At 39.7% G+C, this 72,089-nt stretch overlaps 2 protein-coding genes and 2 long non-coding RNA genes across 5 annotated transcripts; 2 read left to right on the top strand and 2 right to left on the bottom strand.

Annotated features, from left to right (window-relative positions):
- Positions 1-17,463: 17,463 nt before the first annotated feature.
- Positions 17,464-18,209, bottom strand: LOC108170864 (uncharacterized). Its single transcript, XR_001787334.3, has 3 exons — positions 18,033-18,209; positions 17,833-17,909; positions 17,464-17,625 (listed from the first exon to the last, which is right to left on the bottom strand). It is a non-coding gene; the product is annotated as an uncharacterized lncRNA (long non-coding RNA).
- Positions 18,210-21,388: 3,179 nt separating this feature from the next.
- Positions 21,389-22,447, top strand: LOC139189799 (uncharacterized). Its single transcript, XM_070809028.1, has 2 exons — positions 21,389-21,518; positions 21,912-22,447. The coding sequence occupies exons 1-2, from the start codon at positions 21,389-21,391 to the stop codon at positions 22,445-22,447; spliced, it is 666 nt and encodes a 221-aa protein (XP_070665129.1).
- A 36,749-nt stretch (positions 22,448-59,196) lies between these two features.
- Positions 59,197-60,197, top strand: LOC139190068 (uncharacterized). 2 transcript variants are annotated; one of them, XR_011574057.1, is made up of 3 exons: positions 59,203-59,358; positions 59,451-59,497; positions 59,592-60,197. It is a non-coding gene; the product is annotated as an uncharacterized lncRNA (long non-coding RNA). The 2 variants fall into 2 exon arrangements; XR_011574056.1 differs by having other exon boundaries at positions 59,197-59,497.
- Positions 60,198-62,866: 2,669 nt separating this feature from the next.
- On the bottom strand, positions 62,867-64,597 carry LOC103449734 (uncharacterized). Its single transcript, XM_029089795.1, has one exon. It carries the CDS (start codon positions 64,595-64,597, stop codon positions 62,867-62,869), a length of 1,731 nt encoding a protein of 576 aa, XP_028945628.1.
- Between the last annotated feature and the right edge of the window lie 7,492 nt (positions 64,598-72,089).

Here is a 72,089-nt window from a genome sequence, read left to right as displayed (position 1 = left end):
CTTTGGATGTCTTTTGAAGTTACTGGTTCCTTCATGTCGATGATTGCTTTGATCTTCTCGAGATTAGCCTCAGTGCCTCGTTGGCTTATCATGAAGCCTAAGAATTTTCCAGAGCCTACGCCGAAGGCACATTTGTTGAGGTTCAACCTCATTCGATACCTCTTTAGAATGGCGAAAGTTTCAGATAGGTTGGTGATGTGTTGGTCAACATATTTGCTCTTGACTAGCATATCATCAACGTAAACTTCCATGCTCTTCCCAATCTGTTCGGCGAACATTGAATTGACCAGTCTCTGATAAGTCGCTCATGCATTCTTTAGGCCGAAGGGCATGACTTTATAGCAATATAGTCCCCTGTCAGTAGTGAAGGCTGTGTGTTCTTGGTCCGAAGGGTTCATAATGATTTAGTTGTATCCTGAGTAAGCATCCATGAAGCTCAAGAGTTCACACCCTGCTGTAGAGTCTATAAGTGTGTCAATGAGAGGAAGAGGAAAGCTATCTTTTGGGCATCATTTGTTTAGGTTGGTGTAGTCGACACACATTCTCTACAAGACCTTTTGGAGCAGGAGATTTTCTTTGGTTGGATTTTTCTTAACAAGGACCACATTTGCTACCTATGTTGGGTAATTGACTTCGCGGACGAAGCCTATGCCTTTGAGTTTTTCAACTTCTACCTTTATTGCTTCGTATCATTCAACGTCATAAGATCTTCGCTTCTATCTCACCGGCTTGGTCTTGGGGTCAATACTCAAGTGATGACATATGATATCGGGAGAGATGCCTGGCATGTCCTCGTATGACCAGCCGAAGACCTTAGTGTTCTCTTGCAAAAAAGAGATCAATGCCAACCGAATGAGTGGTGACAAGGTGGTGCCAATCTTCACCATGCAATCTGGATAATCTTTTGAGATAGAAACCTTCTCCAACTCTTCAGCGGGTTGTGCTTGCTGGGTGAAAGAGTCGTCTCGAGGATCGTCGGGTTGACTGTTACCACCATGAAAATCCAAGTTGGCTTCGTCTGGGCTGGTTTTTATGACTTAGTCGTGTATAGAAAGGGTTTCCTTGGGCACATGCAGGTGCTGTTGCTTGACCGAAGTGTTGTAACATGATCGTGCACTAAGTCAATCTCCTCTGAAGTAACCATTGCCATAGAGGGTTGGAAATTTCATCAACAACATATGTGTAGATACCATGGCCTTGAGATCATTGATGCATGTGCGTCTGAAGATGACATTATATGTCGTTGGGCAATCAACCACCAGGAAGTTAGTGGTAATGGTAGTTGTGTAAGGACCTGTACCAATGGTGAAAGGTAAGTGTATGCTCCCTAAAGGTTACACGATATCACTGGAGAAGTTTATCAGAGGAGAAATCGAGCGATCGAGCAAGTGTTCAGCTACATTAAGTACCCTGAAAGCTTCACCAAACAAGATATTGACTGAAGCCCCCGTGTCAACCAGGATTTGTCATACTTCAAAGTTAGCTATGTGAGCTTCCACGATCAGTGGGTCATTGTGAGGGTAGATGATACCTCTTTCTTCCTCAGGGTAGAAACATATTGGATCCCAGTTAGGGTTTTGATACTTGCCTCCCCTGATGTCTTCCACGTGAAACACTTGGTGGCCAGGCCTTAAAGCTCGTTCGCTGTTTTTCATAGCCCTGTTGGAAGATTTAGATATGGGTGTGCCGCCACTTATGGAATATATCATATTCACCTGGCGTTGGTTATAGTTACCCCTTGGAGGGTGAAGAAGGAATTGATCAATTTTTCCTTCACGTGCCAAAGCTTCAATATGATCATGAAGGGTGATACACTTCTCGCCGTCATGGTCGTTATGCTCGTGGTAGCAGCAAAACGTGCCCGTGTTCTTCGTGGGCTTGTAATCCGGGTGCCTCGGCTTTGGCTTCGGTATCAGGTGTGCTATGTTGGGGTAAATGGCCACGCATGTGGCATTGAAATGTGTGTATGCCTCATACCTGGGGGTAGGGCTTGTCCTGACACGTGTTTGACCCACTGTGTTAACTACCTGGGGTCGGGGATTATCATGGCGATACCCTTGGTTATCGCGGTAGTGTCCTTTACTCATTTTACTAAAATGAGACTGGTGAGGATGGAAATCTTTCATTTTGCCCTGAGATTGATATGTCTGTTGACTTGGCAAAGTATTAAGTAAGGTAGGGGGAGGCACCGCTGCCGTTTGGAAGGTTGAGGTCTTCTCATTTGGGTGGGTCTGGCTTGCACTTCTCACTTGCTGATAGGGGATGGTTGTTGGGGGTTTCTCTTGGTATGTCATTGCCTTGGCAGAGGCATGGTTATAAGCCTGCGTCATTACCTCAGAGTAAGTCTTCCAAGTGTTGGCATTGATCGTGTACTTAAAGAAACAGGCACGTAGGCTTGCCGTGAAGGCTTTGAGGGCAGTCTTGTCGTCTGCCTCAGCACAACGGGCATACTCATGGTTGAAGTGGCCAACATACATACGTACTGACTTGTCTGCCTTCTGGCGAATAGTGTACAAGTCATCTGCAGAGTGCAAATGATCGGTTTAGAAAATGTGTTGAGAAACAAACAGTTTCCTCAATTCCTCAAATGAGTCTATTGTCTCAGGTGGAAGATGGCAATACCAGTTTAGAGCTCCTCCAGAGAGGGTGGAGGGGAAGAGAAGACATCGCTCTTCGTCAGTGTGCATCCGGTATGCCATGGTGGACTTAAAGAGGTTAAGGTGTTCAATCGGGTCCTCCTTTCAGTATAGAGTTGCACGCCAAGCTTCTGCTTTGTCTTTACTTGAAGGGGGTGTCGAGGATCCTCCTTGTAAGAGGGCCAGGCCTAGGTTGGTTCCAATCAGGTATCTCAACTTGTCGTTCGGCCTTCAACTTGTTTACTTCCTTAAGGAGCTTTAGGACAAGAGGGTCCTGAGTGGAGTCATGTACCACTGGAGCTTTCTTTCGTAAATTTCCATCTCCTCTTGGAAATAGGAAGGTTTGATCAAGAGCATGTGATTTTTCCCTGGATTGGCCGTACTAACTTCCAAGGTATGTCTGTCGGAACATCTTTGAGTCCCCTATACCTTTATGTTTCTTTAGGACTTGTTGCCCCCTCCCCAAATTGGTAGCCGACCTGGGACATGGGAGGGGACCGAGTCTTTCAGAGACCTTGGGTCATTGATCTTCGAGTTTACATGGATGGGATTATCTCGACGTTACTTTAGGAAGTCTCGACAGTCGCGAAAGTTTTGATCTTTCCACTCATTCTGTAAGGAGGTGTCTTCCTCCACTCATCCTGCTTCGGGTCGAAGAAGCTGGGTTGAGAGAAGTCTCATGTTGGTTGCCATTTCGATGAGTAGCTCGCTCCTCAACAGGAATACCCATGTTGAGGGCAAATGACCCTCCGTGTTGGGGGACACTCTCTTGTGTTTTAGTATATCTAGCCTCGTGGAGCATTTCGAAAACCTTCTCATACTGCTATTGAAGGATCTCATTCTTCATCGCTATCTTGTTGTTCTGAGCCTCCAGCTCATCGACTTTAGCCTGAAGAGCAAACTTCTTTTGTTCATTCTTTCGTTGCTTCGCACCAGGTGCAAGAGGGGTGTCATTCTGTGTGTTGTGGCTTCTTTCGCTCCCCATGTTGGAAAGGGATACCTGGTCAAAAGAGAGTGTACGAATGGTGGAAACCAGCTTAACAAAGCTGAAGAAAGTGGGAATAAGTGTCTTTCCCACAGACGGCGCCAAATGTTGATGCACAAAATCAGTGAGGACTTTGGTACAACAGAAAGTGTTAAGTTTGTGACCTTCGCTAGATTGCTCCGGTCACTAGTGTGGATAAGTATGTAAATGGATAGGGACAGGGAAGCAAACACAAGATGTACGTGGTTCACCCAGATTGGCTACGTTTACGGAGTAGAGGAGTTCTCATTAATTGTGAAGGGTTTACACAAGTACGTAGGTTCAAGCTCTCCTTTAGTGAGTACTAGTGAATGATTTAGTACAAATGACATTCGGAAATATTGTGGGAGAATGATCTCCTTTTATAGAAAAGAGTTTCTAGCTTTGTTCTGACATTGACACGTGTCGTGTTGTGATTGACTTCCGATGTTGACACGTGTCGTGCTATAATTGGCTTCTGATGTCGACACGTGTCGCGCTGTGATTGGCCTCCTGGTTGGAGGGAAACTCTTCTGGGTCCTTGACGATATAACGTTGACCGGTGCTCGGTAGTTTCGGGATTGGTCAAGTATGGTACAAACACAGTCATTTAAAATCACTTTTTAAATGAAAATCACATTTCTTTTATCTTTTCACAAAGTAAGAATGATATGAAAGAGACTTTTCCTTGTGGCTTTTTAGTCTGGGACAAACAGTCCTATAGGGTAAAATGCATTCCTTCCATAAGGGTTTTTCGATTCCCATCCATGAACTACTTGGCACCAAAAAACTAGCTTTACAACAAGTTCACTCAATTCCTTTCCCTCATAGAATCCATAGGGTAAAAGGTTTTCCAGTAAAAAATTCATCTGATTCCTTGCCTTTCCTCTCATTAAGGGACATTTCCACCCAGTAGAAATAGGCTCGAAAAACCGAAGATCGAAGTGAGGAGAGCGTAAGAAAACATGGGTTTCCGGTTATTGTTGCTCTGCGTTACCAGCGAAGGCGTGGTGAGAGAGTGTCTGAGCGCAGTGGTGCTATCGGAAACGGCCCAAATGGACAAACCCAGACCCCCAGCCACAATCCCTACCCCTCTCCTTCAAAAAATCCCTACGACCCTTATGCTTTTCTCTGACTATCCCCCATCTCCCACTCATGAAATCGAGGATGTGCAGCAATGGCGATGGGATCCCCACTCATCCCTCTCCCTCTCTCTATCACTCTGTCTCTGTCTCCCTCTCTCCCTCTCCCGCTCCCCCTCCTTCTATCTCTATCTCTACGTCTATCAACATGACCTCCCATCCCTGAAACCCTCACCGAGCGATCCCTACTCCTCCATCTCCTTTTCCCTCTCTCTATAACTATCTCAGAGGTGGCATGGCATAATGGTAAAGAATTTGCACAAAAAGACGCACTACAAAGGCGGTCCGAACAAAGTCACCACCTAAAATACACCAATGCAGATAGCACACATTTCACCAGAGTAAATCTAACAAAATCACAAATCAATATAGGCATCTCTAAAGAATTTAAATAACCAAGAGATGGGTGAACCAAGCAAAGCAGTTTGATTTTCACTTACATTCAATTTAGCTCACATCAAGAGGCACTGTACAATCATATGGATGAACTTAACAGTTCCTATTCACAAAAGTTGTAATCCAAAAAAATATTATCTGTTTGCATAAGAAACATAAGCGGCATGCAGTTCACTCATGGTCTATGAAAGCACCAAAAAATTACATAAGAAAAGACTAAGAGAATCCACAGTAAGCAAAAAAGAAAAGAAATCCAACAAATCTAACATTGTTTCATAAATATAATACTTACTCAGTATCACAATTGCGACATATTTTATGACACTATGACACATACTATATGACTAACTTCATTTCTCAGTCATTTTAGACTAAAGTGATAATTTTAAAATGAAGGCTTACAATTTATTGCACTAACAAATCTAAAGCCACATACATATATGCAGTTGAAACTCATATGGAACGTACCCAAGAGAGTATCTGAGTTTCATGGTAGAAGCCGCTGAACATAGTTGGACACAAAGGCCTATCAATCAATCTACAAATGAGAACCTGCATAGAACCAGACAGATCAATTCCATCAACTATAGTACACAACAATGATCTCTCAAATAAAGCTAAAGCAAATATTTAAAAAAAAAAATTAAAAAAAGGGAGAATGTTGAGTTATGTACACAACAACCCATACCTATACCTCCCTTACCCGTTCGCTTTAACCCTTGCATAAAATCCTCCTATCTCTCTCACCCTTGTCGCATCTCTCTGTCTCTGCAAATTGCAGAAAACAAACCCTAAACCAAATCCTTAAAATTCCACCTAAATCCTCCCACACTTCTCTCGGACACTCCCTATCTCTCTCTGCAATTCCTAAAACAAATCTCCTAAATCCTATCGCGGACACCCCCATCTCTCTACGAATCGCATAAACAAAACCCCAAACCTAATCCTTGAAATCCCACCCAAACCTAATCCTTGAAACCTTTTCTCTCGGACACCCCATACGACAGAAAATGCATCTGAACTCTAGTTTATAAAATCGCAGGCCGCCTTTTTGTCGTCCTACCTTTTAACAATTCACCAGTAAGATTATCTCACTAAAAACTTATATTATGTGAAACTGAAGCTGTAATGAAAGCTTATATTAAGAAAGAATGAAAAGGCTACAACTTGAAGATAATGATTTCAAAACTAAAAAGCACACCCGGCAACAAAAAATGCATAGCCATCCAAATGGTAAATTCTGAACAGTGGTGTCATTGTTCTGAAAGATGACTTCCATGAAACCCTTGAAAGTACCATTAATCAGGGATGTGTCTACTTTGGCAGGTCTGTTCATCAGTTTATTCGGGACATCACGCCTGTAAACCCCCGAAATGTTGAACTGTTGGAGAAGCTTAAGGGGCGTTGAAGGTGGTATATATGAAATACCATTGAGGGTAGTGCGCCAGTTCCCATTTATAAGTTATGCAGGTCTATCGAGGATAACATAGACATTTGTGACAGTGATTTCACCATATTTAAAAGATCCTTGTGGGTTTGGACGAGCAGCACCAGCAGAAACATTCCACCTGCAATTGTACGACCGTCACGGAGAAGATGTAACAATAGTCAGCAAGCATTTAAAAACTATATCCCATCAAAGAAAAGACCAAAAAAAGGGTTATTAATGTATGGACTTCAAGAGAAAGAAACAAAATATCAGGCAGATGAAACTTTCCCTAGATATTAAACATCATTCAACCTCCTTGTATGTAATACAAAACAAACGCTTACGAAAAAAGAATACGGAGGTTAATGACTGACAACATTGATAATAGGGTAAGCAATTTCTGTACATATGAAGGTTATCACCATTGCCCTTAGAATTTAGGGAGTAACTGAATGAGTGTGTTTGGGATAAAATCTGAACTTTGGGCCAGAGAGAAAGTCGGCCCAAACCCAAGGCCCAGAGGAAAACTTAGGAGGCAGGAAAGAGGCTTTCGGCTGGGCACAAGTTACAAAGGCCACCTGCTTACCTGCTCAAAGACCACAGAGGGTAGGCTATTCAGTCACTACACAGCCCAATAAAGTACTTTATTGGTGGCATTCATGTAAAAAAGCTAGTGAGTCATCACCAAACCGCATTCGGGCACCGCTATTGCTACAGGAACCCAAGCTGAAGTCGTCTATAAAAGGAGGAAGAGAAGACAGAATTAGGGACACTCAAACAAACAAACAAAAGCCAAAACTCTGCTCAAGCCAGATTTGCCTTCAACGAAGCTGTAGTCAGCACAAGCCTTCATCCCATTCGGGATAAACCTTCCCAAACCCCTGTAATAGCTCTGCTACCTTGTTCATGGTGGTATCGATTCATTTTGTATCCTCTTCTCCCCCGTCAACCCCTCTAAAAGCTTTCAGACCTCTGACAGAGCCACAAAGATAGATTTTGTAAGAAGTTCAGCCTTGGCCGATAAGGTTCAAACTTACCCGACTATCTTTGCTCTGTCTTTGTCTTTTCTTTCTTTTAAAAGCACAATAACATGTTATATATTCCCAGTTATATACAAGTTATTTCTAGCAAAGTCATAATGAAAATGAGTCTTCAGCACTTGAATCCGATCTGAATCGCGTCAGAGTTCAAATCAGATCTAAGTCTTAAGCCCGGCGGGCATGTAATTTAAAGATCAGTTTAAAAGTCCTTGGCCTCAAGGCATAAAAAAGAACTCTATGTGAACTCAACCCATCCACGACAATCCTTGATAAGCGAGAAGTCCGAAGTTACTTGGGGCGCAAGTAATCAATCTATTTCTCCGTTTTGTTGCTATTATATCTTGATTCGTAGAAAAGGCTTAAGCATGGAGTGAATTCTGATAGAAAGCCTCAAGGCCTACACCTAAGGCCCCACGAAGGCATCTATTTAGCTTCATTTCATGTTGCGGTCTAGTTGGTCCGAGTATAAGGATTAACTCTGATGGGAAGCCTCAAGGCCTATACCTAAGGCCCTACAAAGGCACTCATTTGGGTTCGTCCTACCTCTTGGATTCAGATAATCAAAGGTATAATAGTGATAAAACTCTGGCAACCATAAAAGACCAAATATGATACACCCAAGCGCTGGTTTAGTTTGACAGGAAGCCTCAAGGCCTATACCTAAGGCCCCACAAAGGCACCTGTTATATCTAACTTGGTTTCTCGGGCGTATACATATTCAATCAAAGCTTAACACCCATTCAACATCTGCCATACTGAAGATGGCAGTGGCACGCCTGAGCACGACAAAGTTAATCTTGATTGTGAGCCTTAAGGCCTACACCTAAGGCCCCACAAAGGCACCCTTTCAAATTAACTCTGTCCTTCTCTTTCAGAACTGCCCGACGAGCCTTGCCCGAAGTGTGTCTTGCCCGACCAAGATCTGCCCGACAAAGGCTTGCCCGAACGAGCCCGAGAAGAAAGCAGAAGTACGACAGATACCCTCAACCGACGCCATTCTCCCAGGGGAGCTGTGTGCTCGTCCGCCAGGAGATTCCTGCGACGAACATAGTTTTGGCACGCTCGGTGGGACAAGAAACAGCTACACTTCTAAGATCTTACATGTCCAAAAAGAGAAGCTATAAACTTGCCAAAAAAGAAGCCAAGAAGGATTTTTTCCAGATGACAGAACAATCAGAAAATCCTTTATCCCCATCCGGATAGGTGGTCTCAGGTAGTTCGACTGCATCTGAAAAATCACAGGGGAAAGGGATTAATGAAGAACTGCAAGCTACAATGATCCAAGTGTTGAAAAGCATGGAAAGAATTTCCTTGGAGACTAAGGGAGAAGTAAGCAGACTCTGCATGCTTACAGGAAATCTACAAAGGAGGCTGGACTTGGAGTTCTCTACTCCAAAGGGTGCTCAAGGAAGTGGAATGAGTCCAGTTGTTATAAGAAGTGAGCCAATCATTCCTTTGTTTCCACTACTAGAAGAAGAAAATGATAGGGGAAAGAAGAAGGTGATACCTGAGGGGAGTCAAGCAGTGATGGAGTCAGCTTCAGAAAAGGAGTTTCCCAGCTTCCCATTATTATCATTAAATAATAGGAGGCAGAGCGAACAAGAAAGAATGAAGTTTGGACTGCCAGCCACGGCTGGAGAAACTAGCGGGAAAGAAACAACCACTACTACGTCAGATAAACCTCTACCTTATAGGCCACCCCCGATGGTCAACAAAGGTGGAGGATCTAATTGGAGAAAATCTGAAACCAGGAGGGAAGCAAACGCGGGCAATGACCGGAGTCCGAAGATTGAGTCAGCTATCCATGGCCAGAATGATAATTTAGCTACTCAGCAACTAAGAGAAGAATTGGCTGAGTTAAGAAGAACGGTGATTCAAAACGCCCAGCCTCGAGTTCGTCCAGTATTCAGGGTTACCTACCAGAAGCCATATCCTGAATATATCGATGAGTTAAATCCATTCCCTCTTAATTTCAAGATGCCCGCATTCCCGACTTTCACAGGGGAAGATAGCAGTGTGTCCTCCAGAGATCATATTTTCAAATTTTCTAATCACTGTGTGGCGTATGAGGACAATCCAAACTACAAATTGAGGTTGTTTGGAAATTCACTAGCAGGATTGGCATCTCAATGGTATTCTCTATTACCCCCCAATTCCATTGCTAACTGGGGGCAAATGGAGATGGCTTTCCATGAACAGTTCTACAGGATAGAGCCAGAGCTCACCATTAATGATCTGGTAGAAGTGAAACAATATGATCATGAGTCCACCGAAGATTTTATGATGAGGTTCAGGAGGACAAGGATGAGATGTCAGTTCCCTGTCAACCAGGCACAGCTCATATCCATTGCTCAAAGGGCTTTAAAATTACCTTTGAGAAAAAGGTTCTATGAGGCACAGTTTAATGAGCTACAAGAGTTGGTGATTGCTGCTACTAAGTATGAGAGGCTGTTACAGGAGGAACAGCAGGTAAAACATACTTCCAAAACTCCTCCATTCTACAAAAATAAAGCTACTATTCACCATGTAGAGGTAGGGGAAGCCGGACCCGAATGCAAAGATGATCATGAGGAGAAGAGTATAGATGTGTGTGCTGCTGAGATGACCACACCCTTCAAGCCATTGACGATCAAAGGGTTAGTCCAACCAGTCAAGGACCAGAAGATCGTGATGAATGATGGTGGGTTCGTACCCATGAAACCCCCAAAGTATCAAAGTTATTCTTTCGATCTAACCAAGGCGCCAGAAATCTATGAAGAACTTGTGCGGGCAAGAGTCATTTTGCCCGACAGCACCAAAAAGATGCCCAAGCCCGAGGAACTCAAGGGGAAGAAGTATTGTAAGTTGCATTATACCTTCAACCACTCTATAGTCAATTGTGTCCAGTTTAGGGACTGGGTACAGGATCTTATAGTGAAGGGGAAGTTACTACTCGATTCACCTCAGGCTAGTATGATGGTGGATACTAACCCTTTCCCCGAAGCTCCTATTAGCATGATCGACCTCGTTTTCAAGGAGTCGGGGTTATCAACAGAGTAAAATGCCATTGAAAGGACCCGGGGGCAGGGGCTAAGATTGCCAACAATAAAGATGGAGGAGAAAAGCAGGTAGGCAAGGGGGCATAGAGTTGCCTGAGGCCTATCCAAATGGAGCAGAACAGGAGGAATGTTACATATCCATTCTAAAACAAAAAGAGATTACAAAGTAATTCTATTCCAAAAACTTTACATCTTCACATAAGGTGATTATTCTAGAATGGTATGTTCGCATGATGGTAAAAATCCTATTTGGTTCAGCCAAGACAGTATGGCTGTTTACAAGTTCATACTTGGTTTGCTCTAACTCTGAAGTCGCTTTTTCCACCCCTTCGATCTGTTGCTCAAGGTTATCCAGAAGAGTTGTTTGCTCCGCCTTAAGGATCATCAGTTGTCTCTCCAACTTCTGAATTTCAGAAGAAACAACTTCAATCCGTTCTTTGGTCTGCATACTCTCTTCCATCAACCGACTAACTTGGGTAGAGGAGCTCGATTCTCTCTCTATGAAGCATTTTGCCCGGTTAGCCAGCCGGTCTGCTCTCTGATGTTGCTCCCTGAGGGCCCTCAAGTTTTCAAAGAAAGAAAGGAAAGAATCATACTGAGGCTTGGATAAGCGATCGTTTTTAAAGAACTCAGTAATGACTCTCTCGAGGTCACAGAGAGCCTTGAGGCTAAATGATGCAGTGAATTCTTTCTTTGCCCATGTTTGAAAGATTTGTTGCTGCTCCGAAGACATAGATTTTGTTGAAGCCTGCTTTGAAGACTTCAACCGCGTCTCAAGTCACCCGAGTGCTTCGAAGAGTTTGGGCAACTTGGCAGGATCAGAGGAGGAAGGAGAAGGGTCCGGCATAACAGTTTCTTCTGGTGAGATAATGCCTATGGAAGGGGCAATTTATGTTTGTTCAATCGGTTCATCTCTAGACAGGGAGGTGTCAACATCTCCAGAGGAAGAAGGAGGTTGAAAGCACCTTGGGTTACGGGCCATTGGAGGAGGGGAAGTTTCTTTTGGGGAAGCTCGCTACAAAACTTCAGGATCAGGACAAGATGAACTATACACAAGTCAAAACAAAAGAGGCTTTGGAGAGAAGAAAGTTACCTGACTTAACCCCAGGGTTTCACCAGAGAATGCACTAACTCCTTGTCGAGGTGAAGATTTTTCACCACCAGCGACAGATGGGAAAGTTGTGCCTGAACCTGTGCCTACATCCTGGTTGTATCCGAAGAAAGTAGTGATGATCAGCAAAAGGTCACCAGAGGAAGAAACAAGAAGAAAATATTCCAGCACCTGAGGTTGATCTTGAGGAGAAGAAGGAGGTTCATCGACCGTCTGGCGAGTAAGCGCTTGCGAAATAGTTGTGTCTAAAGCTACAGGGATCTCAGGAACTATGGGTTCTTTATCCAAGGCCACTGACGGGGAAAGGGGTTCATATCCCGAAGATGGCTGCAAAGAACATGGATAGGAGTTACTTGGGTAGCAATGTCCAAAGTTGAAATGAAAAGAAAGAGTAACACACCAAAGTATCATCCTCATCCACAAAATGCAACATGATTCCTGTGGAAGGATCAAATTGAGAAGAAGGGGTTGCATCTAGGGCAGGTTGCGGAGAAAGACTTTATTTCCTTGTAGCCTAAGCCAAATTATTCAAAATTCAGAAAGGTTTGAAAATAAGAAAGTATAAAGATAGAAGTCATACCTCTTTAAGCGTAGCAGCCCTTCGTGATTCCTTCTTAGAAGCAAGGGTTGACCTTTTAGAAGCTTGAGGTCCTGTTGAGTGATAAAGGGATAATCAGATAAGGGAGAAAGGTAGCCATTTGATCCAGAAGAGGAGAGACTCACTGGAAGATTGTTCTGTCTCTTTACCCGCTTCAGAAACAGGAGCAGATGGGGCTGCTGGTTTAGGAGGCACGGTGACTCTTGCCCGCTTACTCTTTCGGGTAAGAATTGGTCGTGTGGTTGCTGAAGGAAGTGCCGGATCAGAGATTGTGGTTTTAGTTATGGCCACCCTCTTTCTTTTAGATGCTTTGGTCGTATCTTTGGCTATTTCTTTAATTGTTTCTTCGGCTCCTGAATCCCCAAGAGATTCTGAGACGTCTGTCCCTTCCCCGGCTTCCCGCCTTTCAGCTTCTGCTGCAGCACCATGAAGAACTGCGGCATCAGCAGAATCATTCTCTGATTCGATGGCTTCGGATTCAGTATCAACTGAAGCTGCAGAAACAGGTAAGAGTGAGGAAAGTAAACAACAAGGAAAGCAAAATCGGATGGGAAGAAAGTCACCTATTAGGAGTAATCGGTTTTTCTCTTGGATCATATCTTTCCAATTTGCAAGCTCGCTCGAGCTAGGATATGATTTAAGAGAAAGCTGGCTGAAAATACGATCGTGGTTCACTTTCAAATCTCCTCTGTATTTTCTAGTCCACCTTTCCTTCCACCAAGAGGAAAACAGCGAGGTACATTCGAAATTAAGAACAACGGAATGTCGGGCTGTTTGGCTCATCACGTCCAAACTACGGCGGGCAGCTCGAAATATTGCTTCAGAAGGAGTCTGTAACCGAAATGAAGTGCCACAATGGATGGAGTCGAAGAATGGGACAGGTATGGATTGCCTAAATCCTAACTGCCTGCTGCAGAAGTTAGGATGATACACCTCCAAGCCTCGATCATACCGATTTCCCCGGACCCCCCAGGCCAAGTCCCTTGGCTGAATACAGCTGATAAACTTTTCCCTGCAGAAGGGAGCAGCATCCTCACCAGGGGCATCTTGGAAGGCTTGGTCAGAAAACCAAGGATATCTCCTCAAGACCGATGCACCCCATTCCAAGTCTGACCGAGTCCTGCAGACTCGGAAAAAGTAGAAGCATGCAAAGGTGGAATGATCTACAGGAGGAGCTTCAGCCAAGATTCGGGCAGGAGCCACACCCTCTGGAAACTGTAGATTGATAGCCCGAAATTCTGGAAAATACCATTGTAGCCAAATCTGTATCATCCAGATGGGGCCGTTCAAATTGGTCTCAAAGGGCTCATCCCGGGTCATGTCAAAAAGAAGGTGATAGAGATGGGAGAGAAGGAATGGACCTGTGGCAACGTCATCAAAATTGTGAAGAACCTCTACCAAGGGGATCCATTCTACCCGTACCCCCTTGGATTTGTTGGGGAAGACGTGCTTGTTAAGCCAGTAAAGAAGAAAGTACATATGCTCTTGATCTTTGTCGGCTTGAGGAGAGCCTGCCCCGAAGTTCTTCTTGACAAAATGGATGAATCCTTTAAAGGAGGTCCCATAACTTTTGAAAGTAACTGAGTTTTAGCTGAGAGGAAGGAAGTAGGTGGAAGAACTTGAGCCCCCGGTGGTAGAGGATGGAATCCAATCTTGAGTAACATCTATCACCCTGCCCGATGGCCTCAACCCGAAGACTTGGGCCATATCAAGAATGGTGGGAGACATGGGACCCATACGGAAATCGAAGGTGTTTGTGCCCGTATTCCAAAAGAGGAGGGCAAAAGCAAGCAATTCGGGCTTAGGGGTAATTGAAATCTTCGAAAGCATAATCAGTTCGTAGATGCCGTTACTCATCCATTTTTGCTTGAAGGAAGGTTCCAATTCGTCAATCCACTGGGCCCAGGCAAGATCATTCACCAAGGGAAAGCCTCGACGATGAAAAGACCACTTAGAAGAAGAAATGCCCGAGTCGGCCAAATAAGGATTTGGGGTAAACCAGTTTCCCCTAGGCATATTACTTTCTACTACTGAGGGAACCCGAGAAATCCAGGCAGGACCCAAAGATTGAACCCCATGTATCTCAAAGAAGAGTTCAGAATGCAGACCTGCCCGCGGACGATGCAGCCCGTTGAGCAGACGGCGTAGAGTGGCAATTCCTTCACCAGACTCGTAGGATGGTAGGGTTTGGCCGGATCCTGAGGCCATTTAATGAAGGCCGTGGGGAAGAAAAACAAGGAGAACGGTAAAGATGCAACCTCGTCGGACAACGAGAAAGAAATGATGAAAGAATTGGGGAAGTTTTGTTGTATCAGAGAAGGTTTTCTTTTTACGAAACACAGAGAACGGAGAAGTTCACTCACAAGGGTTCTAAGAGTTCTAAGGGTTTAAAACAGGGGTCTCTTTCAATTAATATTGGCGCTTGGGATCCCAACCTTAACATCAATTGAAGGGGGCACTGTTTGGGATAAAATCTGAACTTTGGGCCAAAGAGAAAGTCGGCCCAAACCCAAGGCCCAGAGGAAAACTTAGGAGGCAGGAAAGAGGTTTTCGGCTGGGCACAAGTTAAAAAAGGCCACCTGCTTACCTGCTCAAAGACCACAGAGGGTAGGCTATTCAGTCACTACACAGCCCAATAAAGTACTTTATTGGTGGCATTCATGTAAAAAAGCTAGTGAGTCATCACCAAACCGCATTCGGGCACCGCTATTGCTACAGGAACCCAAGCTGAAGTCGTCTATAAAAGGAGGAAGAGAAGACAGAATTAGGGACACTCAAACAAACAAACAAAAGCCAAAACTCTGCTCAAGCCAGATTTGCCTTCAACGAAGCTGTAGTCAGCACAAGCCTTCATCCCATTCGGGATAAACCTTCCCAAACCCCTGTAATAGCTCTGCTACCTTGTTCATGGTGGTATCGATTCATTTTGTATCCTCTTCTCCCCCGTCAACCCCTCTAAAAGCTTTCAGACCTCTGACAGAGCCACAAAGATAGATTTTGTAAGAAGTTCAGCCTTGGCCGATAAGGTTCAAACTTACCCAACTATCTTTGCTCTGTCTTTGTCTTTTCTTTCTTTTAAAAGCACAATAACATGTTATATATTCCCAGTTATATACAAGTTATTTCTAGCAAAGTCATAATGAAAATGAGTCTTCAGCACTTGAATCCGATCTGAATCGCGTCAGAGTTCAAATCAGATCTAAGTCTTAAGCCCGGCGGGCATGTAATTTAAAGATCAGTTTAAAAGTCCTTGGCCTCAAGGCATAAAAAAGAACTCTATGTGGACTCAACCCATCCACGACAATCCTTGATAAGCGAGAAGTCCGAAGTTACTTGGGGCGCAAGTAATCAATCTATTTCTCCGTTTTGTTGCTATTATATCTTGATTCGTAGAAAAGGCTTAAGCATGGAGTGAATTCTGATAGAAAGCCTCAAGGCCTACATCTAAGGCCCCACGAAGGCATCTATTTAGCTTCATTTCATGTTGCGGTCTAGTTGGTCCGAGTATAAGGATTAACTCTGATGGGAAGCCTCAAGGTCTATACCTAAGGCCCTACAAAGGCACTCATTTGGGTTCGTCCTACCTCTTGGATTCAGATAATCAAAGGTATAATAGTGATAAAACTCTGGCAACCATAAAAGACCAAATATGATACACCCAAGCGCTGGTTTAGTTTGACAGGAAGCCTCAAGGCCTATACCTAAGGCCCCACAAAGGCACCTGTTATATCTAACTTGGTTTCTCGGGCGTATACATATTCAATCAAAGCTTAACACCCATTCAACATCTGCCATACTGAAGATGGCAGTGGCACGCCTGAGCACGACAAAGTTAATCTTGATTGTGAGCCTTAAGGCCTACACCTAAGGCCCCACAAAGGCACCCTTTCAAATTAACTCTGTCCTTCTCTTTCAGAACTGCCCGACGAGCCTTGCCCGAAGTGTGTCTTGCCCGACCAAGATCTGCCCGACAAAGGCTTGCCCGAGCGAGCCCGAGAAGAAAGCAGAAGTACGACAGATACCCTCAACCGACGCCATTCTCCCAGGGGAGCTGTGTGCTCGTCCGCCAGGAGATTCCTGCGACGAACAGAGTGTTTGTTAGTAAACCGAAAAGAAACATAATCAACTACAACCTTATGGATCTTGCTTGATTCATTTGAGTAATATGTGTCGTAATCATTAGGAGGATCAAGGAGAGGACCTGATGCAGGTCCTTGAGAATTGGGGTAGTGCAATGAATAATTTCCATAGAAAGTAACTAAAAAGAACCAATGAAGGGGAACTTTGCTTGCTATATATGGATATGCATGCTATAAGAAACCATTCATATTCAGTTCCAGCGACAGTATCTCTTTTCTTGAGTCCCTTTTGAATGGTATTTCTTGTGGCTTTGGATCGACAATAGTACTCACATACAAAAGATTACAAAACATTGTTTTATTTACCTGAAGAAAAACGACAAAGTATTGTTTTACTTGGTCACCTTTCAGAAAATTAGAATGACACTGAAAATGCTTTTGCTAATCAAATATCATATGCCATATTGAAATCGAAAAACTAAACTTTGAATTCAACTATTCACATGTGGAATAAATTGAAATGCCTCAAAATATTATCATGATCCAATTGTATATGGAAAATGCCTAAAAGTAATCCATGCCTTTCTCAAAAATAGGTCATTCAGCGTAGAGCACCAAGTAATAGCCTCTAATATCAGAGACAATACCTGCCAAGAAAGGAAATTAAAATATTAGGCATATGAGTGCAAGCTTACGGAAACTTTGTTTTTTGTACACTTTCTTCTCCCTTCAATGACAGTTTGTTTCTTATCCAAAAAAATAAAATGAGCATGTCAATGATACTCACATGTGCAAAATGCTAATCCTATTGTCTAAAGCTAACTGAGTTTTTAAGTGTAAATAGATATCAGGCAAAATGAAAAAGAAGTTAAAGACCTCCAACAATGGAGAGCATACCACCATCATATGTGATCAAGGGGAACACTATAAAAGCAGGCTGGAATTAGAGAGATAAGACTGGTGGTTAGTGGCATATTTTGATTAGCATTACCTCCAAGATAAGTCGACCTCTCTGATCATATGGGAATCTGCAACGCATGGATTTCCCGTAGATATCTTTTGCATCATAATAGTCATTATCAAAATGGTAAACATGATCACATGTTTCAGGATAGCATAAAGAACACGCGTATACACACCCCAATTGCAAACTCTGCAATGAAAATGACCAAAATAAAATAAAACTTTAGTTAAACTAAAACAATTGCAAAATCCAAAATTCAATTCTTTCTTTTTTGCAAACCCTGCAATGAAAATGACCAAAATAAAATAAAAACTTTAGTTAAACTAAAACAATTACAAAATGCAAAATTCAATTCTTTCTTTTTTCTTGTGTCAAAATTAATTTATAATTACAAACCTTCATAAACGCATCAATTTTTGGATCCGGCCTTATGTTCCTTTCCCTCTCTAACAGTACCAAATCATTCATGTATGCTACAGCATAAAACAATTGGCAAAAACAAGGGAAGGATATCAACAGTGCTCAATTGAGTACATGAAATCAATTGCTGGAATTAAGAATCCAATGTAACGAAATTGCAATTAATAGGAACATACCTGCATAGGCTTAGCTTGCATCTTGACATCTAGTTGTAAAATCCAATGTTTCTCTTACGGTCAGCTCTGGAAAATGATTATCTCTTTTGGTGGATTTATGGCCCAAAATTCGAACACCAGAGTTTCCTGAAAGCAAAATAGACTGAAATCAGACAGTCACACGCAGCATCCGAGCACACATACAAAACCCCCAAAAATTATAAAATAAAAGCAATTGTAGGCTGACTGGAAAAGTATTATCTTTTTTTTTCTTTTTTTTTTCTTTTTTCTTTTTTGTGTGTGTGGAAATGCTAATATATTCATTTTCCAACCCTCAAATCTATTTCCCCACAAAACCAAAAACAAAAGGTTAGTTTGCTCTCCTCGGAAGCAAAGGGAATGAAAGAAAGGAAGAGCAAAATAAAAGAAAAGGGGGAGTCTAAACCTGGACACCAAGCATAATAAATGCAACTACTGCTAAAACATTTGTCAGATGATGTGAAATATGAATCATGAACATATACACAATAAAGTTTCCCTTATGGAATCCTCTAATAATCTGGTACATATTGGATCACCTAGAGATGAAGAAACAATAGTATAGAAGCATGGAAAAGAAGCTCTAAGAATTAGAAAAACATCATTCGAATGATGAAAACGCAACCTCTACCATATGGAACACATTACAAAGTTCAATCAAATAATTTACCGGTACTGATTCTTGAAAGACTGGAACCGATTATCGATACCACCAATCCAAATGTTTGAATAAACATCTGTTTTCCCTCAAGAGTGAACTGCATTGTAACAGAATCACTTCGACTTAAAAGGATGTTTCCCTTGCAACAAATGCATATTCCCAAGTCAGCAATTCCAGTGTTACTATGATAGAGCATAGACACAAAAATAACCATACCAGTGAAGATCACGGTGCTCAAACTCATATGCAGCTTCAGCCACAGCAAGGGAAGCTGTAACCTGGAACGGTGATGCAATCATTTAATAACAAATCAAAGCTTCAGGAATCACCTCTGGAATCCTGTTTAAACATATAATTTACCTGGACCAATCAACTCCGTGCTTCATCAATGTTCAGAAGTACAAAGCTTTCAAGATGTTCGCCACCATTTTCTAAAACAAACACGACATAGCACTGTATGCAAAATTGTGAGTTGCAATATAAACCTACGTAAGTAACATTAACCTCATAATATAAAATTTATTTTTACTCTAGAAGATCAACAAATCTTATGAAAAATAACTCCGACGATGGCTCAAAATGCGAATTGTAAACCCAAAATTTGAAATTTAATTGCTTTATCTCCTTACCCGATAAAGCCAGACGATTACTGATCACTAAGCATGCAATTCTTGAAAACAACCGAAATCAAAACAACAACTTCCACTCAATTTCTCAGCAACAAAAAGATCAAGCAAAATCAAAACCAACAACTTTCAACCAAATTGCACAAAAGAGTCAAAATTTAATTGCAATACATAACTATCGGTTCAATCGAAAACATTACATCTAACTGAAGAAACTAAAACAAAAGTATAGCGAATTATATACCTAAAAATGTCAAGCAACCAAGGCCATAATTAAAATGTTTTGCTTTAAGCAGATAATAGTGAAAGGGTGAGGATGAACCTGCTTCTATGAATTGCAGATTCGAGTGGATAAAGCTTTGTGTTTCAAAAAAACGTTCATATAGTTCACTTGCAAGGATCATCACACAACCAAAAATTAGATAGATTTGTACCAAGGAATACATAAGGAACCAAGAAATGGGAAAAGAAATCTACCAACAGAGGGATGAGAAGCAAACACCAAGAAATTATGAAGAAGCACATAAATGAGCATAGTGAAACCAAAAAATTCGAATTATGGTTTTAACAAATCAAACTGAAAACAAAACAATAAACAATGATTTTCAAACAGTGCATAACCTGTTGAATCAAAGGAAAAAACTGAAAACCCATACCGTCCCATACATCCCTTTGTCACTCTCCTCACTGACCTATGGACTAACCCATTAATTAACCCCAAAAAAATGCACACAACCATGCTTTATCCTCTCTATCTATCTCTATCTTCATGTCCATCTCTCTCTAAAATGATAAATCCCCCAAAATTGGACCTAACATATTAAACAATTCGAAAATCTAAGCTACCATTAAAGAATCCAATTTAAAAAACGAACTGGTCTTTGGATTTGAGGAATGTAGCGCAAGATCCGGCACACACACTATCAGTAGGGTTTGTTGATGACCCTACCCCGTCTCCCTGAAATGTCAACAATCCATATGGTATTCTCTTACCATACCGACTCTCTCACTTGTGAAATCCAACTGCAGCAACAGTGCCGAGACCCCTACCCCTCCCCTTCGCTCTCCTTCCATCACCATCTCTCTCTCTCTCTCTCTGGCCCTCCATCCCCAAAACCCAAATTGAACGACAACAAATGATAGCTACCCAGTGACCCCTTATATCGGCCAAAACGAAAAGGACAAAATTGCCCTTCGTAATAGACCATCCCACCATCGGATTGTAATCTTAGATGGGAAAAAATGTAATTAAATAATTTGGGCATCACTGAGGGCCAGGCTTCCTAGCCAAAACCAACACATTTGGGCCTGGTTGAGGGTCGGGCTGCTGACCCAAACCAACAGAAAGATGAATGGCATGGTTGTAATTAATCTGAAATTTGGATTGAAACACTGTTCATTTCTACAGTGCCAATTCCAAACCCTTCTTTAGACTAAAGTAATAATAATATGCTCCATGCCTGCTCTTAGTTCTCAACCTAACGGTTACATATATCTTTGATTTCTTGTTTGGTGTAGATATTGATTACTAACCCAATATTTATTTATGTTAATTTTACTGCAATCCAAGATGGTGCGGTATAATCGCCCATCTTGAACTGCAAATTTAATCTTACTGCGATCCAAGATGGTGCGGTATCATTGCCTATCTTGGACTGCAGATCTAATTTTACTGTAAATTTTAGGTGGAGCGGTATAATCGCCCATCCTACCCTGCATATTTAAATTTGCCTGTTGTTTAATTTCATTGCAATTTTAGGTGGTGCGGTATAATCGCCCACCCTGCTCTACGTATTTAAATTTTCCTGCTACTTGAGTGGTGCGGAATAATCGCCCATTCTATGTTACATTATTTCAATGAGAATGGTGTGGTACAATCGCCCTCCTCATTCACCTTGAAAATCTCGAGTTAGAAGTTTCGAGTGCTTATCATTTTGGCCTGAAGATCAAAATGAAAAATTTGTAAGAACCAGAAATTCTAACACTATATTCATCCAGGAATACATATTATTGCAAGTTCTTACACATCTCAATTTCTTTCAGAAAAGAAAATGGCGAACTTGGCAAAACTTGATTTTGCTGCCCTGGATATTACCGAGAAGAATTACCTTACCTGGGTACTGGATACCAAGATCTATCTGGAAGCAGGGAATCTTGGAGATATCATCAGCGAAGAAAACAGTTCATCCTCTTAAGATCAAGAGAAGGCCATGATCTTTATTCGTCGCCATCTTGATAAGGGACTAAAGAGCGAGTACTTAACGGTTGAAGATCCATTAGCTCTCTAGCAGGCCTTGAGAAGCAGATACAATCAATAGACAATGGTGATTCTTCCAAGAGCTCGCTATGAGTGGACTCACCTAAGGATCCAAGATTTCAAGTCAGTGGCAGAGTACAATTCTGTGTTGTTCAAAATTACCTCTCAGATGAAGCTCTATGGGGATACCATTACGGAGGAAAATTTGCTGGAAAAGACTTTCAGCACATTTCATGCCTCTAACGTGCTCCTGCAGTAGCAGTATAGAGCGCGAGGCTTCACTGAATACAACCAGCTAATATCTGTGCTCCTGGTAGCTGAACAGAACAATGAGCTCCTGATGAAAAACCATCATTCCCGACCTACTGGATTTGCACCATTCCCAAAAGTGAATGCTGCTTCCCTCGAAGTGAACGCCATATCCTCTGGTGGCGATAATCATAAACGAGGACGTGGCCACAAGCGAGGTCGGTGGAACAGGAAAGGCAAAAACCATGGTGATCAGTTTCACAACCAGGTTCCGAGGCATAATTCAGGCCCGAGCTTCAAAAATGTGAATCGCCACAAAGGCAAAGCTCATATGAACAATGCTCACAGGAACTCTGAAGGAGCCTGCCATAGGTGTGGTGGTAATGGGCATTGGGTGCGTACTTGTTGTACCTCGAAACATCTGGTGGATCTGTATCAAGCCTCCCTCAAAGAGAAGGGTGTCGAGACTAATTTTCTCGACCAGGCTAAACCAATGGATATACCTGATCCAGTGTGTGGCTTATCAGGGCAGTTGGACATAACCCACCTAGATGTTTCAAACTTTATTGTGGAAAGGGGAAATGAAGTATACCGGTCCGATTGAATCGTTTATGTTTGATGTACTTTTATTATGCTGAAATTGTAGTTTAAAACTAGCATTTCAATTCAATAAAAGTGGCATTTCCTGTTATAAATTGTTTGTTAACTGTGATTCCATTTACTCAGAAAGCATGGATAAAAACTGTGGTTATTCTCAGAACATGATAAATGGCGGAGATATTTGTCTTGCAGACAATGCAACCACACATACAATACTTCGTGATCAAAAGTATTTCTCAAGCTTAATGCTTACAAGAGTAGGGGTAACAACAATATCAGGATCTTCAGATGTAATTGAAGGCTCAGGGAAAGCCCAGATTATGTTACCAAATGGAACAATATTGTCTATACAGAATGCGTTGTACGCTACTCAAAATTTGTTGAGTTTCAAAGACATACGTTTAAATGGATACCACATTGAAACGAAAAGTGCAGAAAATGTGGAGTATATATGCATTACCTCCAATGATACCCAAAAGCGTATATTGGAGAAGTTGCGTGGTTTGTCTAGTGGATTGTTTTATACATACATAAGGACAATTGAATCACATACTGTCATGAACCAGAAGTTCATTGATTCAAAGGTTTACATGTTTTGGCATGACCATTTAGGTCATCTAGGATCCACCATGATGCGTAAGATCATTACGAACTCTAATGGACATCCATTATTGAGCAGAGACATTGCTATCTCAAATGATAACCCTTGCAAGGCTTGTTCTCAAGGGAAGTTGGTAATTAAACCATCACAACTAAAGGTTGATGCTGAATCCCCATCATTTTTACAAAGAATTCAAGGGGATATTTGTCGACCTATTCAACCATCTTATGGACCATTCCAATATTTTATGGTTTTGGTTGATGCATCTACTAGATGGTCACATGTTTGTCTCTTGTCTACTCGGAATGTAGCTTTTGTGAGACTTCTTGCTCAGATAATTAAATTACGAGCACAGTTCCTAGATTACCCCATTAAGTCAATTCGACTTGATAACGCTGGTGAATTTACGTCCCAAACCTTTGATAATTACTGCATGACATTGGGCATTGATGTTGAACACCATGTTCCTCATGTCCATACTCAAAATGGTTTAGCAGAAGCATTAATCAAATGGCTTCAGTTAATAGCTCGCACTCTGCTTATGAAAACAAAATTACCAGTTTCTGCATGGGGACATGCCATCTTACATGTTGCATCACTAGTTCGATTGAGGCCTATAGCCAACCACCAATATTCCTCAGTACAACTCGTGTTTGGTCATCAGCCAAGCATTTCACATTTACGAGTTTTTGGTTGTGCTGTTTATGTGCCTATTGAACCACCGCAACGCACTAAAATGGGACCTCAGCATAGACTAGGAATTTATGTGGGTTTTGATTCACCATTTATCATTAGATATTTGGAACCCTTGATATGTGATATGTTTACAGCTCGTTTTGCTGATTGCCACTTTGATGAGACAATTTTCCCGTCGTTAAAGGAGAAAAGATTGTTTCAAAAGAACGGAAAGAGCTGACATGGGTTGTTCCCACCTTGTCTCATTTTGATCATCGAAGCATTCAATGTGAAAATGAATTGAAAAGGATCGTTCATCTTCAAAGTATTTCCAATCAAATGCAAGATGTATTTAATGATGCTATGAAAGTGAAAAAATCATATATACCAGCTGCAAATGCACCTGCAAGGATTGATGTCCCTGTTGGACAAAATAAAGTGGCAGCGAATGATTCATTTGGTGCACACCTGAAGCGTGGTAGACCCCCAGGTTCAAAAGATTCAGCCCTTCGAAAGAGAAAGACAAGGGCACAGCTGAATCCAAATGAAATCATTCAGGAAGAGAGAATAAATGACAAATCCACAATTCATGATTCTGGACTTCCAGAAAAAGAAAATGTCCTTGATGAGACACACGTCCCTGAAAAGACAGAAGTACATGAAACCAAAGAAATCTCCATAAATTATGCATGTACTAATGAATTGTCATATCGGAATGAAATAATCATTGACGATATGTTTGCATTTGCAATAGCCACTGAAATCATATTAAGTGATGATACTGAGCCTCGCTCTGTTTATGATTACAAACAAAGACAGGATTGGCCTAAGTGGAAATATGCAATCCAGGCAGAATTAAATTCCTTGGAAAGGCGAAATTTTTTTGGACTAGTAGTCCAAACCCTGCTCGATGTAAATCCCGTGGGTTACAAATGGGTATTCACAAGGAAACACAATGAGAAAAATGAGATTGCAAGATATAAAGCACAACTTGTTGCACAAGGCTTTTCACAAAGACCTAGAATTGATTATGAGGAGATATACTCTCCTGTAATGGACGTAATTACGTTCCGTTACTTAATTAGTTTAGTGGTTTCAGAAAAGCTTGACATGCGACTTATGGATGTCATCACTGTGTATCTATATGGAGAATTAGATACTGACATATACATGAATGTCCTAGAAGGACTTAAGTTGCCTGAAACAATTAACAAACCACGAGGTATGCTCTCGATCAAATTAAGGGGATCATTGTATGGGCTGAAATAATCTGGACGAATGTGGTATAATCTTCTCAATGAATGTTTGATCAAAGAATGATACATCAACAATGACATTTGCCCTTGTGTGTTCATTAAGAAATCCAATTCTAGATTTGCTATAGTGGCAGTATATGTTGATGATATGAACCTAGTTGGAACTCCTGAAGAGCTCAATAAAACTGCTGATTATCTGAAAAGCGAATTTGAAATGAAAGACCTTGGGAAAAACAAAATATTGTCTCGGCCTGCAGATTGAGCATTGTGCTAGTGGAATTTTGGTCCACCAATCAGGTTACATTGAAAAAATTCTTAAGCGATTTGGCATGGATAAGGCTTATCCACTCAACACGCCAATGGTCGTTCGTTCTCTGGACATTAAGAAAAATCCATTCTGTCCAAAAGAAGAGGATGAAATGGTCCTTGGTCCAAAAGTACCATATCTGAGTGCAATAGGTGCTTTGTTGTATTTAGCACAATGTACTAGACCAGATATAGCTTTTTCAGTTAACTTGTTAGCAAGGTATAGCTCTGTTCCAACAATTCGTCATTGGAAGAGTGTCAAAGATGTATTGCGATACCTTCGTGGGACAACAAACATGGGTCTCTTCTACTCAAAGAACTCCACAAATGACTAGGTCCTTGTTGGATATGCAGATGCTGGTTTTCTCTCTTATCCGCATAAAGCCTGCTCACAAACTGGATATATGTTCAAGAATGGAGATACAACGATCTCATGGCGCTCAACAAAGAAAACATTAGTTGCTACATCTTCAAATCATTCAGAAATACTTGCTTTACATGAAGCAAGTCGTGAATGTTCTTGGTAAAGATTAATGATCCATCATATCCAGAATTCATGTGGTCTAACTTCGAAGATAGACAATCCAACTATCATTCATGAAGATAATGCAGCATGTGTTGCCCAAATGAAGGAAGGATTCATTAAGGGCGATAACACTAAACACATATCTCCAAAGTTTTTCAGCACACATGAGCTTCAGAAGGCTAAAGTTATTGAAGTCAGACAAATCCGTTCCAATGAAAATTTGGCAGACTTATTCACCAAGTCTCTAACAAAGTGCGCGTTTCAGAAGTTAGTCTAAATTATCGGATTACGTCGACTTACCAAACAACTAAGTTTGGAGAATGCGGAATCAGGGGGAGATATATATCAAGGGGAGCATCCATGATACATGCATGTTGTACTCTTTTTCCTTCGATTAGGATTTTTCCCACTGGGTTTTTCCTATCAAGGTTTTAACGAGGCAACATAAACATGTTTAACACTATATCAACAATCCAGGAAAAGTTGTACTCTTTTTCCTTCGCTATGGTTTTTTCCCACTGGGTTTTTCCAAGCAAGGTTTTAACGAGGCAACTGATGTTGATATGTGGGCATCCAAGGGGGAGTGTTCAAAATGCTGGTGGGTAGTGAATGCCCACAATGCCTTTGGTAAAGTTTTTCAATGCCCTCACAGATTGGTTTTCAACATTGGCATTGTTATACACACACATTTTCAATGCCCATGAAAATTGGAATAGACTTTGGAAACAAAAAAGAACGTATTTTCAAAGTTAAGGGTTGTAAGTTTCAAAATGTAATAATACGAGTTGCTCTATAAATAGAGCACTTGACTGCAATCAAAATACACAGAAAGAAGAAAAGATCAATAACAACATCCATTCCTCCCTCTTTTATTTATCATTCACTTGAGTTATAATTACAATGTGATATTTTACCTCTGCTTCACTCCATTCACTAAAAGGTTATCCCTCTAACTTTGACCTATTTATAACATATGCGAATTTCTTATTTAACACCAAAGTTGATGAAATACAATGTGTTTGGAAATATTTTGACCAACCATAGTCCATGGATGCACTGTGCAAGCAAAAAGGTAAGGTGTAACTAGTGAATGTGAACTTTGAAACAGTTATCCGCACTTAATTTCTTCAGTGAAAATATAGATATATGCTGCATTCATACTATCCAGAGTGTGTAGGAGTGCTAATTGGAGAAGAGCATTAATTAAGAAAGATGAAAGCAGCACCTACAAACTTTAGTCGAGAAACTAATATATCCTAGGTGAGTATGCACATCCTGCATGCAAGTATGCAATTATGACCGGTGTGTATAAATATATACACTAACGAAATAACCACATATTGATTTTAGCCAACAGGTCTTAACTAATAAAAGATAATACTTATAGCTTCCATCATAATATGAAGATCCCCATCAGGAATTTGACGGCCAAGTTTATGCAACCCAACTCTTAGCTCGTCAATGTTAATCTTGCCCTTGTTGTCCATTTAGCTTAAATCCCTCCTGTATTCCACCAATTACCTCCATCGACAATTGCTCAGCTATAACCTATTAATTTAAAATTCCAAAAGATCCAAAAGGAAACATTAGTAACTGAGGACACATACATATCAAACATACAATAGAACACAAAGCAGATGAAGGGTTATGAAAAATTTATCAAACATAAATCTTTGAGAGACTACCTTGAGACCACTAACAGAGAAATGCTTCAGCCTTGTTTTGCAACCAAGGATGATCTGCACTCAAAAGAACCAAGAATAAGATGTACGTTCATAACATTATGTTTGTCACTTTCCAAATTCATCAAGTAAAAAAAAGTCTCCTTAATATTAAACAATGATGATAACCATCAACAGAACTGAGCATTACCTAGAACTTCCGGAGCTGTAAGCCTCCGCTTTGGATAAGGACGAGCATCTTCTTCACAAGGTCTTTTGCATTATGAGAAACCAGAGGGCAGGGGTCCCTCTTAAAATCTACAACAGACCGTCAGAATTTCGATAGAAATTAAGAGAAATTAGAAAAGTGGGAAATTCATTTCAACGGGTCTCAAATTCATGTATGCATATATAAATATAGCAAAACAGCTTTTAAATACTTTAGTTGAGAAACTATTCCTAGGTGTGTACGTAATAAGGATAAAACTGTTAAAAGCAAAGTTAGGTAGATCTTGTTATAAGGTGGTTATGGCAGTTTGTAGTTAGTGAATGATTGTTTGGGTATTTTTGTAATTAGCTGGTTAGCTAAGACTAGTGCATCACTAGTATATATATATGTGTATACCATTGTATAATTTAATGATGATGAAATGAAAGATAACATTTCTAATATGGTATCAACCGCCTAAAAGTCTCACGACATTTTCGATCCTAATTTTCCCGCTTATCTCTCTTCTTTCTCTCTCTGCATCGTCTTTTAGGGTTTTGCTTCTTCTTCTCTGATCAATCGATCGCTTCAATGCTCTTGATTATGATCTCTGTTTCTTCTTCAAGCTGTGGCGACCTCTGCAGCTCAGTCTTCCGTTTCAGATTCTCCTATTCATCCAATTCCTGCTGCCATTTCTAACCCTAATTTTGCGATAACGATCCAAAACATTGGATCCATGGTTCCAATCAAGCTTACAACGACGAACTACCTGACCTGGAGTGCCCTATTCGCTCCAATTTTCCACCGGTACAATCTTACCGATTCATTGACGGCACGATGGCTGCTCTGTTAAAATTCCTTCTTGATGCATCTGGAACTCGCACCACCACTCTGAATCCCCAATATGTTGCATGGTATAAGAATGATCATAACATCTTGATCTGGATCAACTCTACACTTTGGGATGCCCTTATTCCTTACATTGTTGGTGTTAATTCGGCCTGGGAGCTATGGTCCAAATTGGAATCGCGTCTAGCCACTGCATCGCAATCGCACATCCATGAGCTTCACTCTCGTCTTCACAATATCACGAAGGGCGATTCTACGGCTGCAATCTATCTCCAACAAATTGAAGAAATTGTTGATGCCCTAGCCAATGCCGGCGCTCCAATTGAAGACTCTAAGCTGATATCTGTAATTCTTCACGGTCTGCCTTCTGAGTATGAATCCGTCATTGATGCTGTTCAATTTCGACTTGGTTCCACCACCATTGATGAACTTCATGGCCTTCTCTTGAGTAAGGAATTGCAATTAAATGCTCGCAAGCCAGCATCTTCGTCAGTATCGATTCAAGCTTTTAATACCTATGCTAGTCTTCTTCCCATACCAACCAGTGATTTTGGTTCTCAGGCATTCTTTACTCAAAATGGTTCCACTTCGAATCGTGGCAACTTTTCTAATTCTCGACACTTCCACAATCGAGGCACTCAGCGGAATTTCCAAGGCTCTTAGAGTCATCCAAGGTTCAATCGTGGAAATCAAGGCAATCACCCGTACAATCGTGGAAATCAAGGTTCTTGTTCCTACTACAACAACTCCAACAGAAAGCTATCTTGCCAAATTTGCCGTCAGATGGATCATGAAGCTGCAGAGTGTCCTCACCGCATGAATCCTCATTATGGTACCAAGATTTCTCTGACTACATACAATGCAACTACTTCTCTTACATGGTTGCTTGATTCTAGTGCTAGCTCGCACAAGACCAATTCTTACACTTATCTACAAAGTCTTGAGCCTTAAAATGGACCTGAACAAGTTTATGTTGGTGATGGCAAAGGTTTGCCCATCCTTAACTCTGGATCTTCTAATATTAACACTACTTCTCATTGTTTTGCTCTCAAGAATGTTCTGCATGTTCCTCATCTTAAGCAAGATTTGATTTCTGCAAATCGATTTATATTTGATAATTGATGTTTAATTCATTTGTATCCTTTTCACTTCCTTGTGAAGGATCTTTCTTCGGAGAAAATACTCTTTAAGGGTCATGTGAGAGATGGATTCTATTTGTTTCATGCATCTCCTATTGCTGGTAATGAACAAGCTTTTGTAGCACATGCTAAAGCTTCACAACATACATTGCATCAAAGATTGGGTCACCCTGGCTTCAAGATACTAAATAAGATTGCATCTAAGTCTTATATTTCTCTTTCTAGTGCCTTAAATAAAACTGTCTGTTCTAGTTGTGCTCTAGGCAAGTCTTCAAAATTGCCTTTTGTTTCTGTTTCCTGTACCTCCAGTAAACCTTTGGAATTGTTGCACACTGATGTATGGGGTCCAACACCTCTTCTTTCTATCAATGGACATCGCTACTACATCATTTTTGTTGATGATTATACCAAATATACTTGATTCCTTCCTCTTGCATCCAAGTCTGCTGTCTTTGACACATTTGTCAAATTTAAATATGTAGTGGAAAATCTGCTCAGTTCTAAAATAGTCACTATAAGATCTGATTTTGGTGGAGAGTTTCTTAGTCTCAAGTTCATCAATTATCTGCAAGTGCATGGCATTTCACATCAATTGAGTTGCCCTCACACGCCTGAACAGAATGGCTGTGCTGAACGCAAGCATAGGCATCTAGTTGAAATTGCTAGAACTCTTCTAGCAGCCTCTCAAGTTCCTAAGCTCTATTAGGATGATGCATTTGCCACGACCATCTATTTGATTAACAGAATGCCAACAGCTACCAAGCCTTCTCCTTGGGAATTACTACTTCACAAAACTCCAGATTACACATCTTTGAAAGTATTTGGCTACAGATGTTTTCCATGGTTGAAGCCTTACACATCCTCTAAACTTGATCCAAAAAGCAAAGTATGTGTCTTCTTGGGTTACAGTTTGAATCACAAGGGTTATAAGTGTCTCGATTTTCATACTGGTAGAGTATATCTTTCATGACATGTTATTTTTTTATGAAGTCACTTTTCCCTTTGCTCAACAAGCCTTATCTCAGCATCTCCAATCAAGTTCTAGTTCTTCAGTATTGCAGCATCACCACACCATTTCCACAACCTTAACTTTTCCCACTATACCTCCACCACTACCACCTACTTCCTTTGTTGTACCTAGTCCCCTTGCTGCACCTATTTCCTTTCCCTCACCTTCTAATCCCATTTCTCATCCCATTTCTAATCTCATCTCTGCCCCTAATACACTTGTCACACCTTCCATACCTCAAATTACTCATGCCATGCAAACTCATTCAAAATCCGGTATTGTCAAACCAAAGGCTCTTTTAGCAACTAAACATCCCATTTCCTCTGAGATATCACTGGACTATATACCATCCACTTATATTCAAGCCTCCAAACACTCTCATTGGAGGCAAGCTATGCAGGAAGAATTTAATGCTCTTATTCAAACTGGAACTTGGTCTTTGGTCCCTTCTAATTCTTCTCAGAATCTGGTTAGTGCAAAATGGGTATTCATAATCAAACACAAACCTGATGGTACCATAGATAGGTACAAAGCAAGGCTTGTTGCCAAAGGTTTTCATCAACAACAAGGTTTGGACTACACTGAAACATTTAGTCCAGTTGCTAAGCCGGTTACAATTCGGCTTCTTCTCACTTTAGTTGCCAAGTTTGATTAGTTTCTCAATCAACTTGATATCAGCAATGCCTTCTTGCATGGTAATCTCACTGAATCTGTGTTTATGATACAACCACCAGGATTTGAAGATCCTACAAAGCCCACTCATGTTTGTCATTTGTATAAGTCTCTGTATGGTTTGAACCAAGCCCTTGGTATGAGAAATTAACAACTGCCTTAAAGTCTCTCGGTTTCTCCGGTTCTTAGAATGACTATTCTCTGTTTGTAAAAAGGGAACCAGCTCTGGTATTCATTCTGATTTATGTTGATGACATTATTGTCACTGGCCCAAATTCCCACCTTTGTCAAGAGATTATTACCTAACTCGGTGCCTTATTTCCTGTCAAAGATATTGGTCCCCTTCATTACTTTTTTGGTATTGAAGTAACAAGATCATCCTTGGGGATATTGCTTTCTCAGAACAAATATATTCTTGATCTACTCACCAAAGCTCATATGGAGGGTTCCAAGCCTTGTATTACACCAATTAGCACCACTAAATTGGATCATGAATCTCATCTGCTTGATAATCCTGAAGAATATCGATCTCTGGTTGGTGGATTGCAGTATTTAACTATGACCAGGCCCGACTTATCTTATGCAGTGAATTTGGTCTGTCAATTCATGCATAGACCTCGGCAAGCACATTTCCAGGCAGTCAAGCGCATTCTTCGATATCTTAAGGGCTCCTTATCTCTTGGCCTATGGTTTTCTAAGTGTTTAAAGTCTCTCACAATCACTGCCTTCTCCGATGCAGATTGGGCAGGTTGCAACATTGATAGAAGATCCACTAGTGGTTTTGTAATCTTTTTGGGAGACTCTCTTATCAGTTGGAGTGCAAAGAAACAGCCTACTGTGGCTCGATCCTCAACTGAGGCTAAATATCGGTCTCTTGCAAACACTGCAGCAGAACTCACCTGGATTTGCAAGTTGCTGACTGATGTTGGTCTAGTTCTTTCTTCTTCTCCGCATCTTTGGTGTGATAACATTTCTGCAATTTCCTTGGCTAAAAATCCTATCTTTCATGCACGAACCAAACATGTGGAGATAGATTATCACTACATCTGGGATAAGGTGCTAGCAAATCAAGTGCAAGTTCTTTTTGTCTGCACGGAGGATCAACTTGCAGACATTTGTACTAAAGCTCTGTCCAAGCCTTGGTTCATCTTCCTTAGGAACAAACTCTCCCTTCGGTTACCTCAGTTAGGTTTGCGGGGGGATAATAAGGATAAAACTGTTAAAAGAAAAGTTAGTTAGATCTTGTTATAAGGTGGTTATGGCAGTTTGTAGTTAGTGAATGATTGTTTGGGTATTTTTGTAATTAGTTGGTTAGCTAAGACTAGTGAATCACTAGTATATATATGTGTGTATACCATTGTATAATTTAATGATGATGAAATGAAAGATAACATTTCTAATAGTACGCACATCCTACATGCATGGATGCATTTATAATGTGTGTGTATAAATATACACTGTGGAATAACCATATATTGTACATCCTCCATAAGAATGTAACTACTGTACACCATAAGGTAAGATATAGAGTATAACTCCAGCACACCACACATCAACTTCAGGACCATAGTTGCGTTTAAACACCTCAGGAGCCATGTAATAGGAACTTCCAACAATTTCACTAGATACTTCACCTGGAAATACATGAAAAAAATTGTTTAGTAAACTAATCGGAACAAGAAAATCAAATGCCAAGTCTGGAGAGGACTTTACCAGGTTTAAAGAATACGGACAACCCAACATCAATTGCCTTTAAAGGTGCTGTTTCCTTCTTGTTTTCAAACAAAATTTTCTCGGGTTTGAGATCCTGATGCATCAAACCGTGGTCGTGGCACATCTGCAAAGAATTAAACACATTAAAATTATACCAGTGCATGTAAACCTATTGTTCGCTCCCTAAATCCACCATGGTGCCTTGCAGGCAAGCCGGGGATTTACTTCACATATGAGATTGGTGGGTGCGAGCGTGCCACTACTAGATGCGGCTAGTAGACGAGATTTGAATGATTGAGGTTGCGCCTTTTGACTTCAAATCAAGAGATTGTGCCATTTGAGTGGGAGTTGCTCAAATTAAGGTTCTTTGTTTACCTTAAAAATAAGGACTTTACTTATATGGAGAGATAGAACAATATGTAAATGACAAGGTTGCTTGGAAATATAAATGACGGAGGAAAGTGACTAATATTGCAGATTGCTTGTAATTTATATGACTGGAAATGAGTACATAAAAGCTACAAATAAGATCGATACCGCAAGTGAGCAGCAGAGCTAATAAACTAGATAAAAGAAGGCTTTTGGCAAATCTGGTTTGAGCAAAGTTTGTGCTTTTGTTTGTTTGTTTGAGTGTCCATAATCCTTGTGCATCTGCTCCTTTTTATAGAGGTCTGGAGGAAACCCCCTGCTGAGGTTTTTGTACTTGCCCGAAAGAAGCTTGGGCAACTTGCATTTCATTGCTTGGGTAGCTTGCATTGCTTTTGCCAACTTGCACGTAGAAACAATATTAAAAGGGGAATTTGCATCTCCACCACATGTTTTTAGCACATGTTTTCCCACTTGTAATAAACTAACCATTAAAAGAAGCAAGTTGGCTTCTTTCATTTGTTTCTTATCCGAAGGCTCTCCCATCCACTTGCAATACATGCATGTATCTTGATTAAACAAAGGCTTGACAAACCTCCACCATCCAAACAAATGGGAAAAACAATATTATAGTGTCAAACCCATCCACTTGCCACCAAATATCTTTCCAAGTTATCTTTCTTGCATATTAATCCTTCAAATATCATATTTTACCCAAATTGCCCAAATAAGTAAAAATGGGTATATTTTGAGTGCAAACAATGCCCCCCAAGTTTTACAAATTTGAGCAAAGTTTGTAAAACTGACAACCCCAATGCTGCCAGGATTGATGTCGAAGGAAGAGGCACGTCTACCTCTTCAGTCCTTTTGTCGTTGATAACCTTGCAGTGCAACTAGCATTGGAAAGAATGTTGTCTGGCTTGTGCTCCTTCTTGTTGATACCAAAAAACATGGAAGCATCTCTTCAAACTAGAGTCATCTAAAAACCCATCATCACGGGAAGCTAGTTCACGAACCTCTGGAGGGACGTACTGATTAACCCTTTCCAAATTTTGATGAGATCTGTTGCACTCTTAGCATCCTGATCACCAAAAAATGTGTAAGCTAGGTCAGCGGCCCCTGCTCTTCCAGTTCTTCCAATCCTGTGTACATAACCTTCTACTCCAGTAGTGAAGTCGTAGTTGATAACCACTCTTATGCCCTTGATGTTCGATCCTCGAGCATGAATTGCAGCATCTCCAAACTGGCGGGTTAGGTTGAGAAATCTGATCACACGTCTTCTTGATTGAACAAAAGATTATTATCTTCTAAACATAGATCCTCCCTCTTCCCTTTTTAATTATCTCTGCTTTTAGTTTCTCTTTTTATATTGTTTCTCTCTATGGGAAAAAGCTGTGATTACTTTGGTGAGATTGGAGAAATGTTGAACTTCAAACTCGCCGATCAAGCTGCCGTCGTCCGTCGTCAGACACCTCAAGGAGTATAGAGTGAGGAGAGTAGGCAGCAACCCGCTGCTCCCGCACTCCAGATCCTTCACCATGACTGAGGGCAACCGCCCAATCATTACCCATAAGTGCAGCCTCGACATTCTATATGACCGCTGGCTTAATAAGGATGTTGAGTGATGGCCCAAATGCGTCATTGAGTGGGTGAAATCAACCACTGCTGCCTTGTGTTGGTCTGAACTCTTCGGCTCAAGGCTCCTTGCATGCTTTGAAGTACCAGCCTCAATGTACTTTTCAGTATTGTTCTATGCACTGCCAGGGTTAGAAGCAGATATTACCATCTGGTGGGATCATCTCCTTGATGGATGCCTCAGTGGGGATCTTAATGCCGGTAGCATAGTCGAGCAGATGCAACATCCATTTTCTGCCGTCTTCCTTCAACTTTCGTAGTTCATATTTAAATGCAGCCCCATTCTTCTACTTTCTCACCCATGACAGCTGGTTTCCAGTAATTAATAGTAACTAAATAAGAAGCTCTTGATGTAACCTGTCAACGACAGTTGCCGAAGTAGCCCGAACTTTGGTCGTTAGCGCTGTTGAGAATTGGGGAGGCATGCGAAGTCTGTTGGCAACGATGTGAGAATCAACAGGAAGACGCCATTCCCGTCGAGCATGATTATGGTTCCATCAGGCACCACCAGTCGGGCAAGATAACCCCCTGCTCTTTTGTAATAGCCATTGAGAAGCTATCTGATAGATTTTTGCACAGGAAAGCCATGATTTGGCTTTTTATAAAACCTCCAATTCCAAGATTCTGGGTGAAATTTGTGGAAAATGTAGTCATTGGGTTCGGGCTAACTACATCCATTCGGACAGAAGAAAAATAGAAGAAAGGAAAACGACCTTTGGGTGACTGCTCAGTTTTTTTTATATTTTCTATAAAGCCCCATAACAAGAAAAAAGGGTAAAGAAAGCAAGAAAGCAACACGTTTTTGTGATTTTTGGAATTTTTAATTTTTATATCTTTTTTTTTTTTTTGTAACAACACAAGAAACACACAAAGAAAACAGAGCCCTTTCGGGCAAACAGAAAAAGGAAATTAAAGGCCCAAGTCGGGCAAATTGGTACACAGTTATTCGAGCAAGCTGTCCAGATTTTTTTTTTTCTTTTCTTTTTTTCAAAACTATAATACAATATAATATATATACATATATATATAAGTTATAAAAATAAAAGCCTATTTGGGCAAGCGCCCAGATTCCCTTTCCACATAATATACTATAATAATAATAAAATATAAAATATATATATATAGACAAAAATATATAAGCCCGCACGGGCAAAGTATATACAATACTATATATATAGGGAGATGATTTTCACACACCTTTTATAGCTTTTCTCACACCCCTCTTTGTTCCAGGCCATCGGATTGAATAAATCAAACGAAAACAACGGACATGATTAGCCAGGGGTGTGTATGAAGCTATAAAAGGTGTGTGTTTATCATTTCCCTATATATATAGCCCTTTCAGGCAACACTTTTAAAATATATTATAGTACCGTATTCTATATATATATATATAAAGCCCTTTCGGGCAGAGTGGAGCTTTTTAGAAAATGAAGGGAGGGAGAGAAATAAATTGGAAAAGGAAAGAGGGAGAAACAAAAACGAGCCTTATTCGGGCATATTGGATGAAACTCCTTCATTGCCCATATGTTATTTTTCTCTTAACACTCAAATCTTTTTCTCTTTTTAAAATTGAGTGTAGAGAGATCAAACCCATCATTTAAATTGGTCATGCTATGTAGCTTGGGAACCATAGGAGGTGGCCATTCATATTTGATCCCAAGATTTGTCCTCCTTGAGATCTCGATGCGGACAACATGCTTGTGTTGGCGGGGAAGAGTGTAGGAGCTATTTTCTTCTTCTTCGGGCTCCACATGAGGTGTGGGCTCATGCCCCCCGAGCGTTGGTGTTTGGCCTACAATAGCCACAAGCTCCATCTTAGTCGTTATCGGTTTTGATATGTCAGCTTGGTCTTCTACAACCATATCTATTTTCATAGATTTTTCATTGGGTGGGGCCATTGTTTGGCCTTCATCAACGTGTATGATCTGTTCTTCCTTGGTTGTAGTAGGGTAAGTGTGCTTTGTAGAGGGGATTTGACACATTTGATCTATCAACTTTCTCAAAGTTTCTCTAAAAGTTGTATAGCTTTCCTCCACCTTTCTAAAACACTTAGTCACCTCTTCACCATATTCGATGCTTGCCATATGGAGTTTGGACACCTTCTCTAATTTGCCCACATCCTCTTTGTAGAGCTCTTCATCCAGATGATAATGAGTTGGCATCTCATATATTGGCTCTATGTACTCATTGGAAGCATTTTGATACTCAAAGCCATTTGTTGGCCTATCATAGTATTCATGAATATGATTGTCTTCAAAAGAATAATAACCTTCATCATAGCCATAAGTTGGCCAATCTGCAAGATTATTATTTATTTGATGGCCATTAGTTGGCCGACAATCATGTTTCATGGGACTTGAGTACTCTCCAGCCATGTACCCATAAGTTGGCAACTCATAGGTTGGCTCTATGTGATAGCCATAGCTTGGGCACTCTTCCACACCGTCATCCTCCGAAAAAGCAGAAAAATCATGAACATAAGGATTGTTCATGATCTAACTTCATATAAGTATCCCACCGGGCGTGCCAAAATATGTTCGCTCCCTAAATCCGCCATGGTGCCTTACGGGCAAGCCGGGGATTTACTTCACATACGAGATTGGTGGGTGTGGGCGTGCCACTACTAGATGCCGCTAGTTGATGGGATTTGAATGATTGAGGTTGCGCCATTTGACTTCAAATCAAGAGATTATGCCATTTGAGTGGGAGTTGCTCAAATTAAGGTTCTTTGTTTGCCTTAAAAATAAGGATTTTACTTATATGGAGAGATAGAACAATATGTAAATGACAAGGTTGCTTGGAAATATAAATGACGGAGGAAAGTGACTAATATTGCAGATTGCTTGTAATTTATATGACTGGAAATGAGTGCATAAAAGTTACAAATGAGATCAATATCGCAAGTGAGCAGCAGAGCTAATAAACTAGATAAAAGAAGGCTTTTGGCAAATCTGGTTTGAGCAAAGTTTGTGCTTTTGTTTGTTTGTTTGAGTGTCCATAATCCTTGTGCATCTGCTCCTTTTTATAGAGGTCTGGAGGAAACCCCATGCTGAGGTTTTTGTACTTGCCCGAAAGAAGCTTGGGCAGCTTGCATTTCATTGCTTGGGTAGCTTGCATTGCTTTTGCCAACTTGCATGTAGAAACAATATTAAAAGGGAAATTTGCATCTCCACCACATGTTTTTAGCACATGTTTTCCCACTTGTAATAAACTAACCATTAAAAGAAGCAAGTTGGCTTCTTTCATTTGTTCCTTATCTGAAGGCTCTCCCATCCACTTGCAATACATGCATGTATCTTGATTAAACAAAGGCTTGACAAACCTCCACCATCCAAACAAATGGGAAAAATAATATTATAGTGTCAAACACATCCACTTGCCACCAAATATCTTTCCAAGTTAGGTTTCTTGCATATTAAACCTTCAAATACCATATTTTACCCAAATTGCCCAAATAAGTAAAAATGGGTATATTTTGAGTGCAAACACCTATCAAAATGTTGATTCCACAAAGAATAATCTTGGGAATACAAATCTATTCTGTACATAAACGGCAAAAGAACCAATTCACCACAATTCGACAACTGCAATTTGACTACCGAAAGCTGGCTTAACCAATACAAAATGAAAATGGAATATACTCATCAAAGAATTGAACAAATGATGAAATTTTAATCAAAGTTTATTACTACTAAACAAGTACTTAAATAAATCAAAGTTTTTTTTTTATTAGACTCCACATAATGTTGAATGCACCTCTCATTAAAATTTAATATTAAATGATTATGTACCCTTACTATGCAATGACAATTTCGACCTTATTAGGTTAAAAAAAAAATAGAAATCTCTAATGCACCCCAAATCACCTTTAACATATTATTTATCTTCTTCAACTATCAAAAACCTCTCACCCTTCATTGTCGACCAAAACCCTAACCATTGAAACTACAAACAATTACTCTTCAAATGTACTAACCCCCAGTTTTAGAAAACTCATATAGCAAAATACGTAATATGTTTTCCGAAAATCGTAGCATGTCATAAAACCTTCATAAAACATATATCGTATATAGTGTGCTTAGTAGTGGTATCACAATCGCCCGAGGGCACTACATCATCCGGTCAAAGGCATATATATCTTCCGCCCAAAGGCACATATATCATTAAATAACCACTAATTGAGCACAAAAAATCAAGAACATAATCTTTCCAAAATATATACCATCGAAGTTCAACAGCTCAAACATCATATTATAAATCATAATCATAAATATCTCAGTAATGTAAATTCGGTAGAGCATGATATTTCATAAAGTGTAAATCCGATTATTCATTTCTAGTAATAAAAACATGCATTTTGGAAGGAATCCACTCACAGATACTCCGTCGCCGAAGAGCCGTTCGAACTAGGGAGGACGGAATCGCCACTAATAAACACATCTAAGCACATATAGGGACCAATTAGTAAAACCAATGTTCTAAAAATCGGCCTAGGCATTGGGCAGTGGTGACTTGAGGCGATTTCTTGCAAATCGTTTGTAAAAATCGGTTGGGCTCTAGGCGGGCTAGGCGGAGTTTGGCCTTTTTTTTTGTGAAATTAAAAAATTAAAAAAAAAATCCTATCCAAGTGCCCATGCCTTGCAGCTCTTACCCTAATTTCACAAAACCAAAAGTCTCGTCGTCACTTCTAGTCTCTACGCATTTCTCAAATTCCTCCACAACTGCAGTGCATGGTGCACCCGCTGCGACTTCTTCAGATTTTCTGGGACATCGATCATCTCTCCCAGGCTCCCAACTGCACTTGCTGGCTACTGCAATTTCAGTTTGCACGGTTTCATCTGCTCTCGTATCTCGATTCTCCATAGTTTGGCATGTTTGAACTTCTCAATTCCACTGTTTTTTCTGTGCGAAATTCGTTTGTTTAATACTGGATCTTTGGAAAATTTTCATTTCTTGGCTAATAACTAATTCCATATTGTTCTTCCTCTTATTTGCAATTTTCCATAATTTTAGTGAGAGAAAGAGAGGAAAAAAAACTGCTAATGAACCTCAAAGAATGCATTAGATTTGTTTGGAGCTCAGTTGATCTTAAAGGTGACATCTTTTCACTTCCGTGATCAATTATGTTTATGGGTTTTCATAATTTTATTAAATTTTTTGTTTCTGATTGATTAGTAGAGTTCGGAGTTCCCATGTAAAATGTTGAAAACCCAAATTTTTATCCATATTGTGTTTTCATTCAATTATGTTTGTAGTTGTTTTAAATTTGATTTGTTAGTCTGGGTTTTAAATTTGATCTATTACTATTAGTATTAGGGTTGTCAATCCATTTGTGGTTCGGCTAATTAAGCTAGTTGATGATTGAACCGTTTATGGCTCTTGTTTAAATGAATAGTTTTGCTTTAACCAGTATATGTGGTTCTCTATAGAGGCAATTAAGTTTAGGCTTTAGCAGCACAATTTGGTGTTGGGTCCTTAATTATTTATTTATTTGGGGGGAGATTAAGACATATCCTCAAGGAAATTACGAAAAATACCGTGATAGTTTTTTGTGGGAGACTAAGACTAAAAGTTTGTAATGTTTATATTAATTTTAGGATTGTTTCTTGTGTGATGACTGGCCTAGGCGGATTTAGGTAAATTTCTTGTATATCTTGTAAATAAGTGCATATTGACACTTAAAAAAAATTATACTTGTAAGAAATCCATGGATAAGATAATAAAAGAATGATAAAATGCAAAAAGAGTATCAAACAAGTCCAAAATTTAAAAACACATTAAGCATATATGCCATATAACCATAGTGAGGAGTATTGTAGAATGACACATGTACAACAAGTTCACAATTTAAAACCACATAAAATGCAAAATAGGAGGAAAATAAGGAAATATAGTAATGTAAGATAATTGCAAAGTTGCAAAGCTAGGCATCAAACTCCTCTTCACCATATCCCTCCAAGACTCTCTCCTTCTTCTTCTTCCTTGTCCTCATTCGATATAAAATCTTCTTCATGAAGTTCTCTTACTTCAACATTTTTAGAACTCCTCCTAGGCTCTAGGGAACTACCTACCTTTGATGTCTCTCCAATTCCCGAATTGCCACCCTCCACAATCCATCCTTGAGCCATACTAGCTTCACTTGCAAGTAGTATGTCCACTTTCTTCTCCTTCTCTCTTTTCTTCTTGTTCATAACCTTGCATTAAATTGGACGTAGACTAAATTATTTAACCTTGTTGTATCTAGTCTATTCCTTTTCTTTATATGTATATCTTCAAAAGAACTCCAATTTCTTCACAACCGAATGAACTTATAATCAATGAGAGAATCTTTATAGCCATCCTTTGCAAATTAGGCATGCCATTGCCATAATTATACCACTGATAGGATTTTTAGGTACCTGCGCAAAAAGGTTAAAATCACACAAAATACTTGCAAGAGAACAAGGTTGTTGTAGTATAAACAGCTCAAGCAAGTTGTTTTTTGCAGAGATTATGTAAAGCAATTTATGAAAACCCCTAATTCTAGTTAATTATCTAAAAAAAAAGATTGGAAAAGGTTGATTTTGAATTTAAAAGTAATAAAAACGAATTTTAATAAAAAGTAATAAAAATGAATTTTAATAAAAGTAATTTAAGAAAAACAACTAATAACCAATTAAAAAGGAAACAAATCAAAGAGAAAAGGTTTTGAGGAATAAATTTGGAAAAGCACTAGGATTCCGTCATCCCCTTAACAATCCTACATAGATTTACTAATTACTTATGAATTATCCATGCAACTTTGAAGGTTAGGTTTTCCTTATGCATATTCTACTTGTGGCATTCAAGCTAGAACATATATCAAACATGCAATCCGACTGTGGCATTTAGATCAAATATAAACATGCATGACTAATTATACTTTGTGAAAGCCCTTTGAAAAACCATGCAACCCCTACGACGTGGCATTCGCCCTAGGTGAAATTACAACTATCAATACGCAATTCCCTGGTGGCATTCCAACCGAATTGCATCCGACTACTTATCTAAACATCCTAATGGTCACGAATCATTAAAACACAAGGACAGTTTAAACACGGTGATGAATAATTCAAAGCATGCATGCATAATATCGTAAGAAATTAAATAAAAACTACATATTCATGCTAAGGTTCAAGGCTTCACCTTGCAAAAAGAAAATTATTAAACTAGAAAAAGAAAAAGAGTGAAAACACCTTGTAGAATAAAGGCTGAAAATCTCTAAGCTTTAGCCAAATTCTTCTCCCAATCTTGCATACGTTAGAACCCTAGGGCTAGCCAAAAAGACTTATTTAAACCACTCTAAATAAAATCCTCCTAGTAAAAAGTCTTAGAATCAAACTAGGAAACCAAATAAATTGAAATAAAATAGGAAACATAATCCTAAATTGACTTGGCAAATTCGCCTTAAATTCTGCACAGCCACGTTTTGGACCCAAATCAGCTCCAAAACTGACCCAATATAGCTGGATTTAAAGCTTGGACTATTTTGAACACTTCTCCAGAAGGCCACGAACCCATCTGAGGTCATCTTGGGCTCCAAAAAATGCAATTTAAGTCCATAAATGTCACTTTCCAGCAACGCGCACTGGTTCTTTATTTGATCCCCAGAAAATAATCGCTTAGTAGAAAAATCCCAAATTTTGATATGAACACACAAGAGATACAAGAACATCTTTTAATTTGAATCACTCCAAAATTCATCTGTTAGGTCACGTTTTGCTCCAGAGGAAGTCGAATACCCTACATTGAAAATATAAAGCAAAGTATCAAAATTCTACCAAAATAATTACCAAATGATACTAAGAATAGGGTAAAATATATAATATAATATTGACTCATCAACCACCATACAACTATCGAAAGAAAAAAGCACACAATTAGTAATGAAAAATAAGTAGTAAACTCAAATTTAATAAATAAAATATAAGCATATGTGAATATTAATGCCCGGATTATAGTTTTCATCATTCTCAACACATCCAATTTCAGCAAAATGTCTTCCAAATCCACCTTCTTTTACTCTATGCTTGTGCATCTCAACATTTATCACTTGGTTTTGAACCTTATAGTTATCGGGGAAGAACTTCTCAGCACAAGTAAAAATTTCCTCCATGATAATTGGATCATGTTGTATGCTTTGATCTTTGAAGAAGTAATAACGGTTCAAGAGGTATCCCGCCAAATGCAATGGACTATCAAGCCGCTCACGAGATTTTTCATCAATAATTTGAATAATTGGTTAATAGTTGGCCTCATTGTTCTTGAATGCCTCTTTAATCTCCATCTTTGTTTTTTTGTAGCTCTTCATACAAAAACCCCATTGATGGCTTCTTATCCCCCTCCACAATTAGAAGTACCTTGAATAAAGGTTCAAACACTTTCAAGCAAAGTGAGACCCCATTCCAAAAATGTGCACTCACTATGATAGCATACCACTTTCCCCTTTGTAGTCTTGGAATGTTTGCATTGTTCACATTCATCACTAGCAACCATAACCTTCAAGTCTTTTTTCTTATCCATCAAGCTTTCCAATGTGAGGAAATAAGTTGCAAATCTAGTGACTCCAAGCCTTACTATATCTCTTTTCTTGGTATGCTTCCTCATCAATTCCAAAGTTTTATGATGTGCATAAATGAAGATAGTGAAAGTCTTTGCCTTGTTAATAACTCCTTTGATATGGTAAGTCTCGGACTGTTTTTGTCTATCTCTGGATATTTTCTTTGATTTCTAAAATATATTTAGTCATACTTGGTGAAGGTTTAACTTAAAAATTACTAGGGGAAAACCTCCCTAGATTACCGCGAAGAATGCCACGACTTCTCGGCCACGACTGGACCTAAGTATGGTATGATACTCTTCCTCTCCCTCGCGGCTTCATTTCCATGGTTTACATCATCGAGTTTAGTGTAGTTTCGAGGTTGACCAGAGCTTGAGAAGCTCTGACTTTCATCTCCGTGAAGCTGGTCTAAAAATCGGGTCAAAATTATAACCGGCCCTGGGTTTTTGGGCCATGAACCTCGGCCCAGACCTTGGCCCTTTAAGCCCAAACTCAATTGAACCCAAGCCCAACCTTGTGGCCCAAAACCCTCGACCCAACCTAGAACCCAGAACCCAGGTCGCACATGGGTCCATCAAAGGTCTTGTGCTCCGAGGCCTCCACAGTGGCGCCGGCAACTTTTCCGGTGAACTTTCCGACGACCCAAAATGGAGTGTGGTGGCGCATGGTGGTACCCTAGATCCTTCCTTATGTTTTTCGACGTCCTGAATCCGTTTATAACATCCATTTCCCGAAATTCAACCGTTTTAATATAGTTTTATTAATTTGTACCTTCGTGTGCTTAGGTGCAATTGTTTATGGAATTTTCATGCTCTCTTGTTTGCATGGCTCTTCGCCAACGGTGTGAGGTAGTGGACCCCTTCTAAAATGCATATTTTACTATTAGAAATGCATACATGAAAAGTATGATTTAATGGTTATGTTTTATGAAACATTTATGAGTAAATTAGATTTACACTTTATGATATTCATGCTTTATCGATTTCACGTTTTTTGTAGTATATATGATTGATGACTATATACTACGAATATGTTTTGCGATATGATGTTTTAGCTACTGAACTCCGATTAAGATAAAGATATATATATATATATATATATATATATATATTAGAAATATTTTGTTAATGTTTTTATGTACTTACTTAGTGGTTACTCAACAGTCCTGCCTACAAGCGAATGATACTGCCTACGGGCGAATGTAGCCTACAGGCAAATGATACTCATATGGCTTTGGTCGGGCATTTGGTTGGTGCCTACGGGTGGAAGATATTTATATTGGCTTCGGCCGAGAGATATAAGACGTGGCTTTGGTCGAGAGATATTATATATGGCTACGGTTGAGTGTGGGTTGGATACTTATATATTGCTACGACTGGGTGTGGGTTGGTAGCTTTGGCCGATTATGATAAACATTATTATATATAGCCTTCGGGCGAATGAAGTTATACACACACACACACACACACACACACACACACACATATGCCTTATGCTAGTATTACTATGCACATAATATATGATATATGTTTTATGAAAGGTTTTATGGCATGCTAGGGTTTTCGGAAAAAAAACCTATTACTTATTATGCTTTACAAGTTTTCTAAATATGGGGGTTAGTACGTTAAAGTTTAACTATTTTCGTATTACTTATATATATCAACTTGGTCCACTCATGTTTGTTTTGCGCCCCCTCAGGACTTAGAATTGAGGCGTACAACCCCGGCGTCAAGGCACTCCTCAACGGCATCTTCGAGTCCTCTAGGTGTAGGACCTATCATTTTGTTCATTCAATTTTATATTACTCCTTTTTAGCATCTTGGTTTAGTTGTATGCTCTGAACATGTTTCATAAATGCATATTCATTATAATTAAATTTACAAGTTTTATTTATTTCGGTTAATTGTTCTTAGTTCTCATGCATCCTAATATGGCTTCGTCACCTTCGGTTGTCGGCCAACATGAGCCTACCCTAGTGTTTTGTGAATATCAGGGTCAGGCATGTCAAATAAACTCTTGTTCTTTGATCTAGATGAAAATTTTAGAGAAACTGTGAAGCTTGGAAACAATTCTAGCATCTGTGTTATGAGTAAAGGGAATATTAAAATTCGGTTGAATGGTAGCATGCAAACAATCACTAGTGTATTTTATGTCCCATAACTAAAGAGTAATTTGTTTAGTCTTGGTCAACTACAAGAAAAGGGTTTCGCAATCCTTATTCAAAAAGACAACTGTCAGATCCATCATCTGGAGAAGGGGCTTATTGCATAAGCCAAAATGACAATAAATCGAATGTTCCCTCTATGCACACAAATTCCACATGATGATCAAACTTCCTTCACTTCAACCACACAAGACACAACATGGCTGTGGCACTATCGTTATGGGCACCTAAACTATAATGGATTGAAGACCTTAGAGCAAAAGAAGATCGTAAGATGAATGCCTCAAATTCAGACTCCTTAAAAAATATGCGAAGATTGCATTATTAAAAAGCAGTATAGTGACTTATTTCCAAAAGAGAGCACATGGATAGCCACCGAAGTATTGTAATTGGTCGTAAGACATGGATTTATTTTTTGGGAGAAAAATCTGAGGCTGTTGATGTAGTTAAAAAGATTTCGTGCACATGTCGAAAAAGAAACTGGAAATTGCATAGACTTTTTGTATTGATTGGGGCGGTGAATTCACATCACATGAAATTACTAACTTATGTGAAATGAATGGAATTTGTAGAAAGCTTACTGTAGCATATTCATCACAACAGATCGAGGTGATAGAAAGGAAAAATCATATATTATGAACATGGTACGAAGCATGCTGACAAAGAAAGACATCCCAAACAAGTTTTGGCCAGAAGCTGTCAACTAAAGTGTTCATGATTTGAACAGAATCCCCACACTTGCTGTTAAAAACATGACACCTAAAGAAGCATGGACCGAACGCAAACCAGTTGTTGATCACTTCAGAATATTTGGATGTCTAGCCTATGCACATGCACTTAATAAAAAAAAAGGCAAACCTGATGACAAAAGTGTGAAATGCATGCTACTTGGTGTTAGTGAAGAATCAAATGTGTATAGGCTGTACAATCCAGTCACTCAGAAGATCATTATTAGCCATGATGTTGTGTTTGGTAAAGGCAGCAGCTGAATTAGGGCAACACTGTATCTAAATCAATTCCATTTGATTTAGATATCAATGATAAAAGAATGACTAATGTGCAAATCTCAGAAGATATCTTGTTAAATGTTCCAATAAGTGAAAACATAACAGAACATGAAGAACAATCTTCTAAAGATTTGATGACAAATGTTCCAGCAAATGAACCTTTTAAGGGTTAGGTCAACCTTCAAACTCAGATCCTCAGTAGATCAGGAAAATGCCTTTTTTGATGACAGACTATGTAAGCGAAGATGAATTATTAAATGATGATAATGTTACTCATCATGCTTTGTTCGTAGACAGTGATACAATGCTATTTGAGGATGCTGTTAATAATGTAAAGTGGAGGAAAGCTATGGATGCAGAAATATAGGCAATCAAGAAAAATGATACTTAGGAATTGACTGATCTTCCAATAGAAGAAAAAACCATTGGGGTTAAGTGGATCTTCAAAAAGAAGCTCAACGAGAAATGAGAGGTTGACAAATACAAAGTGCACCTGATGACAAAGGGATACACGCAAGATATGGAGTTGATTATGCTGAAGTGTTTGCACCGATTGCAAGACATGACAACATTCACTTGGTGGTATCATTGGCAGCATAAAACTCTTGGCCCGTTTATCAACTTGACGAGAAATCAGACTTCTTTCATAGTGAGTTAAATGAGAAAGTTTTAATTGACCAACCTCCATGTTATGTGCAAAAGGGTAATGAGAATAAGATGGGTATAGTCGTATAGATGCTTACTTCTCACAGGCAGGATTCCAAAAGTGTCCTCATGAGCATACTTTGTTTGTCAAATCTGGAGGATGAGGTATATTTTTTATTGTTTGTCTGTACGTAGATGATTTGATATTCACTGGAAATGATGAAGCCATGTTTGTTGAATTTAAAATCATCAATGATGAATGAATTTGATATGACTGACCTAGGCAAGATGCGTTACTTTCTTGGTACTGAGGTGGTGCAATCATTTTCTGGAATCTTTATTAACCAAAAGAAAATGCTCAAGAGGTTTTGGAAAGATTTCAAATGTCAAAATGAAATCCGGTCCAAAATCCAATTGTACTAGGTTTTAAGATTACAAGAGATATTGAAGAACAGAGATTTGATTGCACCTATAACAAGCAAATCATTGGAAGTCTAATGTATTTTTCAGCCACTTGACCAGACATGATGTATGTTTTTAGTCTCCTTAGCAGGGTAATGGAGGAACCAACTGAACTTCATTATCAGGCTGCAAAAAGAGTGTTTCGCTATTTGAAAGGTACTGTGAATATGGGCTGTTTTATGAAAAGGTGAAAGCAATTAGTTAGTGGGATTTAGTGATAGTAATTATGCTAGGGATTTGGAAGATAAAAAGAGCTCATATAGTCATGTGTTCATGTTAAGTTCAGGGGCCGTTTCATGGTCTTCAAAGAAGCAGCAAGTTATCACTTTGTCTACACCTGAAGTTGAGTTCATAGCAGCATCTTCTTGTTCTTGTCAGGCTATATGGTTAAGAAGAATACTTGAGGAATTACATTGGATTCAGAAAAAGCTTACACTTATATATTGTGATAACATTTTAGCAATCAAAATTTCCAAGAATCCGATTCTGCATGGAAGAAGCAAGCACATTGATGTCAGGTTTCATTTTCTTCGTGCTCTTACAAAGGAAGGTGTTGTAGATCTAGTTCATTGTCAAGTCAAGATCAGATAGCAAACATATTGACCAAGTCTCTGAAGCTAGAAGCCTTTGAGAAGTTGCGTGGTCTACTTGGAGTATCGTCAGGTTCTACTGTAAACTGATTGCTTGAATAGCATTCAGTTTAAGGGAAGGAATGTTGGATAATTATCTATTATTGTTATTTGATTTATTTGCTTCTGTTAATAATCCCTATTTGTCAGGGAACATGGTTAGTATTTGACCTAATCTTTAAGAGAATCCCAATAGTCTAAGGTTATTAAACGTGGGATATTTTGTTGCTTATTTTTTTGATTACTTGTTCCTTGTACGGCTATTTATGCCAGTCTTTTGAGTCAATGAATAATATTGTTTGTACCATACTTGACCAATACCGAAACTACTGAGCACCGGTCAACATTATACCGTCAAAGACCCAGAAGAGTTTCCCTCCAACCAGAAGGCCAATCACAGCGCGACACATGTCGACAACAGAAGCCAATCATAGCGCGACACGTGTCAACATCAGAAGCCAATCACAACACGACACGTGTCAATGTCAAAACAAAGCTAGAAACTCTCTTCTATAGAAGGAGATCATTCTCCCACAATATTGCCTAATGTCATTTGTACTAAATCATTCACTTGTACTCACTAAAGGAGAGCTTGAACCTATGTACTTGTGTAAACCCTTCACAATTAATGAGAACTCCTCTACTCCGTGGACGTAACAAATATGGGTGAACCACGTACATCTTGTGTTCGCTTCCCTGTCTCTATCCTTCATCCCTTTCGGGATAAACCCTTTGTAATAGCTCTGCTACCCTGTTCAACTCTTGCTGTAGTATCGATTTCTTTCTGTAAACTCACCTCCCAACCCTTTTTCTAAGCTTTCAAACCTCCTGATAAACCACAAAGATAGGAAGTTGCAAGACGATCAGCCTTGCCCGACAAGGTTAAACCTTGCCCGACCCTCTTTGTTTTTGTCTTTTCATTCATTAGCCTAGCAATATGTTGTATACTACAAGTTGTATCCAAGTTATTTCTAATAATATGGCTATTAAAAGACTCTCTCAGCACTTGAATCCGATTTGAATATGTCTTCACAGTTCAAGCCAGATCTAAGTTCTAAGCCCTTGGGCATATAAGATTTGATCACTCTAAAAAGTCCTTAGCCTCAAGGCATAAAAAAAGAACCTGATGTGGACTTAACCCATCCACGACAAGCTTTGATAACAAGAAGTCCGAAGTTACTTGAGGCGCAAGTAATCGATCTGTCACTTAGTTTTATTGCTGTTATATTATGATTACCATATAACGTTCGAGTACGGGATGAATTCTGATGGGAAGCCTCAAGGCCTATTCAAAGCCCCACAAAGGCGCCTATTTGGATTCATCCTATTTCTCAAGCGAGAACATTGAGTATAGAAAGAGTTCTGATGGGAAGCCTCAAGGCCTATTCAAGGCCCCACAAAGGCACCTATTTGGATTCATTCTGCTCTTTGGGCTCAGGTAATCAGAAGTATGATGGTTATAAGACTCATAACCAAGAAAATGATCCTTATGTGTTCAAGTACTAAGTTAGTTATTTATGGGAAGCCTCAAGGCCCCTCAAGGCCTACACCTAAGGCCCCACAAAGGCACCTGTCAATAACTAACATAGTCTCTCGAATATATATAATTAAAACTCAAACATCCGTTCTACATCTGCCATGCTGAAGATGGCAGTAGCACGCCCGAGCACTTAAAAGTTAATCTTGATTGTGAGCCTCAAGGCCTACACCTAAGGCCTCACGAAGGCTCCTTTCAAAGTTAACTCTGTCCTTCTCTTTCAGCCTTGCCCGACAAGCCCGCCAGTAAAGCAGGAGCCCGACAGTAAGCATCAACCGGCGCCAACCTCTCGGGGAACTGTGTGCTCGTCGGCCAGGAAGCATCCCTCACGGAAATTCCTGCCACGAACATAGTTTTGGCACACCCGGTGGGATTCTTTGATCAAAGCAATATGTCAACGGGATCAGAAGATTTACAAACTGCTTTGTTGCACATGCTACAAAGATTGGAGAACGCCTCTGCAAGCTCCAGAAAAGAAGATGACCCGGTTCTAAGACCACCTATTCCTATGTCTTTACCTTACCTTGGGGAGAAAGATGATAAGGAGAATAGGGGGCTTAAAACCAATCAACTAGAAGAAGCTGCGGTGACGGATAAACATACGGATCCCTTTTCAGATGCCCCTATAAATATGATTAGTATGGCCTGGGCGAAGAAGGGGAAAAAGAATGTCATAAGAGAAGAAGAAAGAAGACTGGTTGACAAACCCATAAAAGGGGTGGTTAACTTGCCTGAATATCCAAGAGCCGCCATATTCAAAGGAAGGGTGTTGTGCAGTAAGTGCCAATGCGAGTGTGAACTCGAAATACCGCCCATGAGAGCCCTCATAGATCATGAACTGATCAGAAAGAATGAAGAACAAAAGAGAAAAGAGGCACAAGAGAAAGCTCGACAGACTACAGGAAGGGATACCTCCCGAAGTGTCTTTCAGCGGTTAGGAGGCGATTCCCAACCAAGGGCTTTATTAGAAATATTTCGTAACCATGAAGTTTCTAAGGAGGCAGAGGATAAAGATGCCAAGAAGCCAAAAGAGAGAGGTGTAGGGCATTCTCAGTACAGCCATATGGGAAGAGAGGTCAGGAGGAATGACAGGATAACAAACCCCATTACAAAAGATAATCTTGCCCGCCTCGGGCGAAAATGGTATATGGTCGGGAAGAATGGACAGCCCGTTAAGCAAATGGGAGCCTTCATGGTCAGAAGGGTTCAGAGGCAACACAAAGCCTACATGAATTCCTTGAAATCCCCAGCAACGTCGAAAGCATCCAAAAATCAAAAGTTGGAGAAAACGTCATCTGGGCGGAGTAGTCAGCTCCGCTGGAGAAGTAAGAAGGAGGTGGAAAAGGCTAACAGCAAGACTGAAGGCGAAAGAAACCATATGCTACAAAGCCTACACCCTGGAAAATATAGAATCTTGAGGAGAGCTCAAGAAGATATGGTTATGGTGCCAACTCCTGGATGGAAGACAGAGCAGCCTATTTGCTTTGGAACTGTCTCCCCTGAGAGAAAACAACCTTCTCTATCATTAGAGAATCCCTTCGGGGAAGTTCCAAAACAAACACCATGTTCAGGTGTGAATCAACTAGAGGGGGCACCAAAACCACTGCTTCCACCAGATGCTATGGTGTGGTTGGATGAGTTCAAGGACCAGATTGGGAGCAAAAAAGAAGAACTGCCAGAACCTAGCAACTTTCATATAAACATGGCGTATGTGCTATCTGCCATGTTTTTTGCCCAACCAAATCAGCCCGCCGCCATGGAAGGAGATTATGTAACAACTGAGCCAATGATGGCTCATGTTAATGTGGAGATAGCAGAAGAATGAGAGTCGGGAAAAGCTGCATCATCTGAAGCATCCAAAGAGGGTCCTTTAAGGATTTATACAGACAAAATGGTGTTCAGCCGCCCGAACATTTCACTTGCCAATCATCTGAAGCCTATATATGCAACAGCTCATTTGGAGGGGGTGCCCTTCAAAAGGATTTTGATTGATGGAGGGGCAGCTGTTAATGTACTACCAGCCAAGCAGATGAAAAAGTTGGGGAGATGCACATAGGATCTTATTCCTACAGACCTCACAGTTTCTAGTTTCTCGGGCGTTATCACCAAGACTCTTGGGATATTGCCTTTAAAAGTATATCTGGGGTCTAAACAGATCATGCTGGTGTTCTTTATGGTGGACTGCACCTCCACCTATGGAGCCTTACTTGGAAGAGATTGGATCCACCAAAGTCTTGCTATACCCTCCACCCTACATCAACAAGTGGCTGTGTATCATGAGGCAAGCGCAGAAGGGCCAGGCTTTTGGGAGATGGTAGAGGCCGAATCACGGCCATTTCTTCCCACAGCCAATGTAGCGGAAGCAAGTTTCTACAATCCCAACGTAGGAATCTTGAAATGTTTGGGAGCAGATGAGAATGGCCGCCCTACCAAGGTGACGGCCCAAAAGCTTCTAGAACAAGGAATGCTCCTTACTAGAGAGGAGTGGGATAGACCTTGTATCGTCCCAACACCCCTACACCATCAATGATAGAACAAAAAAAGAAAGATCAGGTAATGGCAGTCAGATCCCTGATTAAACGACTGTTGGTGTATGGGAAAGGAATAAGACAAGAAAATGAGCTCTTAGACAGAGAATAGCAGGAATGGCAGGTGGGAGCTTCAACCAGCCAAGATGAAAGCAACGAGGAATCTTGTCAAGAAGAATTGGAAAGGGCCATTCAAATGGCCGAGTGTGTATATGACCTAGATGAGCCAGACGACTTGCCCGAAAGCCCGGAGCTAGTCGAATTTTTGTGTGCAGAACCTGATAAGCCACCACCAGAGGTCCAAAATCCTTTGGAAGTTATTGAGCTAGGAACAAAGGAGGATCCAAGACCAATACAAATCAGTGGTTTATTGGAGAGTGAGGATCGGGCACAAATTATCTGTCTCTTGCAAGAATTCAGAGATTGTTTTGCTTGGCATTACACTGAGATGCCGGGTTTAGATGCAACCTTGGTGGAACACATAATGCCCATCAAGGAAGGATATAAGCTGGTTAAGCAAGCACCACGAAGGATGTCGAAGGAGATAGAAGATAAGGTCAAAGAAGAGATTGAGAGGCTCGTAAAAGCCGGATTTATCAGGCCAGCCAAATATGTGGAGTGGTTAGCCAACATTGTACCCGTTTTAAAAGCCGTAACAAAAGCAGTACGATGTTGTGTTGATTACAGAAATATTAATGGCGCTACACCTAAAGACGAGTATCTCATGCCTATGGCAGATCTTTCCATAGATGCAGTAGCAAAACACAAAGTCTTATCTTTTATGGATGGAAATGTCGGGTATAATCAGATAAAGATGGCCCCGAAAGATATACATAAAACAGCTTTTAGGTGCCCTGGGCATGTGAGGGCATATGAATATCTGGTCATGCCCTTCGGGCTCAAGAATGCTGGTGCAACCTACCAAAGGGCGATGAATGCCATCTTTCATGATCTGATTAGCCATAATATGGAGGTATATATTGATGACATCGTGGTGAAATCCAAGACGGAAGAGCAGCATCTGATAGACCTCAGGCAGGCATTAACAAGAATGAGGATCCACAAATTGAAGATGAATCCAAAGAAGTGTGCGTTTGGAGTGAGAGCGGGCAATTTCTTGGGATTCCTGGTTCATCAAAGAGGGGTAGAAGTGGACAAGAATAAAGCACGGGCAATAATGGAGTCGCATTCACCCACCAACAAAGTGCAATTCCAGAGGCTGCTGGGCAAAATTAATTTCTTAAGAAGATTCATTGCCAATCTAGCGGGCAAGATCCAGCCGCTGACTCCTTTATTAAGACTGAAGGATAAGGAGAATTTCGAGTGGGGACCACCGCACCAAAAGGCTTTCGATAGTATCAAAACTTATTTGACTTCTCCGGCAGTGTTGGTACCACCTCAGAGGGGAAAACCCTTAAAGCTATATATCTCTGCTTCAGATAAATCAATTGGGAGTTTGCTAGCTCAGAATAATGAAGGCAGGAAAGAGCAGGCAGTATACTACCTCAGTACAATTCTGACCAAGGTAGAAACAAGGTATTCCCCGGTAGAGAGATTGTGTTTGGCTCTGTATTTTACTGCCAATAAGCTGAGGCATTACATGTTACCTTGTCACGTGCACATCATCGCCAAGACAGATGTGATAAAGTACATGTTGTCAAAGCCAATGTTAACAGAAATGATTAGGAAGTGGATTCTAGCATTATTAGAATTCAGCTTTCAGTATGTCCCCCAAAAGGCAGTAAAAGGCCAAGCAATTGCTGACTTCTTGGCGAAGCATCAAGAATCTCGAGATGAGATAATCAATATACCAGGAACCCTGAAAGTTACTAATGTTTGGATCCCGCCAGGCAAAGGGATCTCGGGCAAAGAGGAGTGGATCCAGCAGGAGATAAGAAGAATGGCTGGTTTGTGGATTACTCCTTGGAAGCTGTATTTCGATGGTTCCTATACTCAGAAGGTTTCAGGAGCTGGGATAGTAATTATCAACCGTCAAGGGATTTATCATTATTACTCATTTCGCTTGGATTATCAAGGGAATACCAACAATCAGGCAGAGTATGAGGCCTTAATAATTGGTTTAGAAATCTTGATGGATCTGGGGGCAATGGAAGTTGAGGTGTTTGGTGATTCAGAATTGGTAATAAACCAGCTAAATTGGGAGTTCAAGTGCAGACATATCACCATGGCCGGATATTATTTGGCGACCACGCAATTGCTGAGTTATTGGGATTCTGAGATATCGGTGAGTCATGTTCCCAGGGGAGCCAACCTAGCAGCTAATGAGATGGCGCAATTGGCCTCAGGCATGCCAATACAGGAAAGAAGATATGGGTTAGATGTCGAGATTCAAATGAGAAATCTTCCTTCTATCCTGGAAAGGGGATTCAGCCTGGATGTAATGGTTCAGGAAACTAAGATAGAAGATTGGAGGTCGCCCATCATCCATCATTTGAAAGATCCCTCTTCACCCATCAGCAAGAAGAATAGACAGCAAGCAACTAAGTATGTCTTATGGACGAAAGACCTACTAAGGAAGACTCCAGATGAGTTATTATTGAAATGCTTAGGCCAAGAGGAATCCATGAGAGTGATGGCCGAAGTACATGAAGGAGTATGTGGAGCACATCAGGCGGGAACAAAGATGAGGTGGTTACTTAGGCGATATGGTTATTTTTGGCCCGACATGGAAAAAGATTGCAAGTCTTATGCCTGAAGGTGTAAGGAATGTCAAAGGCACGGTCCTCTCCAACATGTACCCTCTGTGCCTTTAAATCCAGTAGTTAAGCCTTGGCCCTTCAGAGGATGGGCAATGGACTTCATCGGGCATATTTACCCGGCTTCTAGCAAGGGGCACACTTTCATCATTGTAGCAACGGATTACTTTACCAAATGGGTGGAGGCCTCGGCTGTAAAATCCATAACCTCAGTTGCAGTCAAAAATTTTATTGAGACCAAGATTTTGCATAGATTTGGGGTGCCCGAAACCATAGTGACGGATCGAGGGCCATCTTTTATCTCAAAAGAAGTTGAAGAATTTGCAAGAAAATACAAAATAAATATGATCCAGTCCAGTCCTTACTACTCGCAGTCAAATGGCCAGGCAGAATCCAACAACAAGATTTTGGTAAACATTATCAAAAGAATGGTGATTGATAGTCCGGAAAAGTGGCATGAAAAGCTGGGAAATACTTTGTGGGCATACATAACTTCCAAGAGGGCAGGAATAGGGACAACTCTTTATGCTTTAACTTTCGGGCAAGATGCAGTGCTTCCCATAGAGATCAATGTAAGTTCTGTCAGAATTCAAAATCAGTTTGGGTTACACAGCGAAGAATACATCAAAGCCATGTGTCAAGGGATTGAAGACTTAGATGTAGCCCGAATTGAAGCCCTGAACCAGATTCAGAAAGGGAAGAGAGCTGTTGCCCGAGCTTATAACAAAAAGGTGAAAGCAAAGTCTTTCAAGGAAGGAGATTTGGTGTGGAAGACGGTCCTTCCTCTAGGAGCTCAGCTTAAGGGCTTTGGAAAATGGAGCCCGACTTGGGAAGGTCCTTTCATGATTAGTCGAGTATTGGCCAAAGGGGGACATTACTTGGCGAACCTCGAAAGGAATTGGCAGAAACATCCCCTTAATGTTAAATTCTTGAAAAAGTATTGTCCTACATTATGGGATGTTAGGGATTGTTACATTGAGGAGGATGCAAAGTAAAGCAGGTTTCGGGATGCTAAAGTGCAGTGTATATTCATCAGTCATTCAAGAAGACAGAAAAACACAAGATTGTTAAGATAATGTTTATTTCATCTTCGACAAACTGGTGAAATTTACAACAAATTCAATTCAATTCTGATGTGCTACGTTCGACTCCTTCCAGGTGCAATGGTGTCTCAAATGGTTTTCTGGTATCTTCATGGATAGAATCCGATCATGTGATCGGGTTGTGCGGCCAAGACGCGCCTGGTAGAGGATCATCAGGCAGAGTCATCGCCATGTATGATGGTGAAGCCTGACTTATCATGGCGACGAGCGGGAAGGCAAGTCTTCATGAGGGAACCGCTTGACCAAGGGTGTTGGAAATAGCGGGGTGCCTGACCAGGGGTGTTGGGGATAGTGGTTATCTGATGAAAACTCTTTTTCTCACGAAAAGGGAGTTTTAAGAAACCCCGTTTGAATCTTGAAGAACTCATTTCTCAGTCTTGGGAAGAAAACTAAGAAGGCAAAAGTACTCAGGGTTAATTGAAGCAAAGGCTGGAGGAGGTTTGTTGGCTGAGCAAACAGCAAAATCAAGCCTGAATTTATAAAAACCTCAGAGGATAACCCAAAGTTCGTGAGAAGAACAAGAGACGCATGGTCGTAGGCCTCCTATCTAGAAAAACACAAGTTCCAAGAGCGGGTATACAAGCATGCGGATATTCAATCAATATTGGCACCTGGAATTCCAGTTTGAATGTTGATTGAAGGGGGCACTGTTTGGGTTAAAACTTAAACTTTGGGCTTAGAAGGGAGTTGGCCCAAAAAAAGAAGGAAAAGCCCGAAGCTCAGCCCAAGCCCAGAAAGCAGAAAATGCCTTTCCCGACTAGGTGCAGATCATTTGCACCACTTGCTCACCTACCCAAGGGCCAAGTGGTATAGACCAGCCAGCTAATCAGCCCAAAAAGTACTTTATAATGGCAGTACAAGTAAATAGCTGATGACTCACTATCCTTCAAACTGCATTCGGGCAAGATTATTGCTACAGGAGGCCAAGCCAAGGTGTCTATAAAAGGAGAAAGAGAAGTCAGAGTCAAGGACACTCAAACAAACAAATACAAGCACAAACTCTGCTCAAAGCTAGATTTGCCTTCAAAACGAAGCTGTAGTCAGCCCAAGTCTTCATCCCTTTCGGGATAAACCCTTTGTAATAGCTATGCTACCCTGTTCAACTCTTGCTGTAGTATCGATTTCTTTCTGTAAACTCACCTCCCAACCCTTTTTCTAAGCTTTCAAACCTTCTGATAAACCACAAAGATAGGAAGTTGCAAGACGATCAGCTTTGCCCGACAAGGTTAAACCTTGCCCGACCCTCTTTGTTTTTGTCTTTTCATTCATTAGCCTAGCAATATGTTGTATACTACAAGTTGTATCCAAGTTATTTCTAGTAATACGGCTATTAAAAGACTCTCTCAGCACTTGAATCCGATTTGAATATGTCTTCACAGTTCAAGCCAGATCTAAGTTCTAAGCCCTCGGGCATATAAGATTTGATCACTCTAAAAAGTCTTTGGCCTCAAGGCATAAAAAAGAACCTGATGTGGACTTAACCCATCCACGACAAGCTTTGATAACAAGAAGTCTGAAGTTACTTGAGGCGCAAGTAATCGACCTGTCACTTAGTTTTATTGCTGTTATATTATGATTACCAAATTCCGTTCGAGTACGGGATGAATTCTGATGGGAAGCCTCAAGGCCTATTCAAGGCCCCACAAAGGCACCTATTTGGATTCATTCTGCTCTTTGGGCTCAGGTAATCAGAAGTATGATGGTTATAAGACTCATAACCAAGAAAAGGAACCTTATGTGTTCGAGTACTAAGTTAGTTATTTATGGGAAGCCTCAAGGCCTACACCTAAGGCCCCACAAAGGCACCTATCAATAACTAACATAGTCTCTCGAATATATATAATTAAAACTCAAACATCCGTTCTACATCTGCTATGCTGAAGATGGCAGTGGCACGCCCGAGCACTTAAAAGTTAATCTTGATTGTGAGCCTCAAGGCCTACACCTAAGGCCTCACAAAGGCACCTTTCAAAGTTAACTTTGTCCTTCTCTTTCAGCCTTGCCCGACAAGCCTTGCCCAACAGGCTTTGCCCAACAAGCCCGCCAGTAAAGCAGGAGCCCGACAGAAAGCATTAACCGGCGCCAACCTCTCGGGGAGCTGTATGCTCGTCGGCCAGGAAGCATCCCTCACGGAAATTCCCGCCACGAACACCTTCATTTTCATTTTCTCCTGGTACCCAACTTCCCAATTTAAAAAACTTGGGTTCATTTTTGGGTTTTTTTCTATCGTTAATTTGGGAATGGTGACTATCTTACACAATGGGTGAGATTGTGTGTGTTAATAGAGATTGGGCATCTAGGGTGAGATTGTGTGTATTAATAGAGATTGGGCATCTACAGAGCCACATAAAATCCCCAAGCCAGTTCTAATTTTTCACTCTTTTCATTTTCTTTGTTCCTTGCAGATTATTTGGGACTTGCAAAACTCATTGGTATGCAGCCTCAGTTATAGACTTACAGTATTTGTCCATAACAATAAAATTAAATTTTATTGCATAAACTTGATTTTTGGTTGCGTTGCTTAAGATGGATTGCTTCTTGAAGTTTTTTCTGATACAATACAATGCTCCGAGGGGCAAAAATACAATGCAATCACCATTTATAGGTAATCTCGGCCTACTTTGTAAAAATTTTAATTTTGTGAGTTTAAAATTCTTCAGTTTGCTATCACCATTTTGTTGGAATTAGGGTTAAATTAAAAAAAAAATTATATATATATATATATATTTTTTTTTTATTTTTTTTTTTTGGGTTAATTTTCTCCCAGCTTCTCTGTAGCCATATGGACCATTCTCTCTCTCTGCGTTTTTTTTTTTTCTTCTCTAGGTTCCATTAATAAATGGGTGATTCAATCACCATTTTAAATTTACACTTCCTATCACAGTTCATACCCCCATACCAATAAGAGATAAATCCAATTGGAGGAGTTAAGGCCTCTTAATTTAGATGATTTTATTCAATCAAAAGCCAAGGTAAAGAATTTAAGATTGATAAATTTGTTATCTTTACTTTTTGCAGTACACATATCCCTGATGAAACTCACACTACCGCTGCACTGCTATAAGGTACGTATGCAAATTTGTACAGATTTATTTTATTTTATTTATTTTTGTTGTGATTTTGTGTTTGATTGTTCTGTGATTTCATTTGATTGAGCAGTCTCAGGTGTACCGAATTGTTTATGCGCGAGAATGTGGTGGGGAGCTGGGGCAATTGGGGCCCATGATGAAACGAAACAGAAAAATCTCGACATTCTGAAACGATTTCACTCTGAAGAAGAAACTAATGACATGGATGATGATGATGCCGGTATGTTTTTATTTTATTGTTTGTTTTTCCGATGAAGTTTATGGATTTGAAGTTTAATGATGTTTTTGGTGAGTTTTCGGTAGCTGGGATTTTGTATGTGCATTGTGAGATATATGAGAAGTTTGTTATTGATGGATTCCTAGAGCTATGTATGAGAAGTTTGTTATTGATGAATTCCTAGAGCTTTGGACTCAGAATTAGATTTACCTGTAGAGAAAGCATGAGGTGTTCAGTGCAGTTTTTCTAACAAAAGAAACCAATGGAGCGTTGTCCAGCTCATTCGTTGGGGCATGTTGGCAATTAAGACAATCAAAGCCAAATTTATTTTGGTAGGTTGTGGGTTAGTTAAGAGTGCGTGGAAAAGAGGAATATGTAAAATTGGACTACCACTTATTCGTGTACTCCACAGGTTATTCCTGAACTACAATATATGAGTTATTACATACTGATTGCATACCTCACGATATAACATTATATTTTTTATTAAATTTGTGGAGTTCCTATCGTTTAATGGTGTTTGTTTGTAAACCCTGCAGAGGAAATCCCTTCATTTGAACTGACTTGCATTTTTTTCCTAACATTTAGTTTCTTTTTTTGTTTTTCTCAGTACCATACTTTTGATGAAACTTACAGTTTCTTTAATTGATTGTAGAATGTTAATTATGTTGTTTTCTTTATAGACTTTGGTAATCTCATTGCAATTAGGTGTTGAAATTTCCCAAAAAAAAAAACAAACCGATGATGAATTATGAGGCTATCGAAGAAAAGCACTGTAGTTTTGGAACAACACTATAAAACAAATGGTTAGAGTTGTTTGTTTTTATTTGATTTTTTAAGGTGTTGCTAGCCATTTTAATCAAATTTAAAACGTTTTTGCTTTGGTTAGAGTATTAGTGTTAGGTGTTTTTAAATGATTCCATTTACTTCTTTTTACATTAATTGTTTTGGATTTCTACCTTAATTGTATTACTGAAAGTTTATTACTAAATTACTTGCATATCGAGATTTCACGAAAGCCAAGAGGGTACGAAGGAGCAAAGACTTACAATATACATAATGACTTAAAACAGGCTTACTATTATTCTCTTTTGTTTCTCTTCCATGTTTTGTTGCATGTATTCAACCATTATTTTTTGTTACTAATTTGTCTAGATGCACGTACATGTTGGTACTAAGAGAACATAATGTAAAATCAAAGTGTTTGAAAGGATTGTGTGATTACTAATTTACTATTGCATTGGTTTATACCAATGGCTGAATAGATCAAGACGCTAATCTCTCCACACGCATCATGTGCATGCGACATACCTTTTTTTCAATTACGGGGCTTTACATGCCGCTAAGGATGTCTTACGTTAGTTGTTTTTCATTGTAATTGTCAAAATAGCTTATTGAACAAATTGAAAACAACTTCATAGGCGTGTAGCGTCCGTGATAAAAAAAATGTCTCTCACACGCACGTAAATGCGTGTAGAGAAGCTAGTACCAAGAATGGGGAATAATATATAGTATAAAATCTACTCATCAAGCACCAACTTGATCAACGAGGTCAATTGTTTGACTCATGTGGATGAATTCTTTTAGAGATGATCATTATATGATGATGAAAATAATTAAACGGACTCCAAATTTAATGACTTTCTATAGTTAATCTTTATATGATGAAGAAGTGAATAAACGATTATGATGGAGCGAAAAAAAAAAAAAAAGAATAAACGATTATGAGGACAACGTTTCTATTATAGAAGATGTCACGCCGTCATTGGAGCCTGGCCCTACAAATAAATTCAAATCAGATTCTCAATACTTTAAAAAACCTTCAAAGTCAATGAGAAGATTCAAATTCCAACAGAGATGATGTTTTTCTGCAGAAACCTAGAAGTGGAAAACCAAATTGAACTCTCAGACTTACCGACGAAATTGTCTATATCTAGTGGATGTCGCTGATACAATATTGATAATTGGTAAATATTGTTAATACCAAATTGATATTTAGTACCAATACGTCAATATAACATTAATATGGTATAGGTATTAGATACCAATGTCGCCGTTCACGTCATTGGAGTTACTTCATATATTAAAGCGGGTCACTTTTGACTCGGCCATACCGTACATCGACTGTCTGATGCCACCTACAAACCCGTTACAAAAGTCCCGCGCATATCCACGGACGTAACAACTCTCCACCCTATCGAAAACAAAACAACACGGCGCCAAACCCGTATTGTGTTTCTACTGGTTCTGAACGATTGTTTCACAGTTTTAACAACCTACTTTTGTCGAAAGTGTTAAAATCATGAACAAAGTCGATTGCATTCGAACACATGCCGATAGTGATGTGCATGATATCAAATAAGCAATCACGAAACAAGAAAACCGGAGCAAAACATGACACCAAACGATGAGAGGGTTCATATTTCTTTGTTAATCATAAGTAAAATTAAAAAAAATTCGTAACTAATATCATCATCGTTCACACGATTAATAGTTAGTACTGAACCACTGCCGTTTATCAAATAGATAGTACTGAACCACGCCTTCCACTGTGTGTCCGTGACCAAGAACAAAATTACTGCCGTTTATCAAATAGATAGTGAAATTGCATATTTTCTGCATCCTCTGTCATCACTTGGACAAAATGGGCAACTTGGCATACATATTTCCGTTCAACATTTAATGAATCTAGCCTAACCAATCCTAGATATCGAGCGAGGCCTTAAGGGTAAGTGTGAACAACGAACTTGACAAGTCCGAAATAATAAGATGGAGGAGCAAACAATTGCTTCCACCACTAAGCTTAATTAATCATCCATATTATGTACCACTAGTTGCTAGCCTACTAACCGAGGAAACAATAAAATTAAGGATACTAAAACACATGGTTATTCTAATGTTACATAAAGATAAGAGAGCTCTGGAATGAATCCAAACCACATCTAGCTAATACAGACAGACACACATAGGATATCTCTTCTTGGTAATAAAGGTTACTTATTAATTTAAATTCTACCTGGAAATGATGAACGATCAGATTGCAGAAGATCATATAGATCATCAATCCAATTTCAATGCCAATGCTATCTCCAATGGCAAAGGATGGACCGGATGAGTGAGCGAGTGAGTCAGTCAACTACAGCAAGAGTTTGATACTCTTTCTCGCCAATAGCTAGTTCCATGAGATGGCGATGGCGAAAATCCCCACCATTTTCCAAGAAGTATTTGACCAAATTTTTGGAGTCACCACGCAACACCGTCACCCCTCTATGAGGAAAGTCAAAGTATAGAGAACCATACCACCCAACATCCCAAAACACAATGTGTGGCACCGCATCATTCCCATACCCCTTGTCCTCAAACATGCTCCGTACGGTCTCATACAGAGTATCGTAGCCCTTCCAATCATAGCCTGCGCAATCGGTGAACAGAAACAGCTTCTTGATCATCTGCTCTGGCTTCAAATTCTCCTTGACAGCCACGTCCAAGATCGCATCAAACACCATTTGAAAATCAATACATATGTCACCGTCTCTCCTCCCCATACTCGTCAGAAAGGACAACTTGGACTTAACATTGTCGAGGCCTTGAATGGAATGCAGCTGGGGCAAAAAATGAATGCCGCGGGAATCAGGCAGACAGAAATTCATCACCTTTCCGTTCCATGGCGCCTCACTCAGTTCATACACCAAAAGTCCCCAATTCAGACTACTAGACTCGGACCAGCTGTTGTCACATACGGCCCAGGCGTTTTTGAATTTGCCCCCCTCCTTGAGCTTTTGCACCATTGACTTCCACTGAAGCTCTGCCGCTTCCCCAACATTGCCATCTTCCAGATGGCGGAGGATGTCGTATGGCAGCAAAGCGTCGGGCTTTATTATTGTTGTTGCTGCTTTCACCTCCTCCAAGTACGTCTTCACCTCGCAGCGCTCCCACCTGGCAAATCCATGTTGACGATCAGAGTAGTTTTTCAAGGGCGCCAAAACCTCCTTCCTCAGCCGCTCCCACTCCCACCATACATCTGATTCGGGGGCGAAAAGCCTCCTCGCAGTGCTTTCTTCCAGCGAAATGGAGCGCCTCTTATGTGCCTGCCAGGGGTTCTTCGTAAGTAAACAATCTATAGCCCAAGAAACGCGAAGATCATGATAAGCATGAGCATCAAGAGAACCGCGTTTAGCATCGTAGTCGGTATCATCCTCAACATCGTCATCATAATCACACGGCTTGAGCTCGAGCTTGTTCTGCTTCAATTTTTCAAGATCTGACTTCAACCGCTCCGCAAAAGCATCCATACCCCGGTCGTGCAACAGCCTGTAAGTCGGGTCGTGGGCGTACCGATCAGCATGAGAATTCGGATTCTCGCGTTGGACTAACTCCTCCAGTGTGTGATCCAGCTGATCCTGGGGAGGAACGAGGAGGCCGTACAGAACGTCGAGCAGGCTGAACAAAGGACCGAAGGAGTCGGCAAGAGAGCCGAAGTTGCGTAACAGAGTGTTGGGGTGGTTGTGGTGGAGCCAAACAGCTGCGAATTCTAAAGCTTCACTGTAACATTTCGATCCGTCGATATGGCAGTGAGAGAGGTTGAAGATGAGCTTGAGAGTGATGAGAGGATCGTGGGACCAGGCCAAGGGGAGCTGTTGCCGCAGATAGTGAAACATTTTGGTGTGATACTCCTTCTCCGTCTCCTGCTGCTCCTCCTCCCGGTAATCGCTGGGTCGTTGTGTGACGTTGAAAAACAGATCGAGGCAGGGATCGCCGTACGCCTTAAAAACCTTGTTATTCTTGTTATTTTTCTTCTCCAGAATCTCCATGTCCACGTCGACAGCAGCAGCCGCCGAAACCAAATCGGAAGCAGCCATTGCTCTTCTTCCTCTTCTTGTCCACGTCGGGATTATTGGGAGAACCGAATGTCGGGATTGACGAGCCATTGAAATAGTTGTTGGAATTGTTGTAGACCTTGTGGGTGTAGTGAGGACAAGGAGGTTTCGGGCTGCTCTTGTCGGAACAGCAGCCGTCGTCAAACACCCTTGCAGCGGCGGCGGCAGGAGCAGTGGCGGTTTCTTGATCTGAATCATCATATTTCTCAAACCCTAACCCTAATTCAAATTGAAAACAGCGGTGGCTGGCAAGTGGTTGGAGTTTGGAAGATTTGAAACTGTTTACTTGTGGGAGTAGAAGAAAACGACTTGACGACTCTAGGACTCTGTCTCTGTCTCTGGAGCAGTAGGTGTTTGCTTGGAGTTCCTTTTCAAGTACTTATACCGGGCCACCCTCTGGAGACTTAGCAATCACGGTGGTCCAAAGTTTTGGTCAATCGGTTGGATTTATTTAATGAATGAATACGTACAGTATCGGTTTTAGATTCTGCAAGGTTTGATATTTATGTCAAAATATCAATCGGTAGTCTGGTGTCGATGACCCTGCTAATTTTGCCTTGCCAAAGCAACCTTTGAATATATGCCTTTCCACGTTTAGATCACGTACCAATCCTCCTTGCTTTGGTCATGACGATGGTATAGGGTTCTGAAGGGCGGATGGTTAGACTCATTAGACTCCCTAAGTTCTGTGAGATGGGAGTCGTTGTTGTGTTAAACTTGGGGAATCTTGAATGCCATGGACTCAGTTTTGCGACCCAATTCAGCTCATAACAAGACTTCTGAAACATGCTCTAACAGCATATGTGGAGATCCATTGAAAAGAAATCCTAATGGGTGGAATCTGTGGAGCCAGATTGTGTATTTGTTTCTTGTTGTAACATTTACTTGTAGAATATCTTATATACGTTCTACAAATGGGTTTTGGTGTAAATTTATTGTGATCTATTTTCAAGGAGTTGAAGTTTCAAACATTGGATGTAAGTTTTATCAACTAATACAATTTTTGACAATGTGGTATTCAACATTTAGGCATTATATTCCTTTAGTTAAAAAAACCATTTTTCACTAATTTTCATTATCCTTCTTCTTAGTCTGACACTGCACTAAACGCTTCACTAAGTTAGTCTAACTTAGTCTATTCTAAGCCAATCCAGCTTAGTCCCTGAAGCTAGTTCAGTCTGAGATAGCTGGTGCAACAAACGCACTCTTAGAGTATTGATAAACCCTAAACCCTACAGTGTAATTAAATTTTTCTGTCTCTCAACCAAATATGTATGACTATATTAATTTATAAATTTGGTCATAATGAGTTGCAATGATCGAATTTTCGTCACTTAAATTTGTAATTTAAACTCTTTGAATACAAGTTTTAACGGAAGTGTTACCGTATTATGACATGTTTAATATAAAAAGCAAAGTTCAATTAGGTTAAAATCGAGGAATAAATGCTTTAATATATGTACCACACTAGATGGTATGATTAGTTAAAAATATGCTTAAAGTGGTGATTCCAACATAAAATCTAAAGGGTATAGGTATTTTGCTCTCTACTAGGGTGCCAAGGATTTTCCTTTCCTACATGGGCTACATGCAAATTATTTATCTTATAAAACACTTCTGTCTTTTATGAAAGCCAAACGAGATACAAAACTTGGTCACAACCCGGGTATATCATAATGACGTGGACCCGCTCCGCCCGTTACATGGACTCGCCCGGCCAATTACATAAACCCTGCCCCGCCAATTACATGGATCTGCTTTACCAAAAAACAAAAAGGAACTTTAACGAAAAACTCTCAGTACTGTTCACTTTAACGAAAAACCATAATTTTATTCCAAAAAATCAATCATTATATTATTCACTTACAATACATTTTTTTTTCATTTTCGTTAAAACTCAAAGTTTTCAAGCCTCTTTAATTAATTTTCCTAAAAAAAATTACATGGATTTGCCACGCCTCACTCCGTTTATTGTTTTCAAAATTTGGACCCATCCCCGAAATGGTTGGACCTGCCATTCCCTACTGGTCCAAGACCTGTTAGCCCTCCGCTAATATCATTAATTTGATTGGAAAAATAAGAATAATTAAGATCTCTCAATGAAATATGTAGATGATTTTGGATAGTAATCAGCATTATTATGCTATATACATTATCGATAGTACAATAAACATTTATTTTAAAATACAGATCATTATAAAAGAAAGAACAATGTTTAGTTATTTAAAGATGAGTAGAAACTCCTACTCAATTTTTTTTTATTCGAATCACAGAAGTTTGTGCTTATAACCAGAACCATAAATATTATGAATCACACTGTAAAGATCATCTCTGTAAAAAAATGAATTAAAACTAAAGTCGTTTAATCAATCCATTCTGGCAAATACATAGACGGTTAGTAATGTTATTACCAATTCCATTCCTTTGTTGTTATACAGTTCGACGACTAAACGATCTTAGTTTTAATTGATTTTTAATGGAGACAATATTTATAGAGTGATTTATAATATAAACGGTTCTGATTATAAATATGAAGTTCTATGAACTGGCAAAGAACAATTTTAAGTAGGAACTCCTACTCATCTTTTGAGTAGCCAAGTATTATTCTAAAAGAAAAGGTTATTGCTCTGAAAATGTTATGTTTTTTTAATTTTTATTCAATAATATATTTACATTTTGGTGGTGGGGTTAGGAAATTGGTTGAGAAATTATTCTTGAAGTTTGAATATATTATCTCTCACAAATAATGAAAAATATCACTAGATTGTTGTTCAAGTGGCAATCATGAAAATTATTAGGGATAGGACCCGAGACATACATTTTGACACACGTTTTTGTGACTCTCATTCCGTAACTTTTTTTAAGGTCCAAACGGTATATATTTCAATTCATCATTCATAGATCATCCTTACAAAAAATTCGGCAATCCCAAAACTGTTAACACATTCATCTGTAGGAAATAAAATTGACAAATACGGTTCTACAAAAATACACTCAATTTAATCTAACGGTCATATGACTCCGTATTTAGTGATTTGGTAAAGATAGTCCTTGAGAAGAACTAAAAGATTAATGATTGAATTGTTAAAGTATATTACATAATGAACTTTATAAAATATTTGTCAAAAGTATGTTCCCAAATTTTAAGCTATTTATTTATTACATTTTTTACAATGCCTATATCTCCTTCTCTATATGACGTGCTTCTTCTCTTTCTCTCAGTTAAATATAGGGCACAACATAAACAAAATTAAAATGATCATATTGTTTTATTATCTCAAAGAATGCCCCTATCCACTTAAGGAAGAATCCAAGTTTCCACTTAAGGTCAAAGCACATTGAAGTGTGTTATCACTGGATATGTGATGTGTTGGAATCCAAGGAATTACAGCTTGGGAAGATTCATATTGAGACCATCTCCAATTCTTGGGAATAAAGCTTAAAAATTTAAGCCAGAAAATTTTCAGCCAAACCCAAAAACTGTTTTTCTCCTCCAACTCTTATGACTTCAAATTTTTTCCCAAAATTAATAAATAATGATTTTAGCCTAATTTTTTTCTTTTTGGTAACTTTTTGAAACTAAAATATATGTAGATTATCTTAATTTATTTTTATGAACATTTTAATCTAAAAATATTTAAATTCCGATAAGTAGTTAAAAATCATACAAATATTTTATAAGTAATTAAAAATCATACAAATATTTTAGCCCAATGGTTAGGGATGGTTTTTTGGGGGTGGGGTGGGGTGGGGTGGGGGTTGTGGGGTGGGGGGGGAGGGGGAGGGGTTCAAAGCTTTTTTTAGTTTTATCCCATGGGTTAAAGATGGTCTGATGACAAAAGTTCAGATATGGTGACTATGTCCTTGCCTAAAGGTGACCCAGGAGGAATGATCAATCCCTCAACCTAAGTCAGGAGGGAGATTGATAGGAGTTACCACCTCTAACCCATGGGATAAAGCTTAAAATATAAGCTTTAAATCCCCAAACCATCTCCAACCATTGGGCTAAAACAAGTCATGGGGAGAAAATATATCTCTAAGCTAAATTCCTCCCAATATTTAAACCTGACTTAAACTATTCTGGACCCACCAAACTGTCATATTTCAAACATTTTTTTTATATTTTCTACTTGTAATCCAACTGTAACATCTCAAATCGACCAACGGAGAGGGGATGATGTGCTTTATATGTACATGCCCACCTCCATATAGCACGAGACCTTTTGGGAACTCACTGGTTTTAAATTCCATCGGAATTCTGAAATTAAGCAAGTTCGGGCGAGAGCATTCTCAAAATGAGTGACCCACTGGAAAGTTTTCGTGTGAGTTCCCAGAAACAAAACAGTGAGGGCGTGGTCGGGGCCCAAAGCGGACAATATCATGCTATGACGAAGTCGGTCTAGGATGTGACAGAATGGTATCAGAGCCACTATGCCGTGTGGTGCGAGTGTGCCAACGAGGACATTGGGCCCCTAAAGGGGGTGGATTGTAACATCCCACATCGACTACCGGAGATTGGGTGATGTGCCTTATACGTACATGCTCACCTCCATATAGCATGAGACCTTTTGGGAACTCACTAGCTTCAGATTCCATTGGAACTCTGAAGTTAAGCGAGTTAGGGCGAGAGCATTCCCAGGATGGGTGACCCACTGGGAAGTTCTCGTGTGAGTTCCCAGAAACAAAACCGTGATGGCGTGGTCGGCGCTCAAAGCGGACAATATCGTTCTACGGCGGAGCCAGTCTGGGATGTGACACCAACGACTGTAATCAAATGAGATCAAATCTAATCTAACGGTAAAAAAAAAAAAAAAAATTGACAACCCAAAATTAAATGTAACGTGGATGTGACACCAACGACTGTAATCAAATGAGATCAAATTTAATCTAACGGTAAAAAAAAAGATTTGACAACCCAAAATTAAATGTAATGTCTAAAATAATTTAAAAATATATATTTAAATCAAAGTTCACTTAAAATTTTATAAATACCTATGTATTTGTATGATTTTTAATTACTTATCAGAATTTAAATATTTTTATATTGAAATGTTTATAAAAATAAATTAGGATAATCTATATAAATTTCATTTTCAAAAAGTTACCCAAAAAAAAAGCTAAAATCATTATTTAATAATCTCGGACTAAAATTTTAATCCATTAGGGTTGGAGGAAAAAAATAGTTTCTGGGTTATGGCTTAAAATTGTCTGGCTTAAATTTTTAAGCTTTATCTCCAAGGATTGAAGACGGTCTTAATGAAAGAGAGGGAAAGAGAGAAATAATAAAAGGAAATAAAGAAAAGAATGAGCGGGAGAAGTTGTAGAAAATAGGTGGACGAGAAGAAGAGAGTTTTTCGATTCATTGTATGGCCAGCGTTGTCCAAGGTTGGCTATAAAAGTCTCATTGTTTGTGCAATCATATTATCACTTAGAAAAACCAAAACTAAGTAAGTTTGAGAAAGAAAGGCTCACTTGTACGTGAGAAGAAAATCCTCTTGAGAAAAAACCAAGGAAGAATTTAGCCACATTTATTTGTGAGATTTTTTTTTTATTCCCATTATTTTTATAGTGGAAGATTTGTCATTTTTGTTAGCCATTTTAATTACACAAAGGGTGGGAAAAGTTAGATCCTATGATTGTGTTTGGACCCAAAATTACACGATCGGTCTGAGTAATCGAGGCCGTTAAATGAGCAGAATTTTAGACCGTTAAACGACAAAGTGGTTGAAATAATTTTCAATTATTATTGAGAAATAATATTGTGATTTTAATCATGGTATTATTTCTTAGTAATATATTAAATTATTTAAACCTAATATTTGTCTAAATGAGTAGGACTCTCTCCCCTCTTTTTCCCCTCCTCTTCCCTCTCCTCCTATTTAAACGGTCACGGTTAAACCACGTCAACATCCTTGTCTAAATCCCAATTGAATTGAATGATGATGGAATATGGGGATATGCATTAAGGCATGGCATCAGATAACATCATGCAAAGATATTGGGGATACGTTTTGCATATGTGGTATTGCTTTGTCCATGTGACACATGCATTATCAGGACTCCTATGCAAAGTGGTATTTGATGGAAGATGGCATCTCAAGTCTGATATTGAAATTAAATTGCATGCATGGTTGCACCTGGACAGGTGTCGTGGGAAAGAAAGCTTTATAATTTGCATTGGGAGTCTTGGTTATGACTGACAGCTTAATGGGATAAAGCAAGGCTACTAATGGAGTCATCGAGATAAGAAGCCTAGGTGGGCTAGGCTTCTAATGTTATGTGATAAGCCTAGATAGGTTTTTATCTTGTTTGAAAAGTCACGAACAACAATTTGAGGGATATGCCTTTGGCCTTTGACACGGATCAATTTCAGGTCAACAAATTAGAGTTGCAATTGGACTCTACAAAATTATCTGGTCGTGCCAAGCAGAAGATGATAGTCCTATAATTATGAGATGCGTAGAAAACAGAAGGGCCTTTCCAATTTAACATACAAACTGCCCTGCGTAAACTCTTACTCTACACGAAACCTCTCAACACCCGAACCTTGAGATTTTTATTTTCTTTTTCTCGCTAACATATCTTCAGTTTGGAGGAGCCGTAAAATCAGCCGATCAATGAGCACCTTCAGTTTAGATAAACAGTACTGCTTCTCGGCCGACTGATTACCTATCCAAGTCTCAGTCGACAAGGATTTTCGAGTCCTTGTTGGTAGAGATCATCTCATCAGTCTTCTCGACGAAGTGAGGTGTTACCAGGCTACTACATTCGGCACATTGAAAGCCGAATCTAATATTGAACTTCACAAAACTAGCAGCCTTGTCTTTAGGCTCTACAACTCGAAAGCCGAGGCATATTCTTTCCTCGGCTACAATCACAAGATCAAGAAGTCAACAGCGCGCCCAATGCAACATCAACACATTTTACTCCTCGGCCGAACTCGGCCAACGAGTTGGCACGCCCTGCACATAACCGAATGATGTAGTTAGCTTATTAGTTACTCGGCATGCACGTCATGTAAGCTTGATAGTTTTTAGGATCAACAGACTGCCAAAGTTTTTATCTTGGCTCCTATTAATTGCCATCTTTTCCAATAGATTTGTGCATCTCCATCCTTGATGCATAATTTTGATTCCAAGATTTGAGAATATTGAATTTGACTCAAATATATCATAAATATGTCTGCAAGTTTTGGCTTCAACGCCCACTTGTACAATACACAATAGATAACATATATTGAAATAGTTGTTCGTATTGAAGAAGAAGAGTTTGATGTGGGGTTTGAATATGTAGAGTGTGGGGAGTGAAGGCAGTATTAGAACGTATCAAGTGTATTAAGTATGTTGAGTGTAATCAGCAAAATATACAAATTAATATAACAATACATTTCAAATCCACTAAAATAGGTAAAAATGCTCTCAATTCTTGAATTATTATTATTGTTTCTTTTTTTCTCTCAATGCTCTCGTTTCTT

The sequence above is a fragment of the Malus domestica genome, chromosome 12 (assembly GCF_042453785.1).
Source record: "Malus domestica chromosome 12, GDT2T_hap1".
NCBI classification, from domain to species: Eukaryota; Viridiplantae; Streptophyta; class Magnoliopsida; order Rosales; family Rosaceae; genus Malus; species Malus domestica.
This window is presented reverse-complemented; position numbering and strand designations above follow the sequence as displayed.

Coding starts and splice junctions, on each gene's coding strand:
- LOC139189799 (XM_070809028.1), top strand. CDS start 21,389: ATGGCGAACTTGGCAAAACTTGATTTTGCTGCCCTGGATATTACCGAG. Junction 21,519..21,911: donor TATCATCAGCGAAGAAAACA/GTTCATCCTCTT, acceptor TGCTCCTGGTAG/CTGAACAGAACAATGAGCTC.
- LOC103449734 (XM_029089795.1), bottom strand. CDS start 64,597: ATGGCTGCTTCCGATTTGGTTTCGGCGGCTGCTGCTGTCGACGTGGAC.